Here is a 72,089-nt window from a genome sequence, read left to right as displayed (position 1 = left end):
ACAAGTAGAAACTTTACCTATGTCAACGCAGGTGATAGAAAAATACAACATCATACTCTGCCAACTGAGAAATTCTTAATTTTGATCTACACAGAGATCATCTAACTGATTCACCAACTTGTGCCTGTGGTAATGCCCATGAAACAGTACATCGTTTTTTTTCTCATTTGTAATTAGTATGATGAACCACGTAAAACCCTCAGGGATAAATTATTTGATGTTAATCACAATCACTACACTCTGGATGTACTTCCATCAGGCTGTGGTGATTGTGATGAACAAACCAATGTAAATATACTTGAATATACTTCCTCGTTTGTCACAGCTACACATAGATCTCCACATATATAATACATTACATATTTCTGATTTGATATTATGTCTCTTAAATATGAAAACCATCAGTTATTACTTTGCTTCTACAACATAAACATTTTGTAAGGTAAAAATGAAGCTATCTATTGATCAATACAGGTGGAGGGTGATACGCTGCATTTTAATATATTCTTCAATGATTCAGTTGTTGATAATTGTGGGTAACATTTAATACCCTGGTCTTATTATTATCTACCAAGCTATGTTATCTAATTTTACATTGTTATTATTTTTGAGCACGTATTTTTTTTGTTTTCAACAACACAAAAGCTTTTATGATTTTCGTTGGAATCTTTAATTTTTTGATGAAACATTTGTGTTCCTGACTATATCTATACAATTGATCAAATATACATGTAGGATCTTACATGACTTTCCATTTCATATGAGATTTATGAAAATACTCAAGCCGTATTTCATTTCCATATTTGAAAGCAGTAGTAGTCGTTATTAGTCATACATAACTTATTGTACATTAGTTGGTTGTGTGATCTTACAACACAACAAAATTATTGTGTGCACAACGTCCATGTCTTTTTATTTTACACGGATTTTATTGAATGCAATTTTATATCAATTGTAAAATATTTAAAAGTTTCTAAATCGAGGACAGAAGTCATCACCAACAACTCCTACCAAGTGACTCATTCATTTTAGTTATTTTAAGCATATAGTTATTATGGGATTTCTTTCCCCTAACCGATAGAGGTGTATTGTGATATAGATCAAAACTTGCGTGGTTTGGGCACGTTTATATTGTTTCTGGTATATTTACCACATAACACGTGTTTTGCCTTCTGCTGATTATCGAACAAAATGGGCTGCTGAAAGTCAGCTGTCACCCTTTTATAGTCTGCTACTAGACGTACTTAGCACCACCTATGACTGTACAGTGTTATTAAAATGTTTACATAACATTCTATAAATACATGTATACTTACAGATTCTATTTGACAGCTAAGGTACTCAACAAAATAGGGGACAGACTACGTACACACTATTACGGAGGCACGATAGTCTAGTGGTAGGATGTCTGGCTCGTGATCGAAGGATTGCGGGTTCGAGTCAGAGCACGGCACTGTGTTTTATCTTTGAGCAATATAATTTACTCCGCTTGTTCCAGTCTAATTAGCTGGATATGTGGTTGGACAGTGCTGGAATTGTTGAATACTAACTCTAAGTGCCGAAATGACAGCACCGGCTGTATGTTCCCCATGGAGTGGGAAAAGATATTGGCTGATTGCAAAGGCCCTATAACCACGGATAATAATTTATGAACCGCTTTGAGACGACCTACGAACTATATTGTTATAATGCGGTATATAAGAACCTCGAATCATTAGTATCATCATTATTTATAGCAGATATCATTTAAGGACGTGGCGTCATGTGTTTAATAAATAGAGATGTTGCAGATCTGATGCCGGCATTAAACTGCTACCTCACTGAAACACCATACCAAAGGCAACAAGCCCATTATTCCATCCGGTCGAATCATATTGATAACGCGTAAACCTGTCATTATCGCTACCCATTTAAAGCTGAGCCTCAAGCAAAGAAAAAAATACATAAATTTCAATATTTTTAGTTTTTCTCATTCAGGGAAATGAACTCATAACTCATAACAAGCAATCAATAACAAGACCAAAATCAAGGTATTGCTAAATGGTTATAACCTGCACTCCATTTTCATAAAGAAATTTTCGTTATAATTCAAGGCTATTGTTTCCCCCGATCGGGATGTATTACCGAGGGACACCATTTGTTTTCTGAATAAACCTGTACGTCATTGGAGAAAGAAAGTCTCGGTGGCTATGACCAAATTTATCTAACTCTCGTGAGTGATATTTTTGGTAAATATTGATCGGTTTACTTAGTGTAATTTGTGGTAGATTGACATGAGTAACCAACCAGAACACGTCGGAGAAGCTATATGTTATCACTTTATCTGTATAATTCATTAGGGATGGTAGCGCTTCGTTAATTTCTACCTTGTCTCTGTTAATAATGTATAAGACAAACTTCCTCTTAATGGTGGTTCAACGGCATAAGAAACCGTATATCAATGTTTAACTTGTCTTTAAGGAGACAATCGTTGACATGTTTATTCCATGCAACTGTGTTCAAAGAATGGAAAGTAAACAGGTGATGTGTTAATAGATTTTGGTTAATCAATAACAAATTAAACATATCTTGGTCACTTTTCTTTCATTAGTAAATTGGCGTCTGTCAAAATATATCGAAAGGCTTCTTATAGGTTGATTTACTAATCAAGTTTACCTGATCTCGCTTTGCAGTGACATGTTTTGGTAACAGTCGTAAACAAATCATACATTGTTACACTCTATTCAGTGAATGTCCCAAATACACTCCAGTTTAAGTAACAGACAGATAGACAGACAGACAGACATTCTTTATTTCCTCCTTTAGGAGATATAATATGTCAAAACAGTTTTACGAAATGTGTCTTAATTTATATATAAACATCGTTTTGAGAAGTAAATGTATTAAATAATGACGTATTGGACATTCATATAACTGCATATTATAATTTATAATACAAAATGTTCACTACAATATATATTCCTCATACATCTTTTACATATATACGTTTACACTTATATATACATCAATAGGTTAATTATAGAAAACTCTCCATCTCACATACCATTCCTTTGATATTTCCAGCCATATTTATCATTGGTGTTTCCCACTCTATATCAGTCAACTATACATGTGAATGATCGCCAAGTAAAAAGCTGCACTGGTCTTCAATGCTTAGTTCTGAAAACTGTACATATGCCAATACTTCTATAGCATTTACAACACCATCCATCATTTTATCACGGCTTGAGTATAAACCTGGACATTCTAATATAAAATGCAACACAATATCTTTACTTGTTTTCTCACATATCATACATATAACCAATTCATTCTCACAAGATATTGAGTATTTAAATAACTCTACTAGATCCCATACTTGTTGTTGAGAAATTTGTTTAGTGTTTAGTTGCAATATTGGATTTATTCCCGGATCACTATGGATAGCAGCATATCTCTTATGTTCATCACGTGTATTTAGTTTATCTGTCCACCTTATATAATAAAAATAATATATAAATCTATTAATGAAACGTTTCCAGCATAACATCGGTGGTACGAATATATTTAGAACATAGTCATTGATAAATGACTCTATATTAAATTTAACCATTATGTTATATATATCAGGCAGAAATCCTATTTGAGTAGTTGATGAACTACCATACATAAATTGGCATAGTCTTATAATGAAAAGTGTTTTCCATAAAAACTTAGCACCACCTAAACACAATTTGTTCCATAATAATACTTTCCTTCTCATTACTTCGCTCCACATATCAAATGACACTAAACACTGAGCAGTCACTGCTGTGGGGGAAGTTTTAGGAAGACCAATACAACGTCTACATGCATATCTCTGTGTACGTTCCAACTCTTCTACAGCTTGCTTAGTATATGAATTCCAAAGCTCACAACAATACAACATACTTGAATATACAACACTTTTAATAATATTAAAACTTAATACAGGGTTCAGCCCATTGGGGTGAATACCAATACTTAAAAGTGAATTTTGGTTAGTCCTTCCTTTCACACAAGCATCAAAAATACTACTGCTTGATTGTAGGTTATGGGTAAACGTTTTCCCATCGTACGTTTTCTGTGATGTCATTGGAATTATATCGGTACCAATTTTACATTGTATAGGCCCTCATTCTTCTGACATCACACGTCGAAGAGGGGATTGAAATATTACTAGAGAGCTCTTTGTGGAGTTATAGTTGAGACGCCAACGAGTAGAGTATGTATATACTATATCTAATTCTTTTTGAAGTAGCCCTATAGAGGCTGACAATACTAATGCGTCGTCCGCTAATAACACGCATGGTACGTGAATATCTTTTATCGTAAGTCCAAGACTTCGATTGTCTAACTCACTAGCAAGGTCGTCTATCATAACAAGGAAACACCAAGCAGAGAGAACTCGACCTTGACCTACCCCCTGTCCTATAGTGTACGTCTTACTTATCTTGCCTTCGAAAAGCACTGATGCTCTAACATCAATAAACGAGTTATATAAAATTCTCCAAAATTTGCCATTGAATCCCAATTTATACACTTTATAGATTAGCCCTTTGATCCATACAGTGTTGAACGCTTTTTGATTGTCAAGAAAAGCCGGCGCGATGTGTTTGACCGTGTTATGATATGATACCATATGATACTATGTTTACAATCGTATGTGGCTAAGGTTAGATATTATATATTATGAATATTATTGTCAGCAATAGCCTGTGGTTTGACTTTGTGCCAACCATGAGTTAAAACTTTCAACTGTCAGTGGCGACTAATGCCAGTACCTGTAGTATACCAGTCGAAATAGTTTTGAACCAAGACAAACATTTTATAGACGAAATAGAGAATGTTGCCCACCTGTACTATTCATAACTTTACACTGCGTCCAATACGTACGATGATCTTTCTTCTGATAGTGAGGACTAATTTTATTATGAATCTGATGTTTCTGCAGATAATGGACAGGATGTGCCGACAGAGCCAAGTAAGACTTATATTAAAGAATATATAATTCTGTCAAAATTCCGTAAATATTACATGTGGTTATACATTGTACAGTGTCATTTGATTGCAAGCGCAATTTCACACAAGGGATAATCATGGATGCATAATAGTAATAATAATAATTCGAGGTTCTTATACACCGCTTTATCACAACCTAGTTTGTAGGTCGGTTCAAAGCGGTTCACATATTATTATCTGTGGGTATATGGCCTTTGTAACCAGCCGAATTCGTTCTCAACTTCCTGGGGGAGCATACAGCCAGTGTTGCCATTTCGGCTGTCACAGTTAGCATTCAGCCATTCTAGCACTGCCTAACCACGTACTCATATTTAGCGGAGAAGATTGGAACAAGTATCTTGTTCAAGGATACAACACAGTACCTTGACTTGACTCCCACACAGTTCGGTCACGGGTCTGGCGTCCTACCACTAGACTGCCGTGCCTCCTATGCATAATTCATCCCATAAATACCTTTCGAAATCATCGTTATAATGGTAACCCCCCCCCCCCCCGGGGGGAGCCATAAACGCCTAGAAGATTATTTTTTAACGTGTTATGCTTGAGATGGACAGCAAATTTCAAGTTATTGTACGATTAACCTACAGTGACCTGTTTAGATTTGTTTCCTTGATATACAGCTTAAAGATCACGAAATTACTCTGGCCTGGAATCAATGGACCACTGGCACTGGATGCTGATATGTGTAGTCATGACAACAGTGGATATTTCGTTAATACATGCATCTTGGAATATGGTAGCAACAACAACAAACTACAGTTCTATTAGTTTGTATGTTCATGCTGTCACGTACTGGCTGAAATCATATTGATAACATATTGTTTTGATTTCGTTTTCTAGTGAACAAAAACCCGATAAAAATATAGCTAAATTGCTTACTTCAGTGCGTGAATTCGATATAAATCTCTGAAGGGATGCGCCTCCCTTAGCTCTTTCGTTGGAGCACTAAGGTATTATATGTCCCGGTGTTGACTCGTATTAAAGGTACCTGACAAAAATTAACACAGTTTCATAAGTGTCCACCCAGGGACCTGATTACTTAGTAGGATAACCAATGCCCATCACTCTCCTCTCACGAGCGTAGTTTTACTCAGACAGATTCGTGGACGATTTCTTTCTATATAAGAAAATTATGTCAATGTAGGGTACTGGATGTAATTTTCGTGTAAATGAATAGGTAGAGCAATGGAGCACATATCTTTGCAAAGAAAATTGGAAAACGAAATGAACCTATTCATGGGGTCTCCAATAGCAACTTGAACGATTTCCATGTGAAATCACCCAAACATTGTTTATTCACGAGTAAATGTTCTCCGTTGTTTTTTTCTGATTTACCGTTGTTCTGGTTCGGGAAATAAATAAGGAAACGAGAGTAAGATGTATAAAAAATGACTATATGAAGTAATCATAAGTTCAAAATGGATTTTACCAAATGTTGCGCAATATTTTTAAATTGAACATGTGGCACAGAACATATTCTATAGTACTGAGGCAGTTTCTGTTTAAAAGACTGTTATAGTTTTAATGTGTTATCCCAATCAAAATAATGCCTTTTTCTGTGATTTGATATTTGTATATGTGTTTGTAAACGTTTTAGTCTGCATCAACAATTTTGACGCTTTTTTTGTCGGCTATCCCTTGCTTACCAATACCTTGTCCGAGGCTATTTGTTTTTGAAGAGTGATGTTTTTAAAGTATTGCGGAAGTAAATTTGTCAAAAACTATGTTCATACCGTAATAGTTCATCATGAAGCTCACAGAATGCAAATAACTCGAAAAAGTAAGAATATATGTAAGCTGGAAAGCAGGGCCACATGAGTAATCTTCTGTAAGTAAAGTCTTCATCAGGTTCAATGTAACGTTATCGACATTGTTTCTTTTCAGTGTCAATGAAAATCCTAAAAATCAAAACCACGACTAAGTTAGACTTTGGGACAAGGGGGTATGTCAGTACTATTATAAAGGTTTACAATGATCCGAAATCACCACAAATATAATCAGAATGTGTTGGATATAGGAGTCCGAAAATGCCAAGCAGTTACATTAAATAACAACAACCAGCGTAATAAAAGTTTGTGACGTCAACCTGACAGTTTCAAACATTTCCATACCATCAGTCAGCAATTTTGAAACACATCCTCCATTTATACAAAACTGAATTCCCATTGTCTAATGATGGTCTAGAACAAGTTTGGTTAAAATCTCTTCATCGGTACGAAGAAGAAGGATCTTAAATATTTTCCTCTATTTCCCAATGCGCTCCACTCATCTACCCACAAGAAAGGGGCCCACACAGCGCAGTTTATACAAAATTGATTATTTTGTCCCTCAGCATGCTTCAGACTGCATATGGTTTTAAAGCCCTTCACCTGTACTTGAAGGGAAAAAATACCTCTGGTTCCCCTATTGGGCCCGCCACTCTCCCCCAGGGGTCCACACACCCCGTTTAAACATACTTGAGGCCCCTTTGTCAAAAGATGTTCTAGAAAGATTTTGGTCAAATCCTACTATTTACCTATGTTCCCCCTATTTGGCCTCGCTCCTCTTCCCCTAAAGGGGGGGGGGATACCCTCCGTTTATACAAAACTTGAGAACCCTTTGGTCAATGAGCCAGACCAAATTTGGTAAAAATCCTCACAGCCGTTAAGGACAAGTTTTAAAGTGAAAAGGTGATGGACGACGGACGCTGTGCCATGGCATCAACTATCTTGGCCCTTTGGGCCAGGTGGGCTAAAAAGTGTTAAATCAAATACAATATGATACGTCTTACAGTATGAGATGTGTCGTCACTAATTGATAATGTTAAAAAAATACAATGTTTGGTTTTAGTTGTAAAAAATAGGAGGTATTATCAAGGTGCGTCAAAGGGCTAACCATACATACATTGACTCTAATGTACTAGTCGATAACACTTTACCGTGACAAAGCATATCCATAAAATATAAACATCATCTGAAATTGTTATCGTCATTGTTGATAACATCTTACCTTTATGGGTTTCTGTTTCAAAATATGATCAACCGAACGAAATATTCAGTTTAATAGTCGGAATGATAGCACACTCGTTCTCTTGGGTAGCAACCTCAGGCGATCGGTCTTGGCATTGCTCAAATAACTCTTTTCATCATTTTGTTACGTTACTGATACTTACTACTAATTTGCGTAATTGACTTACTGACCTGTTATATTGACTGGTGCTTTTAAAGAAAACGCTGAAAAGATAGAGTAGGATAGAAGAAAATTGTAAAATTAAAATAATAATAATAATAATAATGGCGTTTATATAGCACCATAACCTGCTAACGATATCAGCTCTAGAGCGCTTTACAATATAAATAAAACATCTACAGTTCTTACCGTGCAGACAAAATGATGTTGTCAAAGTTTTCCTTTATCGAGACACAGATACAACCTCAAAACAATTACATGATATAACAAGAGGCCAAAAGGCCCTGTATCGCTCACCTGGATAAGAAAGCAAACATGGGAAATAAATCTCATTACATGCAATCCCTCCAATGGTACAGAAGAAGAAGAATTACAAATATTTGAACCTAATTTCTCCTATTGGTCCCTGTAACTCTTGACCAAGGAGTGCCCACCCTCCGTTTATACACATTGCCTACGGACGACCAAGGCCAAATTTGGATAAAATCCCTCCAATGGTACAGGTGAAGCAGGATTTCGAAGACTTAATCCTCAATTTCTCTTTTGGACCCCGCCCCTCTGCAACCAGAGTAGCAACAGCCTTCGTATTTACAATTTTCAGTTCTCTTTGACAAAGGATATCCAGGTCAAATTTGGATAAAATCCCTCCATTGGCACAAAAAAAAAGGATTTGGGTCCCGCTCCTCTGTACCCAAAGGTGCCACACCCACGTCATAGCAAAATTAAAGGCACTCGGCAAGTTATTTGATTGGTTTCTGGTTACAAAACCTGACTAATCGCAAGGCTGATACCTGTCATTTAAATATTACACAAGTGCGACTCCCGACTTCAAAAAATGTCAATATTTAACCGTTTCGTGTCCAGAAGATTCTTTTGAGGTAGATCAAATGTTTGAACTAGTTTTCTTGTCTAATCAACAAGGTGGCGCATGTGACATAGCACTGTAGTGCGCATAACGTGATTTGTATTTGGCGCGTTCAGACTACGGGTACGTGTTCCGGATGTGGGGGTGAGCGGTCGGAAAGCGACGCCATGTCAACACGCAAACGTAAACACTGCGTAGAAATGGGACACTAGAACGCAAACTACAGCTTGCGGTGAGTACCGTACCCATCAACACTTTTAACTAACATCTGTGTGATTGTTTTGAACATGCTGTGTAGATAAACAGCGATATTTTTATATAATGAGCTATTTATAGATACCTATGTGGTTTGGGTGAATACACGTGCGCTCATAGTTTTGTTTGGTTATATGGGGTTTTATACAATAAGTACCAGGGTTATATGACATTTTACAACACTATATCACTATTATTTAGTATTGTTTATACTAAATAGTGTCCTTATACAGGGTAGCTGGTATCAGTTAATTAGAAGGAACGCACGGGTTAGTGGGTGTTAAATATTAAGGCGTCGTATGCCGTACTTTTGGGAAGTGTATAGTTAAGCTTTTCAATCACATATTTATATTAAATCAAGTCAGTTTCATTGTTGTAAATAGAATAGGGTATCATATTATAATTATTCAGTGGGTTGTTTGTATTATATTGTAGTTTACTCCCAGTACAAGTGTGACATGTCAGTCTGCACTTAAGGATTGATTCAGAGGTATTTTAGTGGGGAAGATGACCAAGCTAAGTGGTGGTGGAATGCTGTAGCTGACAGAAAGGGACCCGACCAACACTTAGGGAAAGAAGAAGGTTGTCACCCTATCTACTCTGTGTATTCTGACTATGCATACCGTGGTGACCGGACGTGGTGCCTTCGTGGTATATGTGTGGGGTTCTGTTGTGGACTGGTGTTATTAGGCTGAGGGGCAGCCTGTTGCTTGGACACACTCTAAGGTGGATATCTGCCCACCTGTGTAGATTGGTGGCTTCAAGGACATTGTATACTAAGATGGATGACTGCCCACTGATAGGATGTTCCCTGTATAAATACATGCAATTAACTGTGTGAATGTGAGTGTGGATGTAAAATACTTTTGTTCTTAATATATGTGGTAATTAAATATTGTAAATAATGTAAATACAGTGTGTTGTGTTTCTATTCCTTCATGAGAGTTTACAATATGCTCATCCCGTTACAGCGCACACTGTTACGTGTCCGGAAGATTCCTCTGATGTAGATCAAATGTTCGAACTAGTTTTCTTGTCTAATCAACAAGGTGGCGCCACTTAGCCGTCGCCTTCTTGCGATATCATTCAGTGGGAAACTCGGTATTGTGATTGCCTACTGCTATTCTGGATCTAAGTGGCATGGTTTATAGTATACATTTTAATTATTATTAATTTGAAATGAACAAATTATTTTCCAAATTTTAAAATTCGTGTAATTAAGAATTTATTTTTGCACATCCCCTTCTGTTTCAATATAAATTTCAAACATATTTGTATTGCCACAAAACTTATGATTTCGCTAGCAAACTCTCACACATTTACACGTAACTGTTCGTAGAAAACACTTTGTCTGTAACGGATCTGTAATCGATTCTTTAGCAAGTCTCTGTCGAGGTAGCACCAAATAACGGACTGACACAGAAAGTGAATCACAATTCGATTACGTTACAGACACTGACCAACCAGAACGAATGACTAAAGAAACAGGCAATGCACATAAATAAACGCTAATGTTCGTAGAATCCTGCAAATAACAATTATGATATACAACATTTGACATAGCGCCCTATATAGCTAAAATAAGCCACCCTAAAACCCTTTACAGTACATTTATATACAATTAGTACAATTAGCATATACATGAATCAATACAGTTTTTTATGAATTGCAGGAGCTATTATCTCCCTTGTATGTAGGCGTGCTTGTGAGCTGAGGATGTAATGTGTCCTGTTTGTAGTGAGACCGTGCTTCCAACGGCATCATTTATAGTACCACGTTACTAGAATGCTGCAGCACAGATACCGCAACATCCACCCCAGACCAATTAATACTCTAACTGGGTTGTTGATGTTTGGGCAGGAGAAACAAACACTTTCTCTTAATATTCATGCGTACGACGGCTTCGGGGATCGCACCCCGGACGCCTATTATAAAACATGTCTTGTCTTGGTAGTTCAAAATAACCAACTGACACTGAAAGTGATTCGCAATACGATTGCATTTCCATTTCATGTGAGATTCATGAAACGAGTCTGAAGATTTTTTCAATTTAGCGAGCCTCTGGCGAGCTAAAATGAAATATTTGTGACCAGATCCATCAATCTCATATGCAATGAAAACGAGTGTAAATTTTTTGTTATCACATAATCAAGAGTTGTGGTATTTATTCGTGTAAAACGTCAATTTTCATGCAATATTGAAAAGTAATAAAAAAAACACGCCATTTTGACTCCAGTGCGTAAGTCTGCGAAATGATGTACTTGTCCTAGGCGTGACGTCAAAATTGAACCAATTTAAACGTACAACCTCAGGGCTGATAGGTCATATTACATTTTAGGCTAGTGCGCAAAAACATATGACATGGATATCTTCACTGGATAACACAATACATTATGTGACAAATAAATATTTACCTCCGGAATGTTTTCCTTCCTTATTGTCGTTCCAATGTCAGCCATATTCCAAACGGTTTGCCTGAAGTAATCGTCTGAATTCAAAACACATCTCATATTGTCAAAGGTAATATGCCGGCACAATTTGAAGGCCACACACAGCTCCATACACTGATACAATGTCGGCAGGTTTGTGACGAGGAACTCCTGAAATCTTAGCGGACGCAGACCTTTAAATGGTACCTCAAATATGCTTTCAGCATAATGTATCTGAGTAATAAACTGAAGCAAAAGTAAAATATCCAACGGAAACAGAAGAAACACGATATCCATGAATGTTGAATGTTTTAACACAGCTAGCGGAGGTTTGTACACGGGTGGGAAACTGAAACAAAACAAAACTATATATCTACACGAGTTTAGCCAATAAAATACGGTTACGTGACATTTCATCCAATAGGACTGTAGGTTATGGTTGTCATTATCATATCCCAAGATACATGTATTATAGATCAATTTTACAATTCATTGAATGTAGTGTGACAGATTTAGTTCTTCCTAACTTACATTTTAAATAAAACATGTTGATATGATATAGGGACGAATGCAGCACGGTAGGCTTACCAGCAGGGGAGTATAGCAAAGGTGCTGTGTTGATGGAAGATTTGTTATCTGAGTAAGTAAGTTCTTTATTAAGGGCTGGCTATTGAGTAAGTAACCCACAAACAGTGATCCCAGGCACTCACATGATAATGGTTTCACGGTATAGTGAACAGAAATCCATTTCTTATCTAATATTAGTGTATCGGGTTATCTGGATGTTGGATACAGAAACAAAACAGTCTACATCTACACAACCAGTAATCAGAGATAGCTACAATTGACTGACGTGTTTCATGTTGACCAGAACAAAGATGCACACCTAAGCTGAAATGGAACATGGGGTTACGTGGACATTGGAGATAAATACGACACAGTACGATACAATAGGGTAGAACGGGGTAGAGCGAAACAGACCTAGGGTGGAAGGTATGGTTTTTTGCCGGCAGGAGGAATAGGTCTAAGATGCCAGGGAGAGTGCCTATGTCTTAGAGGCTTGAGGGATATGGGTTTGATACAGCTTACTTAGCTGGAAGATTTGAGACACAGCGCGAAGAAGTAATGAGTACATATTACTGTACGTAGATGAGCTTTTCTTACCACCTGTACAAGTACTTCAAATGTATAAACGATGGCTGTTACCAGCCATTGCGTGTGTTTACGGCTACTGTGTCGCGGTAGTCAGGGCTACAGATGTCAGTAACCTGTGATTTGTTACACATCTTTGATGCCGATAGACTATTCCTAAGAGACTAATATCTCACCATGACGAATACCCTGGGTACATATAAATAAAACTGTGTCGGTTTTGTTGATAAGTGATACCATCTGAACATCTATAGTTATGTGTTTTCAAATAAGATAAGCAGAATGAAATATTAATTTGGGTAGCTCTGCAGTAATCACACGTTCTCCCCCGTGTCCTTTGCATGTCTCCGGCAAGTCTGTCGTAGCATTGATATATACCTCCATTGCAATTCCCCGTTGTTAACAGTACTTACTAGAAGAAAGATTTGTTTCGGTTAAACAACCAGCAACACAATAGGTCAAAACGTATAAGTAAAATAATCCCCTTTCCCCCTGACCGTCACCATTGCAGGTCGGTAATCAAGAAAAGAACACATCTGCAGTTTAACATTGCATGTATCGTGAGAGGCGACTAATGTCGAAACCCTCTGCAGAAGTGGAGAATTGCTTTTGTTCCCTATACTTGGAAATAAAATGCAACCAAAATAAATCCCAAGGCCGGGACATACCTAAGTCACTAAAAATGGTAGTTGTCATTCTCTGCATACCGTTCGAGTAATGCCAATCATTGATTTACCCATTGTTAGTATAATATGACCGGGCGGAATGCTGTGCTTGGGTGCTTTCGGCATGATATTTCAGCAAGGTACGGTATTACTAAAACGTCGGCATCAGATCCGCGTTATCACAAGTTGGCAAATACACTAACATACCCTGCCTCCTGCCCACAAATACACGCATACACTACATACATGGCGGCACGTCATTAGATGACCTTAGCTGTTGTTAGGACGTTAAACAAAATAAAACCAAACCAAACCTTCTGACGATTACGATTTGTGAACCAATGTTAACTTTTTTGTCGTTTTGCTGGACAGCATTGAGGTTCATTAGTTTTGGTTTTCGATACTTTTTCATTCTGACTCGCAATATCGGCTTTGTTATGTTCATTCCTAGCCTGTGTTCGATACTAAACCTAGAACGGGTCTCTTATTTTCCTCAAAATACACACGGTACTGTGATCAGTGTAAAAAGATAAACTCTCGAGTAAACTATGATGCTAGCATTTTATTTTCTCATTCAGGGAAATGAACTCATAACTTTGGACAAACAAGCAATAACAAGACCAGAATCGTGGTATTGCTAAATGGTTATAACCTGCACTCCATTTTTAGAAAGAAATAGTTGTCATAATTCATGTTTCTCCCGATCGGGATGTATTACCCAGGGACACTATTTGTTTTCTGAATAAAACATGTACGTCATTGGAGAAAGAAAGTATCGGTGGCTATGACCAGATTTATCTAACTCTCGTGAGTAATATTTTTGGTAAATATTGATCGGTTTACTAAGTGTCTACTAACTTGTGGTAAGTTGACATGAGTAACCAACCAGAACACGTCGGAGAAGCTATATGTTATCACTTTTATCTGTATAATTCATTAGGGATGGTAGCGCTTCGTTAATTTCTACCTTGTCTCTGTTAATAATGTATAAGTCAAACTTCTTCTAAATGGTGGTTCAACGGCATTATAAAGCGTTTATTAATATTTAACTTGTGTTTTAGGAGACAGTCGTTGACATTTTTATTCCATGCAACTGTGTTCAAAGAATGGAAAGTAAACAGGTGATTTGTTAATAGGTTTTGGTTAATCAATAACAAATTAATCATATCTTGGTCACTTTTCTTTCATTAGTAAATTGACGTCTGTCAAAATATATCGAAAGGCTTCTTATAGTTTGATTAACTAATCAATTTTACCTGATCTCGCTTTGCAGTGACATTGTTTGGTAACAGTCGTAAACAAAGCATACATTGTTACACTCTATTCGGTGAAGGTCCCAAATACACTCCGGTTTAAGTAACAGCAACATCAAACTAATGTAAACACAAAGATTGTCATAGGTGACTGTGACTGCGACTGCGAAAACAGGGCCGACGTCATAATGAGAAAATGCCGTCTAAAGTCACGAGACATATTTTCATAAATTCTACATGTGGTTGTAGTGTGATTTTTATCAAAATTTGTGTGTTTCTGTTCAGAAGTATTAAATATGATTGTGCGATGGTTTTATGTCGTTATCAATCGAAATGAGTCGGACATCGGTCATTTAATTACTTGGTTTGAATTTACCGCCGTAATATATATAACTAGGCTAAATATAGCGTATAATTGGAAGTCGAATGGGAGCCGACTCCAGACTATCTTCCGTCCGATTACCTTGTTGTGATAGACGCCGCGCCAAACTTCCTTCTGTTTCACTAGTGTTACTAGGATTTATTATTTGTTCATAGCTTAATATCAATATGTAAGTTGTTGTGCAAAACATCGCAAGATGTTGCTTCATAGGAGGGGTTATCGTACAAGTCTTTTTTTCTTGTAACGTTAATTCTTAGATCCAGCTACGATGATCACAGGGACTTGTCGCCGGTAATGCCGGCGCGATGTGTTTGACCGTGTTATGATATGATACCATATGCTACTATGTTTACAATCGTATGTGGCTAAGGTTAGATATTATATATTATGAATATTATTGTCAGCAATGGCCTGTGGTTTGACTTTGTGCCAACCATGAGTTAAAACTTTCAACAGTCAGTGGCGACTAATGCCAGTACCTGTAGTATACCAGTCGAAATAGTTTTGAACCAAGACGAACATTGTATAGACGAAATAGAGACTGTTGACCAGCTGTATTATTCAAAACTGTCCAATACGTTCGATGATCTTTCTTCTGATAGTGAGGAAGATTTTTTTTATGAATCTGATGTTTCTGCAGATAATGAACAGGATGTGTCGACAGGGCCAAGTAAGACTTATATTAAAGAATATATAATTCTGTGAAAATTCCGAAATGTTACATGTGGTTATAAATCGTACAGTGTCATTTGATTGGAAGGACAATTTTACACAAGAGATAATCATGGATGCATAATAGTAATAATAATAATTCGAGGTTCTTATATACCGCTTTATCACAACCTAGTTTGTAGGTCGGCTCAAAGCGGTTCACATATTATTATCCGTGGTTATATGGCCTTTGTAACCAGCCGAACTCGTTCTCAACTCCCTGGGGAGCATACAGCCGGTGCTGCCATTTCGGCTGTCACAGTTAGCATTCAACAATGCTAGCAGCACTGCCCAACCACGTACTCATATACAGCTGAGAAGATTGGAACAAGTTTCTTGCTCAAGGATACAACACAGTGCCGTGACTTGACTCCCCCACAATTCGGTCACGAGCCCGGCGTTCTACCACTAGACTGCCGTGTCTCCTATGCATAATTCATCCATCAATACCTTTCGAAATCATCGTTAAATTTTTATCACGATTTTTTATCACGAGATTTCTCTGACCTGGAATCAACGGACCACTCGATGCTGATATGTGTAGTCATGCCTACAGTGGATATTTCGTTAATACATGTATCTTGGGATATGGAAGTGACAACACTAAACTACAGTTCTATTAGTTTGTATGTTCATGCTGTCACGTACTGGCTAAAATCATGTTGATAACATATTGTTTTGTTTTCGTTTTCTAGTGAACAAAAACCCGATAAAAATATAGCTAAATTACTTACTTCAGTGTGTGAATTCTATATAAATCTCGAGATAATCTCTGAAGGGATGCGCCTCCCTTAGCTCTTTCGTTGGAGCACTAAGGTATTATATGTCCCGGTGTTGACTCCTATTAAAGGTACCTGACAAAAATTAACACAGTTACATAAGTGGCCACCCAGGGACCTGATTATTTAGTAGGATAACCAATGCCCATGACTCTCGTCTCACGAGCGTAGTTTTACTCAGACAGATTCGTGGACGATTTCTTTCCATATAAGGAAATTATGTCAATGTAGGGAACTGGATGGATTTTTCCTGTAAATGAATAGGTAGAGCAATGGAGCACATATCTTTGCAAAGGAAATTGGAAAACGATACCACATCAAGATGGCATTATTGAAAACGAACCTGTTCATGGGGTCTCCAATAGCAACTTGAACGATTTCCATGTGAAATCACCCAAACATTGTTTATTCACGAGTAAATGTTCTCCGTGGATTTTTTCTGCTTTACGTTGTTCTGGTTCGGAAAATAAATAAGGAAACGAGAGTAAGATGCATAAAAATGACTATATGAAGTAATTATAAGTTCAAAATGGATTTTACCAAATGTTTCACAATATTTTTAGATTGAACATGTGGCACAGAACATATTCTATAGTACTGAGGCAGTTCTCGTTTAAAAGACTGTTATAGTTTTAATGTGTTATTCCAATCAAAATAATGCCTTTTTCTGTGATTTGATATTTTTCTATGTGTTTGTAAACTTTTTAGTCTGCATCAACAATTTTGACGCTTCTTTGTCAGCTATCCCTTGCTTACCAATACCCTGTCCGAGGCTATTTGTTTTTTGAAGAGGGCTGTTTTTAAAGTATTGCGAAAGTATATTTGTCAAAAACAATGTGCATACCGTAATAGTTCATCATGAAGCTCATAGAATGCAAATAACTCAAAAACGTTAGAATACATGTAAGCTGGAAAGCAGGGCCACAGGAGTAATCTTCTGTAGGTAAAGTCTTCATCAGGTTCAATGTAACGTTATCGACATTGTTTCTTTTCAGTGTCATTGAAAATCCTAAAAATCAAAACCACGACTAAGTTAGAATTTGAGACAAGGGGGTATGTCAGTACTATTATAAAGTTTTACAATGATCCGAAATCACCACAAATATAATCAAAATGTGTTGGATATAGGAGTCCGAAAATGCTAAGCAATTACATTAAATAACAACCAACAGCGTAATAAAAGTTTATGACGTCATCCTGACAGCTTTAAACATTCCATACTAAGTCCATATCATCAGTCACTAATTTTGAACCACATCCTCCATTTATACAAAATTGAATTCACTTTGTCCAATGATGGTTTGGAACAAGTTTGGTTAAAATATCTTCATCGGTACGGAAGAAGAAGGATCTTAAATATTTTCCTCTATTTCCCCATGCGCTCCACTCATCTGTCCATAAGAAAGGGGTCCACACAGCGCAGTTTATACAAAATTGATTCTTTTGTCCCTTAGCATGCTTCAGACTGCATATGGTTTAAAGCCCTTCACTTGTACATTAAGGGAAAATGTACCACTAGTTTCCCTATTGGGCCCGCCACTCTCCCCCAGGGGTCCACACACTCCGTGTATACATACTTGAGGCCCCTTTGTCCAAAGATGTTCTAGATAGATTTTGGTCAAATCCTTCTATTTACCTATGTTTCCCCTATTTGGCTCCGCCCCTCTTCCCCCAGGGGGGGGGGGGGATACCCTCCGTTTATACAAAACTTGAGAACCCTTTGGTCAATAAGCCAGACCAAATTCTCTCTCAAAATCCTCTCAGCTGTTAAGGACAGGTTTTAAAGTGAAAAGGTGATGGACGACGGACGCTGTGCCATGGCATAAGCTAACTTGGCCCTTTGGGCCAGGTGAGCTAAAAAATGTTAAATCAAATACAATATGATACGTCTTACAATATGAAATGTGTCGTCACTAATTAATAATGTTAAAAAATTACAATGTTTGGTTTTAGTTGTAAAAAATAGGAGGTATTGTCAAGATACGTCAAAGAGCTAGCCATACATACATTGACTCTAATGTACTAGTCGATAACACTTTACCGTGACGAATCATATCCATAAAATATAAGCATCATCTGAAATGGTTATCGTCATTGTTGATAACATCTTACCTTTATGGGTTTGTGTTTCCAAATATGATCAACCGAATGAAATATTCAGTTTAATAGTCGGAATAATAGCAAACTCTCTCTCTTTGGTCGCAACCTCCGGCGATCGATCTTGGCATTGCTTAAATAACTCTTTTCGATTTTTTTACGTTACTGATAATTACTTCTAATTTGCGTAATTTACTTGTTAACCTGTTATATTAACGAGTGCTTTTAGAGACCGCTGAAAATATAGAGTAGGATAGAAGAAAATTGTAAGATTAAAATAATAATAATTACAATAGGTTTATATAATAATCCTAATTATTTTGTAAATGACCCTAGCGACTAAACAACGACTGTTCTGAGTACATCTTGACTAAATTAGATGAACAGACCACATGGGCTTTGTGAACAATGCTTACTTGACGAAATAAACGCAATTTAAATTACAATTGAATCCGCCTTGCTACTTCCAGTCGCCATTTTGTAACCATTTTGTAAACAGGACCTAATATCGAGCTGATGCGCGTTTGAAAGAGTTTAAAGTATTGGAAAGCTTCTAAACGATCGTGCCCAGAACATACTCTCTAAGGATGATGTTTTTGATAAATTTACTATCAGTTATTTACTATGTTTCTTTTCTGTGTCACTTTCATTAATTCATAAAAGAACAAATTTATTTTTTCCCCTTCAATTTTTTTTCTTTCAAATGTTAAAACACATTTTTTTGGAAAAAATGTTCTAGTTTCCAGATTATGATCAAACGTCGTCTGCTTCGCAAACATTCAAGAAAATAATATTTACAATGTATTGATATTTGTTTTATTAACTAGTTTATTCTTTAAACTATCTTTTATTAATAAATATGAAAAGGATTTTGCATTTTATGTCATAACCGGAAGCGCACTTGATACGAGAACGTGACCCGGAAATAGCTCACAACATAATCAGGACAGTAATAATAAACAGACGTTTATCGAACATTAACAGATTAATACCGTATGTATTGAGACACTGATGTGCTAGAATCCAACACAAGGTAACACTCGTTTAATCCATTGCTATCACATCAAGTACTAACTGACATTTATGCGGAAATATCAGCATTAAATGTGTGCGATCGCGCAGACCTACTTTCGTTTTACAGTTTACATACATTTGCACATTTCGGCATCAACGGTATACCTTAAGTTAACTTATGTCCTTCATCGTGCCGAAGATTATACATAGGCGCATTCGAGGAAAAGTTCGTGATTAAAAGCTTGTGTGTGTGGTTTTTTTATCTTAAAATTATCGGATAAAAGCATAGTGGCATGTTACTTCAAAATAAAATATACAAGAATCATTATTTTACGTTAAATATATGTCATAGTTAACACAAGCTCTCAGGAGCTTGAAACATTGTTACAGTGTAAGGCAAACAACAAATATTACCACAAGATACCTACGTTGGATGGATTAAGATAAACAGGCTAAATAATCATGCTGTACAAAATTTGGCACTAAAACAACTTACTTAAAAGCCAGTCCAGAGGGAAGGTGATTGGGACATAGCATTTATTTGTAACCAGGAGCAAGGTTTAGTAGTCGTTAATATTAAAAGACGTTTTAAGTATTGATGCTGCTCGGATTGACGCCAGTGTATATTGATCGCTTACAGGTTAAAGCGTTGTTATCCAAAAAGAAGAATAGTACAAATTGAAAAGTGTGAATTGCCTACAGCTCCTGTCAAAAGTCAAAAACATTTCTCTCGTGTTCTTTCTCGTCACCTGGACGTTTGTAAGTTAGAACAGCTGGTCTCGCAGACGCTTAAACTATGTACACAATATATATTCAGTTATACCACAGTATTGTATTGTCTCGGTATGGCTACGAATGCGTTCCAGGTCAGGTAATAGAGCATCAAATGTATTAAATTCAAATAAAGCACCACTTCACGACAATCATGGATTCATATGGGTACAATGTTATTAAAATAACATTCATACAGTGCATGCAAGCTGAAATTAGCAAATCATTTGTTTAAAATAACAAGTCATCATTTCCATGAAATTATCCAAATAAATAAGATCTTTATGTCAAAATAAACTTCAGGTTTGATTTAGTATTGTTTAATGTACGTCCTATCAACAGCTATACATGGTCATTTAAGGATGGCCTCCCCCATTTGCTAGATGCATGCGTGTGGTGAGTTTGTGCATATTTAATTTGTGTTTTTGGAGTCTATGGTATGTTCATGTTTGTCTCCTTGTGATAGCGCAGGACCGATGCTGACTTTATAGTGTAATTTCACTGGAGCATACTGCTGAAGACACATCTTATTTTACGAACTTACCTCGTTATCTCACCATCTTTAATAGCCAAGGGTTCATAATTTAAATTTGTACTATTCAACCTTGGCAGATTTAGCCTTGTGTTTAATTTCCCTCCCCTGCCACCTTGCATAGACACTTTACTAGCAAAACTTTAAACTTTCAAGATTATTTCAGCACTGGTCGCCTATGTATTTCCCTTGGTTATCATTTACATTTATAATATGGTCAATTATCACTACCAACTGATCATATACAGAAAATGTTTTTTTTTAAGTATTGTCCTCCATTGTTTTTTTACACAAATCATGACATATAGTCGACAAGGCAACTTGGTACTGGGCGCCGCCATTATTATTTGCATGCACAGGAACTTGGTATTAGTTTCTAATATATGTGTATTATATAATGTATGATATAAAAAAATGGGGACCATAGGATGGTAATTTGTCCCTGTGCCAGGTTCAATAATTTGAAAGCTTGGAGAACGAGGCTGAAAACATGTATGGAATGTGTTTTTTTAAGTGAGTCTGTATAAACACATTATGAATATGTAAAATTATGATGGAAGTCCATTTTACTCGAATTACCTGACGTTTCAATACCTTCAGTTCATCTATATTTCCACACTGTTCTCGGTATTCCGTCTATGCGTATTGCAGAGTTATCTTCTCTTGTGAGCAGGTATTGATTGTTACATCATTGGCTTGTGTGAGATAATTACGTTGTTTTCTCGAAAATTGATGACGTTACTCTCACAAACAAATGATGTAATAATCAATACCTGCTCACAAGAGAAGATAACTCTGCAATACGCAAAGACGGAATAAGGGATAGGAATCAGTTTGTTTTTTGGGTTTTATAAATCCTCGCAACCCTTTTTAAGTCATATGTATAAGAAAGGTCTGCCAAATATCTGATTCTTTGACAACTTTACTACAAATATATAGCAGGATTTGAGCTTTCTATATCAACTGCACTACACTTCATATTATTTGTTGACGTTTTTCTGCTACAATACATGGAGTTTCCTCACAAGATACTGGTAACCAAAAAGAGTCTGAAACCTTAATCATATCTTTTAGAAATCTGTGTTTAAAAAAAATGTTATACATGTATCTCTTCGATCCACTAAACATCAACAAACAACATTTAAACCCTTCATTCCCTAAATCTGTTATTAAAAGGATTGTAAAAAAAAATGTGTTCGCTTAAATGTTAAAATATTTCTGTTCAACATTCATATTTACAGTGGTGTTAAAATCCACTAATACGTAAGTTGACATAAAATTGTACTGCAGTATTTTTTGGTCTGATTTTTGACAGCTAAATAAGTCTCATCAAGGGTCATTGACCTGTCAGAAGTTGCAGTAGGCAAAGTTATTTGACTTTGGTATGGAATCATCCTAAAAATAGAAGAAAGTAAGGGCTGGATTTTCATGAACTTGAAGAGTTGTGCCCCTTTGTTTGCTTTCCTATACATCTTATTCTGCCAGTTTATCATTCATATTTTTATTTTTCCATTTGTTATGCACTTCATATACATCTGATGAGAATGAGAGATATTTAAAAATGCACAAAATTCGCCAAGAAAGCTGAAAGTTACAAAAGGCCAAAAGGTGAAACTTGACACCATGCACGCCGGGTTTGAACATTTTACTGTATTGTTTGTTTTACTTTCCATGTGGGGAGGATTTTTAATGCATCTCGACTGTTATATTAATCAATTAATTTTCATTTAGATGGTGTCCCTGAGAATTATTTCTTATATAATTTTAAAATTTGTTTCAAGTAATACTCATACTCTCTGTTTTAAACTAGGAACACTTGCTAGGTACTCTAAGTATTTGTGCGGTTATGATTGATTGTCTTCCTTTGGATAATATTTCTGTGAGTTGTGTCCCTCACATGATTTCCTCACATTTTTTTCTGTTATATATCGGATATAGTTTGTTACTTCTGTAAGTTCCAAGTTTCCTTTTAGATAAAATATGTCATGTTTAGGTGATTTTTGAGAATTGGTGGTTTTGCGAAATTTGCTTTTTGTTTTGCAAGGTACCAATATTTTTTTGTTTATAACATATATAGGGTGCTCCCATAGCTACCACTTTCTTTAAAATGTAGATTTTCTTCCCGCTGTTTTTGGAAAAAAACATCCAGAAATTTTAGAAAGTTTTGAAGTTTTGCTTAAAACTTACCATACTGACAATGTCAGACAATTTCAGACATGCGAAACATATAATAATGTGTAATTCTTCTTGAATTTGGTGTACAGATAGATCTTGAATTGACAGATCTGTCAGATCAGCACAAATTACTTATATTGGAGTCTACATAAAGAGTTATGTCCCTTTACTTTCTTTTTCAAGATTACATGAATCAAACAATTTTCTACTCGAGTCATCGAATCTATCAAAACATAATTTACATACAATGTACATGGGGGAGGGGCTAAAAGTTCGCCCCCTTAAGAATCGGGGATTTATTTTCATGTCTACTACTTGGGGGACATTGAACAGACCAAAATAGATCTTCTGCCCCCATTGCAACACACTTGGGATCTTAAATCTTTCCTTTCTTTCTTCACTGTTCTGCCTTTCCTTGGTTGTGCCGCCTGAGAAGCATGGCGAAAACTTAAGGATCAGTCTGTCCGTCATCACACATTGTCATTTGCGGCGGCAGTCACATTTAAGTTTTCCAGACTTTGTTTGGCCACCATTTACCATATCAATTTGTAACTTTGTATGTGGCTTAATCATAATAGATTACAGATTAGATTAAGTTTGAATCACATGCTAATATTTTATTTTTTTGCTGGAGTTACATGTATGGCCCTTCACACATTGGAAGTTCTCATAATTAACTGTTTGCCATACTTTGTTCGTTACCACTTGCCACTTAGTATGCGGCTTTATCATAATGGATTACAGTTAGAGTCCAAACCCTGTGTCAATATTTCATTTGTTGCTGGAGTTATGGCCCTTCGCACATAAGAAATCTCATAATTAATGTTTTCCCAGACTTTTTTTCGCTACCACTTGCAACATCAATTTGTTACCTAATATGTGGCTTTGTCATAATGGATTACAGTTTGAGTTCAAATCCCGTGTAAACATTCCTTTTTTTGCTGGAGTTATGGCCCTTCGCACATAAGAAATTATCAAAATAAACTTTTGTTTGGACTTATTTCGCTACCGCTTGCCATATCAATTTGAAACTTTGTTTGTGGCTTTATCATAATAGATTACAGAGTTTGAACCATGTATTAAAATTCCATTTTTGACTGGAGTTATGGCACTTTTGCACATAGGAAATTCTCATAATTAACTGTTTTCCATATTATTTGCAACTTAGTATACATGTATAATGGATTACAGTTTGAGTTAGAATCCAGTGTCCATGTTCTAGTTTTTCTGGAGTTATAGCCCTTTGCACATAGGAAATTCTTATAAGTAACTGTATTTGTTCCGTCAACACATGCACTTCCTTCGAATTGCAGCTTTCTTCTATAGGTGACACCCGTCCTCATATGACCCTGGCTGTTCGAGGACATAAATCACCTGATACAGTACATCATTTGAAGTCCTTCTGTATGGCTTGATGATGTTTTCAAACCAATGGTCTAGAGCATTACTTGGTTAAGAAGACTGAATGCCGTTTAACAGAGAGTCTCTCTCATAATACTCTGGCTCCCTATGGGGAGTAGTGGGGTCCACAAGGGGGGTTCTCCGATTCAATTACACAATTTGTTGTTAGGACCCCTGCACATCTTTAGTAATCAGATTTTCCGTCTGTCCTTCTATCTGTTTTTAGCTCACCTGCCAAGGACAAGTGAGCTTTGGCCCTGGTGCGGCGCCCGGCATCCCGTCCTGTCCCGTTGCGTCGTGTCCCGTCTCTATTCAATGTAAACACTTAGCAACTTCATTCATTAACAGATTTTGGTCAAACTTTATACAAAGGTCAAGTTTGGGTATACTTCGGACATCTTTGTATTTCAGGGATCCAAGGTCAAGGCCAAGGTCACATTTGCTATATATAGAAAATCATCCTGTCCCGTCTCTATTCAATGTAAACACTTAGCAGCTTCATTCTTTCACGGATTTTGGTCAAACTTTATACATAGAAAATCATCAACTGATTCAATTTAAACACTTAGCAACTTCATCCAATATGTTATGGAGATAGTAATAACATACAGAAAAAAACATATGAATATTAAAACCAACTTATCAACATTAAGTGTAGAACCTTGTGTGTGTGCATACATGGAATTTATGCAGTGTGATAAATTGTTTGCTTAACCTTTTGGATAGCTTTTCAGCCTTTGATATCAGAGGTCAAGGTCACTAACTATAAATAGAACATCAGTTTGTGCACTGTATTTCAAATTCTGTTGGACTGATTACACTCAGATTTTAACTTGTCCTTCCTGGAAGAACGTGCCTGCTTGGGATAACTTTTCAGGTCCAGTGGTCAAAGGTCAATGGGTCACTCTAAATAGAAAATCTGTTTAATGCACTAATGCACAATATCTTGATTTCTCTTGGGCTGATTACACTCTTGACTTTATACAGTGCTTCTTCAAAGAAAGTGCCTGCTTGGGATAACTTTCCAGGCCCGGGTGTTAGGTCTCTATCACTGTTACTATATGAATAGAGAATCAGTTTATAAAATGCACTACTTATATTTTGAGTTCTGTTGGGCTGATTACACTCAAGACTTTATCCATTGCTTTTACAAAAAAAACTTGCTTTCACTAGTGTTTGCTACATGTATAACTAACCACAGTTTCTTTTAAATCTTCAATAAACATAATTATGGATAATAGTCACGGCGGCATTTAAAATATATATATAAATCTTATTACCGGTTAGCTTGTAATAATAATAATAATAATAATAATAATAATGGCGTTTCTATAGCGCCATATCCTGCTAACGATATCAGGTCTAGAGCGCTTTACAATATAAATAAAACATCTACAGTTCGTACCGTGCAGACAAAATGATGTTGTCAAAGTTTTCCTTTATCGAGACACAGAAAAAACCTCAAAACAATTACATGATAAAACAAGAGGCCAAAAGGCCCTGTATCGCTCACCTGGATAAGAAAGCATACATGGGAAATAAATCTCATTACATACAATCCCTCCAATGGTACAGAAGAAGGATTACAAATATGTGAACCTAACTTCCCCTATTGGTCCCTGTAACTCTTGACCCAGGAGTGCCCACCCTCCGTTTATACACATTGCCTACGGACGACCAAGGCCAAATTTGGATAAAATCCCTCCAATGGTACAGGTGAAACAGGATTTCGAAGACTTAATCCTCAATTTTCCTTTTGGGCTCCGCCCCTCTACAACCAGAGTAGCAACAGCCTCCGTATTTACAATTTTCTGTCCTCTTTGACAAAGGATATCCAGGTCAAATATGGATAAAATCCCTCCAATGGCACAAAAAAAGGATTTGAGTCCCGACCCTTTGTCCCCAAAGGTGCCACACCCACGTCATAGCAAAATTAAAGGCACGCGGCAAGCTATTTGATTGGTTTCAGGTTATAAAACCTGACCAATCGCCAGGCTGATACCTGTCATTTGAATATTACAAAAGAGCGACACCCGACTTCCCAAAAATGTCAATATTTAACCGTTACGTGTCCGGAAGATTCTTCTGATGTAGATCAAAGGATCGAACTAGTCTTCTTGTCATATCAACAAGGTGGCGCACACTTAGCCGTCGCCTTCTTGTCATATCATTCAGTGGGAAACTCGGTATTGTGATTGCCTACTGCTATTCTGGATCTAAGTGGCAAGGTTTATAGTATACATTTTAATTATTATTAATTTAAAAAAAAAAAAAAATCCAAATTTTAAAATTCATGCAATTAAGGATTTACTTAACCTCAATCTCCTATGTGATTTCGCTAGCAAACTCTAACAGAAGAAGATCCTTTAAACCTCTGAATATTTACATGTAACTGTTCGTAGAAAACACATTTTGTCTGTAACGGATCTGTAATCGATTCTATAGCACGTCTCTGTCGAGGTAGCATCAAATAACGGACTGACACAGAAAGTGAATCACAATTCGATTACTTTACAGACACTGACCAACCAGAACGAATGACTAATTAAACAGGCAATGCACACAAATAAACGCTAATGTTCGTAGAAAACCTGCAAATAACAATTATGATATACAACATTTGATATAGCGCCCTATATAGCTAAAATAAGCCACCCTAAAAGCCTTTACAGTACATTTATATACAATTAGTACCATTAGCATATACATGAATCAATACAATTTTTTAGGAATTCGCAGGAGTTGCCATTTTCAATCGGGCTATTATCTCCCTTGTGTGTATGCCTGCTTGTGAGCTGGAGATGTAATGTGTTTTGTTTGTAGTGAGACCGTGCTTCCAACGGCATCATTTATAGTGCCACGTTACATGAATGCTGCAGCACAGATACCGCAACATCCACCCCAGACCAACTAATACTCCAACTGAGTTGTTGATGTTTGGGCAGGAGAAACAATCACTTTCTCTGAATATTCATGCGTACGACGTCTTCGGGGAACGCAACCCGGCCGCCTATTATAAAACATGTCTTGTCTTGGTAGTACAAAATAACCAACTGACACTGAAAGTGATTCACAATACGATTGCATTTCCATTTCATATGAGATTCATGAAACGAGTCTGAAGATTTTTTCAATTTAGCGAGCCTCTGGCGAGCTAAAGTGAAATATTTGTGACGAGATCCATCAATGTCATATGCAATGAAAATCCTGGCAGGTCATATCAAACTATTTTTTTGTAAATGTATATTGATTATGACATACTATATCAATTTCCAAAGTTTCAATATATCAGCATTTTGACGAGAGACGGTTCTCAATGTCAGTTCCTGTATGGAGTTTTATTTGGAGATGTTTGATCCATTTCACAATCGGAACAGGAATGCAAATCTATGTGAATCTGGTGCCTTCGGCATGACATTTGAGTGATATAACACTATAAAGTTGGCATCATATCCGAACGATCACAAGGAGGCAAGCACACCAACATTCATCCAGGACAACAGGTGGGTCACAACCTGCACGCCATTTTATTGTGTTACCTTGGAAAGTGATGTCGGGTTACACTCATTTGCCTCCGCATGGCAAAGGATTCTCCTGATCGAAAATGTATAACCAAGGGCAATTTGCTAGATTAAACACGTACGTCAAAGTGTACACAATTGCATTGTTCCTTCTTTCAATAATGGTATTAAGCCAGTATGTTTTGAGTCTCATCATCTTGATTGTGACGTCTTAACTCATGGCACCTGTTTCCCCAATCGGAACAGGAATAACATGGGCTACCAACTCACAGAAAACCTACCTATGATACGCATACTTTCCTAAGAACTATTTCTGAATAAGCTAGACACCGAGACGTTGCAGAAAAGCTTGGAAATGGTAAATATAATAGGTAATAGAAGTTATTAGACTCCGGAGGAACTAGAGTAGCGACTAAACCCTGGAGAAGCTATACGAGTAAAATATTTACTTAGAAATCAGCTAGACTCCGACAATACAAGGAGAAGTTGCTTGACTCTTGAACAACTCAGAGAAACAACTATACTCCAAATAACCCCGAATAAGCTAGGAAATATGATAATACTGATAAATTAGCTAGCCTCCGAAGATGCCAAGAAAGGTTGCCAGACTATAGAGGACTCACAGAAAGCAACTAGACTCCTTAAGGGGGAGATACAAGTCATATGGCATATCCACATACATATACAACCCAGTGAAATATTTCACTTTAGCAACAACAAACATACCCTTATCAAATACCAAAATGTTCATTAGAACATAATGATCATTTTTAGGTAATAATAATTTGAAAAAAATTACTCAAAACTTTTTGAGAACATATTTCATTTCATTTCATCAAATTTTATTGACAAGATGTCATAATCAATTGGATTGAATAACAGGCAAAGCCTATATAAATTCTCTCCGTCAAATGGCCAAAGTTGAATAAACAAGGAGACATAATATTTTAGACATGTTGCAAATGAAAAAAATAACACAAAATAATTCATAATAACACAAGGCTAAGGGGAAGTAACTCATGAAGGAAACATCTCACACACCTCATACACACTTACACACACATACAAGTACATGTACAAATACATTTATTTCAGCATATATATACACTATCATAGACAGATATTGGCAGGCTTAGACCAAAAGTCCATGTGCATATATTGCACAGGTCACTGCTACCAACAACTGTTACAATTAAAAATAATAAATTCATTTAATACATATAAAGTGTAATTATTTACAATGTCATGATAAGTACACGCAATAGACAGTAGTCATGCTCAACTAGAATCTCCTGGATGAAATATAGAATATATAGTATATTTTTGTTTAACATCATGGCTTTAAGTCATATAAAAATTAAAACGACGGGATTTTCCAATAAAAATATGCACATCATCAAGTATTCTTCTATTTGTAAGCCCATCACAATCAGGACAGCCCTGGAGAAGAATGTTTTTATCAATGTGGTTGTGGTTTCCATAACTATTAAGAGAAGTGAACAAAGTTGTTCTTTGATTATTAAAAATAGGACATTCCAAAAAGTAATGAGATACTGTTTCATGTTCAGCAGAGCAGGTACAAGCAGGACTATTAGTAAGATGGTCATGGTGTAAATCATAATTTAAATTACTGCAAGAGTTTCGAAGTCGACATAGAATAATACTTGCTCTTCGGTTACCTTCTGTTTTGAAAATTGAAACAGATTCACTATCAGAAATAATATCTTTATTCAAATATTTTTTTAATGCTGCAGGAGAGGGAGAATTAAGAAGATCAGAATTTGCAATGTTAATTGTGCGGCACATTTGAGGGAAAAAACTGTCAAAATAGTTATTAGTTCTACATAACGGTGGGTTGAAAAGCCTAGTTTGTCTGAGAGGGTAGGGGTTATCATTTTGATTATTAATAAAGGGATTTAAAACATTTTGTAAGTATTGAGGTGTCTGCCAATGCATAATTTTGTACATCATTACATGTTTGTGTTTATTTCGTCTTACAGATAGTGTTTCCCAACCTAGTTCATTGTATAGTTTGTCATGTGATACCCCAGAACGAAGACCTGTTATTATCCTAGCTGCTTCTAATTGTACAGATTCAAGAATATCTTTTGCCTGTTGTGTACAATTATCCCAAATAATATCTGCATATTCCAAAATTGGCCTAATAAATCCCATATATATTTTAATTAATGATTTTCTATTGACTTTAGTTTTGACATGGCGAAGAATATTAAGTCTATTGTAAGCTTTTTTGTATATATTCTGTATGTGCTGTTTCCATGTTGCATCATCTTGAAGTGTAAGTCCTAAGTGTTGATGTGATGATGTGTCTATGATTTGGCTATTTTGGAAAAATAGTGGGATGTGATGGGTGTCTTGTTTTCTAGAAAATATGAGTGATTTTGTTTTACTTGGATTGAATTTAATGTCCCAAGTTGTTGCCCATTCACCTATGTTAGTAAGATCAGTGTTGAGAGATTGTGCGGCCTGTGCTGGGTTATCATCTATAATTACATACAGAGAAGTGTCATCAGCAAAAAGTTTGATATTGGTGGAAACATTAGTAGTGATATCATTGATGTAGAGAAGAAATAATAGTGGTCCGAGGACAGATCCTTGAGGTACCCCTGCATTTACATTCTTAAATTGTGAAAAATAACCTTCAGTATTTACTCTTTGCATTCTGTTAGACAGATAATTTTCAAACCACAAAAGTAGATTTCCATTTATACCATATAATTTCAATTTAAATAAAAGACCTTTGTGCCATACTCTGTCGAAGGCTTTACTGATATCACAAAAAACAAATCTAAGCTCCTTTCCTTTATCCATATTGCTTGCAATTTCATTATAAATAAACAAAAGCTGATTGACAGTAGAATCACCAGGTATAAAGCCAGACTGATGCTTAGTAATAATATCATTCTCAATCAAAAAGTTGTATAGATATTTAAAAACAATTTTTTCCATTATTTTACTGAAGCATGATGTAATTGAAATTGGTCGGTAATTTAACACATCATTAGATGAGCCATTTCCTTTATAAATAGCATTAACATTTGTTTGTTTCCAACTAAAAGGTATTATACCAGACTCTAGTGTCTTATTGAATAATAACATAAGAGGTAATTTAAGAGAAGCATGAAGCTTTTTCACAATTTTAGGAATAACACCATCAGAGCCTGGGGGTTTATTAGTGTTGAGTATATTAATTTGATCGGAAACATCTTGTTCAGTGATATGAATGTTTGATAGTGAATAGGGGGCATTGGGTTGTGCTGTTTGGGGTAATTCAAGGTCAGGTGTTGATGTAGAAATATTAGTGAAGTGATTGTTAAGAAGCTCTGCTTTTTCAGTTGGATGATGGATTATTTGGCCGTTGGATTCAAGTGGTGGAATAGAAGATGACTTATTAGAAAAATTGGTAATAGATTTAGCTATCTTCCACCATTTGTCTGGAGTAACCACATTTTCATTTAGTGACTTTTCAAGATTTTTTATAAAGTTTGCTTTTGCCTCACGGATAAGGTCAATAGTTTCATTTCGTAAGGTTCTAAATTGTTCCCAATAATGGGGATTATTTGTTAGTTTAGCTTTTCGGTGAATTCTATTTCGTTGTCTCATTTTCAATCTAATTGTATTATTCATCCATGGTTTATCATTTGGGCGCACAGTTATTACTTTTGTAGGAATGAATCTATTGACCTGCTCCGTGATTGCATTGACTATAGTGCTATTATAAGTATTAGAATCCTGATCTGAAGACAAATTCAACCAATCAATATCAAATAAGACATTGTTCATTCTATCAAAGTCTGCTTCATCATATTTTAAAATAGTTTTTTTATAGCTTACTTTTTTAAATACAGAATAAGAAATTGAAGCATGTACTGAGGAGTGATCACTGCAAAATGGTGGAGATACATGAGTATTTTTAACTATGTTTTGGTTATTAGTAAAGATAATATCAATGGATGTGGCACTGTCAGGTGTTATTCTTGTGGGTTCATTAATAAGACTAAGTAAATTATGTTTGATAAGGAGTCTTGATAAGTGATCATTCAACGGATGATTTAACATATCAATATTGATATCACCTGTCAGTACCACATCCAGTGAAGTATCTGTAGCTCTGGTCAACGTATTATCTAATTTATTCCAGTATTCAACATTACTTTCTGGTCTGTATAAACATCCAAGAAGAAATATATGATTATTAACTAATACTTCTAACCATATAAGTTCAACAGCATCCTTTTCTAGGTCCATTTGCCTATTCATAACAATAGTATCTTTGTGATAAACTATAACCCCACAAAAATATGAAGTCAGAAGAAAACATATGTTATCAAAATATACAGATCTGTTATCAGGTATCATACTAATGAAGTGAGAGCCAAGATGTAGATTTAGAAAATGCGCTTTGAATAACCTAAAAAACAGCCAGAGATCAGATTTAGACCATACCAATTTTACCTTGAAATTACCCATTGTCGATTGATAAGATGATGACTTGGTAGGTTCTGTTGATCTTCCAGCTGCTGAATAGTTTTCTTAACGCAATACATCGATTCCAGTTGAGCATGGCTGTATAATAAATATGGGACAAGCACAACACAATAACTACATACACACACACACGCACAGAGTTTTCATCAAAACACATGGTTTACAAAGCAGAAAACGGATGTGACTCATCACAATCTATCTATAGGTGCCTGGGACGCTTGAACACACAGGGACTTGAAAATTTAGATATAAATAGTGAGCACACGCGCCTGGTAAACATACTCACCGATTACTTGAAAAAAATGAAATAAAAGGATACAGCCAATAAATCTACTACCCCGTTTCAAACAGAGGATATCAAATATGTAATATAAGTTTGTGTTTCGTCCGATAGGAAAAAAGCTGCAGATTATTGTATTTTTTGAAATATTTGACAAAAATGTGCAAGTCAATCAGGTCCCTGTGAATCAGGTTGCCTTTATTTAGTTATACTTGTCGATTATGACAGACATGAGATATTTGGGGCTTTAAACACAGTAATAAAATTCGCAGGTGGGTTTACTGGGAGAAATGGAAAGTCTTTATAATTGAAACCCAATGAGTCATGCACATGAGAGACGACGTGACTATACACGTAGTGATAAATGGATATATATACACACTGAATTGGGGATTATATTATTCACAAGATAAGATTTTACGATAGATATGCATAGGTAAGTTTCGGAATAACCACACAGCATTAACTTTACATGAATAATTTGAACCAAGATATATACACATTATTAATGTGTGTTGCTATAAATACATTGCCGGGGGGCAACTGTATACATGTAGGTCACACATGGGTTGTAAACATTGATTCAAGTTTATAGTGTAATGTGACATTATTGCAGTTTTTGGACAATGATGCAGTGAAAATAAATGTATCGGTCGTTGTATATATATAGATTGATCTAGGTCATCAACGAAGACATACAATGTACAAATATTTGTTAATAAAAGATTGAGATGAGTAATTTATGGCTGATGAATTTGTTCGTTTTTCAAGGGATATACTATATATACATTATATTGTACATTTTATTATATTGGTAGTATATGTAAATACACATATGCATGTATTCCAAGTGCCAATACATTTATTATATTCTATAGATAAATATAGCCACGTAATTAATTGATGCACATGGTATAAGTTATACATACGCGGTGTATGAGTACATATACATACACGATTCTGCTATAAATACAAGTACATCTCCAGTTAGAATGCATCAATTGTGTAAATAATAATTTATACTAAAGTCAAGTTACACAATGTGAATGACTTGACAGCATCAGGATGACATACACATGAGTCGGTTAGAATAATACATGTAAACATTGCCTGTAACTAGGACATAAGTTTAATAAGAATGTATCCAAAACAGTATACAGTATACATGTATACCTAACATTATAGTTTTCCACATATCAGATAGAATTTTGTTATAATTTTAATAACTGAATGCACTTTTAAGCACATGGTGCACACATGTACATGTTCCTTGCTGCATTTATAGACATGGCAGTTCTACAATAAGGTTGTTGGGTTTGATTATCTATTTTCACACAAAATTTCAGTTAAAGTGTCAATATATGGCTACAAAGTTTATGTAAATGTACTTATATTGTGTATTATCCAGGTTATCGTCATGAATAATTATAATTTGCATACAAGGAAAAGATAGTGATATTAATAGTGAGTAAAACTTAACAAAGATGGAATGATATCATTAGGTGGTTATTATATATATAATATATATGTAATTCGGAATACATTAAGAATATATATATATACAAAATTAGTCACTAGGAAACTGCCGGAGGATATGAAGTTTCTTCTGAACCATCATTCCTGAGGTAAGGAGGTGAATGAGTTGGATGTTTGAAGGACGGGTACTGGTTTATCACGTGCATGAGCACTTGGTTGGATGTAACGTCGCTGTCCAGGGGCTTGGGTTTCCAGTGTTCGAATCCTCGAGTCACGACGTTGGACTTTGATGGGAGGGGGGTCGGGGTAAGATGATAGCTCACTGAGCCTGATAACCTGAGCTTTGTCACCACTTTATGTCTTATGATTATCCTGCCGTCATTGGTCCAGGTCCCAGTGATCAGACCAGACTGTTTAAGGAATCTTGCCTTAGCAAACACTTCAGCACGCTGTTTCGTCAGGGCCTCGTTAACAAACAGCTTGTATGGGCGTTGAGGAACTGATGGACTTGACTCAGTATTAGAGTCACTGGCTTTAGTGAAAAGCGAGAACCTGGTCTCGTAAACTGAAGCACGCTCTCTGTATGATAGGAACCTAACAATAATGTCCCGGGGGTACTTATCAGACTTAGGCCCCACCCTGTGGGAGCGGCTGATATCACTTTCAGTTACCATGACACCAAGCTGCGTATTACAAACATTGATGATTATCATCAAGTCTATTTTCCAAAGAAGTAATTTGGTTTCTGAGATCTGTGATACCCAGTTTCGAAATAAGTGTGTCCTTGAGAAGGTCATTGTTCAGGAGTTGGGTGACCACTTCATTAATTACACCTGGATCGGTTATAGAGTTAATAGTGTTAATACTTTTCTGGATAGATTTATTCATGCTTTATAATAACAGTTTATGAGTAGACAAACGACTATAGATGAATCAGTGGACGACGTGTACATGTATACATGTATATATTTTAACGAAACATGGCGACTACTCACTGGACTACGGTGGCCGCTAATCACATGTAGAGAACGAAGAATGAAGAATATCCATCTTCAAAATTACGATGAATGTGGAGTAGTTTGACCAGTGGTATCCATTAATATGTAGAGGCAACCAAGTAGATCATGATGAGTCAAGTAGTGGTAGGGTTACATTATTGTACGAGAGATCGCCATTGTCCGTCCACTCGCTTCGGCCACCGGGAGCACATATTTAAAGTCATTGGATGGTTGCATCCCTACCTCACACAAGCTAAGTCCTAAAATTCCAAAAAAATCATATTTAATATCTTCAATCCATAGTCTATGAAAACCTAGGAAAGAATTAACTCAAAATCCATTTGCAATGAAATACTGGAACAATTTCCCGATGGTTGTTTGGCCAAAATTGGCAGCCATTTCTTGCTAGACAGTAGTCCATGTAGTTAATGAAGCAGAAAGTATGGAGGCCCAAAACTGCAAACTGAAATGTTTCCTCTTAAACATTTGTAGACTACATTATGTTTAAATGCAGTTTTGATTTCCAAATTGAATTATGTTTTTAAACAATATTTGAAAGAGTTAACACCCTTTATTTATCTTTAAGCATTGTCTTTACATCTGCTTGGCTTTGTTGCTACAACATGTAGTTGTGCTTTTCAATTCAGCATTTGAATTTTATTTAATATTTCAGAGCATTGTTCCCCCTTAGTTATTCAACATTTTTAAAAAGGTTGTCAGGAGAATTCTTCTCTCGGTTTTTGACCAATGTTGAAATTTGGTAAGCTTTATTTTCATGAATTGTGTTTGTGTTTCCCAGTTCACAATTATTTATTGAACAATATTTGAAATAGTTATCTGTACCGACACCATTATGAAAAACAAAAACAAAGGATATGTTCAATGTATCTGTTTTCTAGGAAGCCAGATATAATCTACACAGTGTGATAGCTGGATTTTTTCACATCTGTAACACATTCCTTCCATAATTGTTGGTTGTCTGAACATATAAATTAACAACACATCACTATTAATACTGTTAATATGATTCATTATAAAGATAAGATGTATCTATCTTGAATTAGGTTGGTTTGCTTTTTCTTAGATGCCTGCACTTATATCTGAAAATATCAAACAAACATTTCAAAATATAAGGTTTAGTAGAGAATGGGTCTATGGTGTTTGATAACATGACAAACACATCCAGGGAAGGTCAATAACAGGGGAGTGTTGGAATGAATGACCAACTGTGCTCAAATGGACACCACTTGGAAGAAGATGAGAAGATTTATCAAAATAAATCTACCATAGCATCACAAACCATGTATGTGTTAGGTACAAGATCACTTGTCCATGCCCTATGCAACACCTGGTGGACAAGAGTTTTGCAAGTTGTAAGTAATGATCAATTGTAATATGTTTACCAAGGAGCAATTATAATATGCTTACCAAGGAAAGGATTTCAAGAACAATGGCTGAACTAGCTCGATCATTGACTGACTGTTATCAGATTTTTATGAAAAGGCTTGCAGGATAAGGATAGGTAGAAGCTATTTGGCTGGCAGTCTGGTGAGTTGGCAGAGCTAGTCGGCTGATTTGACAAGATTGGTTTGCTAGAAATTCAAGTGACCCAACTGCTTCGTTGGGTAATGTGTAGTGTATCTGTCAGCTATAAAATAACAAAAATATAACAATTCTACTAAAAGCATTTTGTGAGTGACATGTTACCTAAACAGTTTGTGTAGTAAAATATTTCATTTACGTAATTCGTCTGCACTATGCAACTTCACATCAGGTGGCATGTGTCCTCAATGCTGTTTGATAAATAGGTTACACAGTACAATATGTTAGCATCAAAACACTTATCTTGACTTTCATCCTGATGAGTGCACTTATCCGTTCAACCTACATTTACTAGAGACAGCTAATATTGCCCAGTACTTCTTTTTCTGATGAGTGTAGGATGAACAGAGGGGTCACATAAAGTAAGAATGTATACAGCTAAAATTACACTAAATATTGGGCCTAGAACAATGCTAAGCTGAAATGTAGGACTAACCATCTTGACAGGAATGGTTGAACTTGACTAGTGAACTTGACTTGAGCAGTTGACTCACCTTGTTGATTGGTATAATTGACTTGGGTAGTTTGGTTGAATTGTGATGGTAAGGTGGATAACTAGCTGAATGGACTGGTTAACTTGGTCTGGCTGGCTCACTTGTCCGGTTGACTGGTCTGGTTGAGCGGACTGGTGGACTGGTCTGGTGGACTGAACTGGTGGATTTGGCTTGCGGACTAGTCTGGTTGAATGGTCTGGTTGACCGGTTTGGCTGACTGGACTGGTTAACTTAGACTGGTTGACTGAACTGGTGGACTTGACTAGTTGATTGAACTGGCTGACTTGACTGGTTGTGCCCTAGATCCCCATTTTTTTGCTCAATCTCTGAGTAGGAAGATTGTCGGAGTCCAGGGAGCCCAATTGTAGCGAATATTTCATTCAAAGAAGCCAGATCAACAACTTTCACCATTGAGCCCCAAACTGCTCTGATATTAGTTTCTTGCAAAATTGAGTTAGGAATCTTCTTGCTCGTTTGGAGAACAAATTCCTTTCCACAACCTGGACAGCACATCTTGAAATCACTTGCAAGGCTATCACGGTATTGTTCTACATAATTCACGGACATTGACACATCTTTTGCTGCTGCACACGTCACAACATGGCTAAGTAAATCGGATAAATGTTTCTGGAAATTGTCGAGGTTGAACAATCGACTCTCATCAAGTGTATTGGTAGAATCTGGAGTAAAAGTTACCTTCAGTCCATCTTGTCTCAACTTTCGAGCTCTCAGTTGAGATTTCCTCTCCTTTATTCGTGTCACTGCAAGACGAAGTATAGTGCTCCACGTGTATGAGTCTCCATACCGTACCGCATGGTCTTTTATACTCGGTAAGATTTGCGGGGGCTACTGGCAGGGGATACATGTACACAATACGTAACAAATTGTTTTTGTCGATAATAAATACATTAAAATGTCAATACAACAAAAATGTCACATATGTACATGGAGATATGAATGAAACATGAAAAATGATTTAAGTTCACAAATAGTCGTGTTGTGGATACAACGAGAAAGTTTTCGGACCCCAAACAAATACCTGAAACCACGTGAGAAAATGCAGATTTGACACTTACCTGACAGTTCAACACGGAGCAACCACATCATAAAAAGTGATATAGGATTGATAAGAAACTGACGATCTGCAATCGGCTAGCTCAGTGATAGTGTATGCAGCATATATTGCATAATGTATAAGGATCTCGAACGTTATAGTAATATTTATGTGTAAATCATACTTACTTGCATATGAACGTTTCCTCGTGCAGCTACCGGATGTGCCCAACAACACCTGTGCTATTGTTTATACTCCGCTTCCGAAGAACTACATGTTTGTCAGTTGTTTGAGATTTTAGCATTTAAGCATATTATTACATGTTCTGAGTATACCAATCTGGTTGCTGAAGTTAATCATTATCATTTAGAGTCTACAATATCAGTTTTATCGATGTTTCGGAAACATTTTCGGATTCGCGGCGTGATATCACAGGATGTAAATAGTCCATCATGGCAAGTTGTAACCAAGTTTGGGATTCAAGTATGTGAAATCGTCGCTTTTATGGCCGAATCTGGTTGCGATCCATGTTCTCTCCAGTAGCAGTAATTGGTAACGATACCCATTTAGCCAAAAATTATCATGTGACGGATTGTCAACACCAGATTTTGTTTTATAGAAGGTATGAAGACACGCTGCTTAGCTCGCTATCGAAAGTCTCAAAAGCCGGGGGGAAAATTTCACCCCCACGTGTGTTCAGAAAGGATTTTTGTCGATATGGAATAGAATTTCGAAAATATCTCGATAGGTTTCCATTAATTATATGTGCGAGAAATAAATTATTTATATTTAGTAATATTTTATCGTGTAATAAAAGCTACAGCGATGCAACCATAAACAATTACAAAAACACGAGTTTTCTTCTTATAAAACATTTTTTGAGAAAAAACATGATTTTGTTAATTGTTTGTTCATCAATGAAACCATTGGGTACAACAAAAATGCGTTACGGGACTCATTGCTCTTGAATTTAACAACTGAAAAAATTGCCATTTTTCACTAATGGTCACTGTATCTCCCCCTTAAGAGCCGAAGAAGCTAAGAAATAGAATTACAAACTAGTCTATTTATCCTCTTATTGCATCAAGGAGACTAATTACACATAAAAAGACAAACTATTTTACATAGAGTTTTGTGGAAACATTCCAACAGAACTAAATGACAAATGTATAACCCAGAAAAACCCACGGTTATCTATATATAACAAGAATATAACGAGAGAAATAGGTCATTTAACTCGTGATGGCTTGATATTATACTTGCATTACTAACATAGGTTAATTTTACCAACTGGATTTAGTTTAAGTTTACAACCAAGCTGCACTCTTTGGGGAATCTCTATCTAATTAGGGATATCCGTAAAAAGTATAGCCCGTGTAATGCTGCGGTCGTTGATATCAAACATTCTATTTGTTCATGTCTTTGCAAAGTCAAGCTACTGCTGAATATTGTTTTCAAACGGCAGTAAACAAATGCTGGTCTGCGTTTAATCTGTCTCTAAAGAGACTTTAACTGAAAATATGTACTTTGTGGCTGGTAATGTGAATATTTGGCTTGAACGTTGACTTGGGTATAGCGTTAGCGAATAACCCTGGTTGTTTTTCCTCGCCCATTGTTCATTAAGTTTATATGCTGTCTGATATACATTCGATAGATAACGATAACCAAATTTCGCTGATATGTTAAGTTGCATAGTTAGAATGAATATTATTCCATTTCGTCCTGTTAATGTCACGATTTCTGTTTGTTTAATTTCACAAGTACATTTTGTTAAATGTCATAGATATACAATATGTTGGAAACTGAAAACATTGGAGCACACAGCGGCGTTTAATTGATATGAGAGAGTTTTCCACAATTTAGTCAAAACGTCGTATATTGAAATAAGTGTCAAGATTGCGAAATGATTCTGTTTGTAACTTTGATCTACAGAAAAACGTTTACTGGGCACATATGCAATCCTTACCTGCAGTCTTATAACGTCACCTCTTATTCATATTTGTGACTCTGACTTCAGTGAACTGATAGCCAGATACTCTTGTAAGCAACATTAATCTACTGTTTATAACCTTGTGACACATAAAAGTATGACCCCGTCATGGATCACTGATAATGGTAGCCTTGACTGCAATCACTGAGTTGTAACACTCATCTCTTATAAATAAAGCATTGGGTGCCGATATTGACAACCATAAACTACAGTCGTATTGGTGTATATGCCCATGATTTTACTTGAACATATTATATTAGCTGTTCAGAAAAGTGCCGTTAGACACGGTAACATGACTGTAATGTCTTGTTTTGCTTTATGGTTTGTAAATTGATCTATAAAACATTTAACTCGGTATTTGATATTGACAACCATAACCTACAGTCTTATTGGTTGATATGCCCATACGGTCACGTAACCGGATGTTATTGGCCAAACACAAGTAAATATATATTTTGGTTTTGTTTCAGTTTTACACCCGTATACCAATATCCTATAGCTGTGTTATTCTGTGACAAAGTAGGTGGAACTCAGACCGGGTAAAGCGTTCAACTTCTATGGATATCATGTATATACTGTTTCCATTGGATATGTTACTTTTCCTACAGTTTATCACTCAGATACAACTTGCTGAGAGTGTATTCCAAGTACAATTTCTAGGAAAGCTTCCGCTTTTTTCGCATCAATTCCTTAAAACAAAGCTGCCGACTGTCTATCAGTGTATAGAGCTGTGTGTTGTCTACAAATTGTGCCGAAATCTCAACTACGACAGAAAACGGGGTAAATGTGAGTTACTGTCAGAGGACTACGATAGACAATCGAGTTGGAGATCTGGCTACGAGTATACGACAATGAGCAATATTAATATACCACCGGTGAATATGTTTATGGATTTATTTATTCAATTGGTTGTTGTTTTTTAAATTCATGAATTCTTTGATTTATTTTCTTTGTTCATTCTGTTTAAGATATTTATAATCTACTTAAGTGTATGTATTTATTTACATCATATATGGATGTTGCTTATTTCCCCGATTGGACGAGGAATCAAGACAAAAAACGACACCTTTATATTGATGGTGTAATTAAACTTTCAAATCGTTTATTGCAACCAAGAATAAAAAAGATTTGGTGTTGATATATAATTATTTAAATCCGCTTTTTTGAACGTGCTATTAAAAACAATTCTATCGACTATAGCATGCGTATGTGTGTATAAAGGTTGATACGAATTGAAAGTAAGTCAAGATTTTAACAAATTCACTTGATTTCCTTTTTCTTATCTCCGACCTTAAAAAGTGCACTGGGTCCAGAAGGTATTTGTTAGATAAAATATATACAATATATATATATATATATAGGTAATACGACGAGAACATCTGCAGTTATATATGATTTTAAGAATTATTAACGTGAGTTTAATCATTATAAATGTATGGCCCCAATCGCTTTTGGATTTTCTGGTTTATAGGTAACAAAGAAAACCATCACATTAACTAAGCTTATTTTGTAGGATATCGGCGGTTCCTGCAGACGACACACCTGTGCTATTGATGAAATGTGTATGCAGGCTGGACTGAAGTATACCTGTGTTAGGCATGGTATTATACACTTTCTTATAATCAATCTTAAACAGTATTTAAATATATTGACTATACACGTCGGTGCATGTTTGGAGAAAGGTTCATTTCTTGTATCCTAATTTGTCTTGTATATATGCATATATATATATATATAAATGCTGTATACATAGAAAAAATTGTCCAATCAATCTTTCGCATTTTGCTACAATGATCAATGTTGATTTTGCCTTCACATTTAATAACTATGCAAATGATGTTTACTGATGCTAGTTGTAATGATAAACCGCCGTCATTACGTCGAACGACAAAAAGCCAAAGGTTACCCAGCAAACAGTACTATGAATACGGGCCACCATGCAGAATCTTGGATTTTCATTTTGGGCAATCTTCTTACTCGATATTAAAAGACCAAAACGTAATCTGCCACCCAATTTGCAACACTTGGGATCCCTCCGATGTAATTCCTAGGCACTCGTCTGAACATGGCCTTGTCTGTTGCGATTCTAAGAAGGGGTAGCATTGAAGTGTAAAAAACTATGGGCGGCCAGGAAATAAGCGTGTACCTCGTGCCAAATGAGATAAATTGCCTCAGACAATCATTTTAAAACGAAAATTAATTGTTGTTGAAGTAGTGATCTTTCGTAGGGGTGTTTTGAAGTGGTTGCTTGTTAAAGGGGGAATATTTATACATTGAGTAGGCTAAGCAAATGTACAGTCTATATGATTTAGTAGTGTAGCAAACGTTTTTAAAATGATCTATCTTTTAATCAAATCTTAACAGGGCCGTTTATTTCTTACATAATTTTGACCACATCTTTTCGAAAAATATGCGCTCATTGATATCGAAATAAAATAATGAGTAAAATCATCAAGCCTATCTTTGAAGGTAATGACACTTATATCAACACAATGAAGGGTGATAGTTAAAGTTTGTGAAACGATCTACAACATCGTTCATATCAGGTAGTTAAACATGCATAAAATATGCTCCTTTATGAAATAACGCATGTCTATTATTAACTCTACAGACTTAAGTACCGTGAAATGCCAAGAAACCTGGGGACGCATAGGGGATATCTGTTACAAGGTTTTCTTTCAGAAAAAGACATGGTCGGAGGCAAAGGTATTGTATGCAATGTTTCTATTCTGCGTTTATACATTTGCTTGTTTTGCATAACTAGAAAATGTTTAGACTGTATTGACATTCACTCTATAATCATTGTTTCCTAAAGATATTATCATATAACCTGATTTTAAAATATGACAAATTTCCATGACTTCGACAGCAATTATTGTGGGCGGAGTTATGCAAATGTGCCGCGAACGAGACGCAATTTAGTTACGGAGGTGATCATGCATTCTGTAAGTTCAGGCTATTACTCTTCATGAACCGATCATAAATTAATAAGTTCTGTCCGCTGATCACACTTCTGAAACCTATTATACGACTCTTGTTCAGAAAATGACTGTCAATATAGAGAATAATTGTCTAATTGGTACGGTTATGAGTTGTTTTAGATACTGACCATTTGTTCATTAATTTAACCCGCGTCGGAGATGAGAATATCCTTCAGCTATCACTGTATTCGTCTGCCTGTCCATCTGTCTGTCCATCTACATTTTCGTTTCCGGAGATTAACTTGAAATCCGAATGACCTATCATTCTAAAGTTTGACATGGTGGTACAATATGATATATAGATATGCAATAACGGTCTATGTTTAGTTGTTCATGGTAACATATTGCAATCCGTCTTTGTCCGGCGTCGTGCGTCGCCCTTTGCCGTCGTTCATTACCATTTTATATTTTCGAGGTCTTCTAAAAAAAATGCTGGGTCAAATGTTATGTAGCACAAATGATTAGGATTTAGATTTGTTCAAATGGAGGGACTTAAGGTACGAAGGGTAAAAAATGGATTAAAAATTGTCAACTTAAAACAAAAAAGTGCACAGACTTGTTGATTTGCATGCATGATGCCTCGGAGATATTATTTCAAGTTTCTTCAAATCAAGTCTCTGGGACCTTAGAAGGTGCCACAACGCAAGATTTTAATTTGTCGAAATTTAGATGGAGTCGGATTTTGTTGCAAATTGTTTTGTAGGAATTGGGTACACTAGAAAGTTTGATTGTCATAGTAACCGACTGGTGGCCTCTGATTGGTGAAAATTTAGATATTATCAATTTAGCTGTATTTTGGCATGTATGGATATAAGGCTAACTAGATTTGGTTTGGTTTGGTTTGGTTAAGTATTGTTTAACATCAAATCGACAGCTATGGTCATTTAAGGACGGCCTCCCATGTGTGTAAGATGCATGCGTATAGTGTATGCGTGTGTATTTTGGGAGGCTGTGGTATGCTCGTGTTTGTCTTCTTGTGATTGCGCGGAAGTGATCCCGACTTTATAGTGCTATCTCACTGAAACATACTAACGCCAAAGACACCAAGCAGGACACCACATCCGATCACATTATACTGACAACGGGCGAACCAGTCGTCCAATTCACAAATTGCTGAGCGTCACGCAGGAGTAGAAACTGCCAATTTTTACAGACTCTGGTATGTCTCGAACAGCCCAAAGCCTTCCTCACGGGAGCGAACGCTCCACTGAAGGCCAAAAGTGAGGCATTGTCAGTCGAGACAGCAGGAAGTAGAAAGTTGTTAGGAAAGAAGAGAAAAGATAAGATCCGAAATTTAGTCGCCTCCTACGATCATGCAATGGGGACAACAGGTTCAATTCTTACGCTCCACCTGCAGCGACAGGCGAACTTAAAAGCAAGTGTTTTAGAGGGATCATTGCTATTGAAACCAAAACTTTGAGGTCAAACTCTACTTTTTGTGTCCTTTCCAAGTGGACAACTGTTACCACTGATGTAAATCCTAGCAGTACTCTATGAATGATTATTGTTCTAATGCTAATTTTCCCGCCATCCATTTTATATGCATACTTGTCAGGTGACTGTTTTCATGTCTTGGGCAATGTCACTGTTACTCAAAATAGACAATGGGTATGACAATGCAATCAGGCAAATGGAGGAATGCTTGTTGACTCGACAGAGATCTGGATTTCTTAGTGAAATATCACTGTCGCGAACTATCGAAACATGTCGTATTACCATCAAACAGATCAAACACAGGACATCGAGGGATCGAAATAAAGATTTGTGAATGCTTCATTCTGATTGGTCTGTTCGAACATTAATTTGAGTGCACATATATCGATTAAGATCAATAACATTTGGATATTTAGATCTTATTAAGCCTGGCTTATTTATCAAAGCATCTAAGAGAATATGAAATTAAACGAAATATGTGCCTATCACAGTTTCGTATTTGATAGGTGTTTTTCTTGTTCATAATTTTGGACTACACGGTTCAGATCAATACCATTTAGATAGTAAGCATGGTCCATTTTTAACATTTTTGATACCTATATAAGGTGATGAAATAGACTGAAATAGTAACTGATCATGATATGATAGGTTTGTATTTGATTGAGATTTGATCTTGTTATTACTTTAGGACTACTGCGTCAGCATTGGAGGCGAACTTTTGATGATGGAATCACGGAGTGTATATCGTTATCATAGAATAAGGATTCATTTCCAAATACAAAATTACGGTACGAACCAAAATAAAAATCATAAAAATCGTGTGCACGAGTTTTCATGTACACAAGCAAGCAAAAGCAGGATTATTTTCTTGAGATAAATATCTGACTATTTTGTTGCCTCCTGTAAATAACAAACCATCACTACAAATGACGTCTTCCGCACAAACCATCAATATTATAAATGACCTCTCCTTCATATACCATCACCATTAATGTCCTCCTTTTCACATACCATCAATTTAAATACGCACGCCTACTCATATTACAGCTGCAAATAGTGTCTCCTTCACACACCATCAATATAAATATACACGCCTATTTATAGCACAGCTATAAATATTGTCTCCTTTATACACAATCTCTACAAATATCCTTCCGTCAGTCATCATTACTTCAACTTCCCTCCTCATCATATACAATTACAAGAATTGGGCATGTTATCATAAATTCGTGATAGCATGCAGTCACGCCTAATTTGGTGTTTCAGTTAAAACAATCTTATTTTTTCAATGAAAGAAAAAACAAAGACGAAAAGCTTAATACTGTTGCCATTGTTTACATTTTACGTTTTGATTGTTTAACCTGTATTAAGTGAGTTACAAGAGAGCTGGTTTGAGTACAGAATTCATACTTGAACATTGATTTATTGGTTTATTCATTTTTGTGCAAAACAAAGTGTATGTTTAAATGTCAAAAGTCTAACCTAAATGTCGGTGTAAAAAGAGGTTAATAACGTCGTTGTGACAGAAAACTTAATAGAATCAAACATGTTATGGCTATTTGTACTCCATACGTTAAACTCTGTTTATTGTTACACAGCCGGGTCGTCTACTGTAGCCGGTTATATCTGGACAGGTATACCGTATTCAGCTTCCTTGCCAGAATGGATAAACCTAAAATCAGCATCGACAAGCGGACCTAATTTGTGTATGGGCTTGATGTATAACAAGACGGGTAGACTTGGAAGTACACTTGAAATAGAATTTTGGGAAGTCGTCAGCTGCGATATAAAGAATGGGTTTGCTTGTCAGCAAAGGTATGCTTTGCAGCTTTTCTTTTTCTACTGTTTTCACAATATAATATATATATAACAAATCCAATAAATCAGTCTTATAATCTGCAAGAGTACAATACTTCCGTCTTATAATATATAAGATCAATACTTCCGTTTAATAATCTTCCAGAACAATACTTTCGTCTAATAATTTAAGAGTACATTACTTCCGTTTAATAGTCTGCAAGTATCATATTTCTGTTTAATAATCTACAAGTTCAATATTTTCGTCTGATAATCTACAAGTTCAATATTTTCGTCTGATAATCTACAAGATCAATATTTTCGTCCAATATTTTCGTCTGATAATCTACAAGTTCAATATTTTCGTCTAATATTCTACTACATGTAGTACTATACTTCCGTCTAATATTTTTCTAGTAAAGTACTTCCCCCAATACTTGCTGTTACAAGGTTTTTTTTAGTAAGGTGAATTTAAACATTGAAAATATCAGTTTCCTTGTCGTCTTAATCATGATTTACTATTTTATCAAAATCTATAATATAGGTCTCATGCGAGAAATGACAAATATGTTACTAGAACGCTGTTATATGACATTAAGGATCCAAAAGGTCAATCATTTGTGCAATAAAGTCGGGGGGGGGGGACAAGAAAACCGTGTTGACCCTGTTCCACATGTGAGCGTGTTTGCCAAACTATTCCAGGCTGAAGCTTTTGAAATTCACTAACAAATACAGGCAATTATTTTACTAGAATGCTGATATTTACAGCATTGAGGTTCCATAAAAGGTCACAAATTTATTGTGTTACCAAGACTCCAAAGTTTAATTTTTATACCGAAATAATCCATATATATAACAATCAATATTCCTTAAGGGAGGCTAATTTTGGTATGGAGACGCCTGACAGATCCAACATTGTTGTAGACCAGTCGCAATGTTCCATTTGTGTTTTCGAAATTTATTAATTAATTTTGTAATATTCTTAGATTAGGTGAGCTTTTCTGTTTGAAAAGAGCTTTGGATTTCTTCTGATTTTGTTCATCCACGTTATTGTATAAGTAAAAATGCATCGATTATAACAAACTGTTTGGCCAATATTCATATCAATTGGCACAGTATATGATGGAAAGACATTTCTGCTTATTTATCTTCTTGAATCTTTTTTAGGGCCCCAGATCACTGGCAATAACAGCAGAGCGCCACGCAACACTTGTCTGTGTGAGGAAAGATAACTCTACTACCTACTAACATTTGTACAGTCTACAAATACGTAGTCAGTTACACAGATGTACCTGGTTGTATGATGAAAGGTTTTCTAAATCTGACACTTTCACAAGCTTGGTTGTTCTCCTTAAGACTCGATAACATTTCTTCTCTTTCCATGGAGATTGAATGGAGGATATGCCACTGTGACGAGCAGTTGCTTGGCTTGCAAATACTTGAAGGGTATATCTATCAATATTGTAGTACTTGTATCAATGTGTGAATATTATAAAACAACAATACTTCTATCAATGTGTGAATATTATAAAACAACAACACTTCTATCAATGTGTGAATTATGGTGGCATATTATTGTGTTAATGATCAGATGTGACATTGACTTGATACTTATTTTTTCCAAAATAAAACGACAAGTTAACCAATCTTTCTCGAAGAAATTATCACGTGACATAAATCTTAATTAAGGCTGTATCGATCTTAACCCTAATTATAATCTATTATAGTACACCACATGATAATGTTTTGGAAAATAATTGGTTAACCACGCGATTTGTTTTGCATAAATAAATGGCAAGGCGATGTTACATCTGAGCATAAACACGATAAAAAGCCGAGTTACCTACTTACGTGATCAGTATCTCGGGAAAAATTATCGTGAAAAAATGTAAAAATATGTCGACATAATTTAAACGTTATTGCATCATATCCTTAGATGATGTTAACATCTTTAAAAAGGTAAGTCAAAAGTCGATAGCAGAGATATGCCGCCGTAGTGATAAAGTGAAACACGGATACCTCTATCAATGTGTGATATTTAAAAACAACTCTACTCATATCAATTTTTAATATTTTGATACAAGACATCTTCTATCAATATATGAATATTGTAAACAGTTTAAATATTGTGAAAACAATAGTCTCATGGGAAGGAACTGAATTAAGAGACATTATAGAAAAAAGAGATACGGAGATTACCTGTATATAAGCGTGTTATTTAGATGTTTACTATGTATCATTAACTTTATTTATTAACTAAATGTAACTGCATTAAAAGATTGCACGAAAAATACCCATGTTTTCCATTTGTTTATGCAACAATACATGTGCTGATTTTTATATAAAGGTCTGGAATCATTTTTTTTACAATATATATGACATATTTATAAGGGACATGCGTTGAGAATTAATATATAAAAAGATGAGGAATCATTTATATAAAACAATACATGTAGATGATTCAAAAAGGACATGCGTTGAGTATTAAAAATATAAAAAGGGGAGGATTGTTTTAATTCAACAACGCTTGATTTGATCAACCTGCGGTATGCGATAAGAATATGAGAAGGCAAGCCTGTATTTTCATACAACAATACATGTGAATGATTTACAATGAACATGCGTCGAGCATTAAAATGTATAAAGGCGAGGATTGATCTTATATAATAATAATAATAATAATAATAATAATAATAATAATATACAGCATTTATATAGCGCCCTATATAATTTGTAAAATTACTCTAGGGCGCTTTACAACATATGGATAATAGTAATGGTTATAATTGTGAAAACAAGCATCAAAGGCTTGCAATCACTTTCATACATTTAACAAGCAATGTGCACATAATTGAACAAATAAAAGGGTGGTATTTACATGACGTCTTTGCAAAGATTCTAAAATGCAGACGTGAAGAGGTGGGTTTTTATGTCCCTCTTGAACTTGGCCAGGGTATTCGACTTCCTAATAGCAGATGGTAAGCTATTCCACAACATAACCGAAACCCTCCTAAAGCATCTGTTTCCGTGGGTCACAGTACGAGATTTTGGGACACACAACAAATATTCTGACTCCGACCGCAGTGATCTTGACGGCTGATACAGGGTAACAAGTTCCTGTAGGTACTGAGGAGCTGTTCCATTTAGTGCCTTGTATGTGTACACCAGAATTTTGTACTGCGATCCGTATCGTACAGGTAACCAGTGCAACGAATAAAGCGCAGGTGTGATGTGCTCTCTCTTTCGAGTACGAGTAACTAGCCGTGCTGCAGTGTTCTGAACCCTCTGCAGAATACTAGTTAGTTTGTCAGATATACCACAGAGTAGGGCGTTAACATAATCCAGAGAGGTAACAAGTGAATGCATCAAAATCTTGCATGCATCTGCAGTTAGAAACTGCCGAATACAGCCGATGTTCCTGATCTGGTAGTAACAGGTTTTGGCAATAGCGTTCACTTGTTTCTCCATGTTCAGAGAACTATCAAATTATAACCCTAGGTTTTTAACAGCTGCAACAGTCTCAATAGTTCTGGCACCAACCTTGAGCTGGAGAGCCATTGTTTGCTGACACTTTTGGGAAAAGACGATTAGTTCCGTCTTTTCCTGATTAAGTTTAAGCATGTTGGCGTTCATCCAGATACTGATATCTGTCAGACAAGCTTCCAGACTTTCTGAGACTGTATTAAACTGTCCTGTGGTTTTATGACCATGTACATTTGTGTGTCATCAGCATAGCAATGATAGTGAAGGCTATGGCGACGACAAATCTCTCCAATCGGTTTGGAGTACATACAATATTTTCGGGGTCCTAACACCGACCCTTGAGGAACCCCGAAATCTAGTACTTTGTCATGTGAGGTGGCAGATCCGATGGCAACACACTGTCGTCGTTCACTCAGGTATGACTGTATCCAGCATAGTGCGGTATCAGTCACTCCATAAGAGTATTCCAGACGTTTATAAAGTATACCATGGTCGATGACGTCAAATGCAGCTGACAAGTTCAGCATGACAAGTACCGCTCGGCACTTGTTATCCAATGCAGAAGCTATATCACTACGTACACGTAGGAGGGCCGTCTTTGTAGAGTGTCCCATGCGGTAGGCCGATTGCATGTTGTCATGGAGACTGTTTGCATGGAGATGAACCTCTAAACGCCGGGACACAACCTTCTACAAGATATTAGACAGAAAAGGCAGATGTGAAACTGGGCGGTAGTTTTCAACTTATCCTTGTCCATTCCAGGCTTTTTTAACAATGGTCTGACATGTGCCTTCTTGAAACATAATGGAACCTTTGACTCAACCAATGATTTATTCATGATTGCGGTAATCAAAGAAAGCAGTGCTTCAAGACATTGCTTTAATAGGTCTGTAGGCAGTGAATCAAGCTCACTGGACTTAGATTGCGAGGTCATGAAAATATATAACAAAACACATCAATTATTTACAAAGGTTGAGCATTGCTGTTTTAAAAGGCATTCAAAAATAATCAAAAATAATCGAGGCCCTAATATTCATCTGAAATAAATGATCTTAAACAACGATGATGCTTTGACGATAGAAAAGTAAATTAATATTAATGACATAATGGATTTACTCAGTCAAGCAGCCAGTGGAGTAAACAAAGAAAAGATACAGAATAACTCCATGAAATGTACTGACTTGTCATCATTATGTCGACATTGCATTAGAAATCGGTTACACATGTGAATCACGTGGTCCCTCTTCCCGAAATTTGTCGAGTTTAATGTCAGATCTTTTTTGTTTAGTGCTTCATCGGTTCCTTTTGTCTTATTGTTCACCGAATTTAAGATGAATTTGTATTGACGTTCATGTTTTATCATTAATTTAATTATTTAACACAATTTGCGTTTACAGTTCCATTCGATCCATTTGTGTTGACTGTCTGATGTCACGTGACCTTATGCTGTTTTTATCAAAGCGTGCAATTTTTGCAAAGAGTTAACTTGCAAAGTCTTACAAAAGAGTTAATATATAAAAAAGTGCGAAATAATTTCGAAAAAAGTCCATTACACGTGGAATATTCAAAAGGAACATGCGTTGAGTATTCAAAATATAAGATGGTGAGGAATTATTTAATGCAACAATACACGTAATTGATTAGCATACAGTATGGGTTTATAGTTTAAAAATTAGAAGGTGAGGATTTAATTATCTACAACAATATATGAAAATGATTTACAAGGGACATGCGGAAGCGTTATAAACAGTTTATAAGGTGACTTGGAAGGTAGCGATTTTTCATAATGGTAAGCTTAACGATATCGAACCGCCAAACTTTAATCCATGATATTTTCGGAAAGTTTAAAATTCGAACAATAAATTGACGATAGCGATATCTTAGTTTATTGTAACACCCTTGGCCTTGTACTCTTGTTGACCATCAATCAGCTGTGTATATGCCTATCTACACCTTTTGTGTAGACGATGCGGTCTAATAATCTGTTGTTTATATATAAAGGTGTTGAAGCTATTATTTGTATTATCCTTGTGTGTTGACGCTATGACATGTTATGTAATTTGATAATAAGGCCTAAACACCATCTTTTGAAATTACTGATTTGGCCCTCCTAATCCGTTGTTCCTATCACCACGGTGTTGGTGGAGGGTTTACATGTAGTTGATTGCTATACATTTGTATATTACTAAAACAATTGTTTTATGTAAGAGAACAGCTACAGACAGTCGTACCAATACTGATTGTGTGTAAAGCTATGGATGGGTACGTGTCATGTGCTGTGTACTCTGATATAATGTCGCGAGTGTTCACCGTGCAACACATAACCAGACGTATTCTATTACAGGACTACGTTATGACATCACTGTAAATCTATTTTTAGGTGCAATGAAAACGGGTAGAATTCCAAGTCTTCATGTTTGTAAAATTACTTCCTGGATACTGAAGATGTTTGTGGTTGAGGAATCGATTCCTGAAAAAAGGTGAGAAATGCTTCATTGACATATGTTCTGTTGTATTCAAATCATGTTATACTGTATTACGTATATTTGGGCAATGAGTACATTAATACTTATGTATGTGTATGCATGTATGTTTGGTCTATTGATATATCATTTGAACAGTTCAACCAAACGTTTGTTACACATTTAATTATAACAAATATTACTCTGCGCAGCATACACCATCAGCAATGCATGGGCTAAGTATTCCTCATTTATTTGAACTTCTTAGTAAGTGTTAAGTGTGACTATGACAGATATGGTTTTCTAGTTAACAAAGCCACGCGAATTCTGTCTATACAAAGGTAAATAATAAACTTTAAACAATATGTCTACACATATAATTACACAGCTATACCAAATACATTAATGACACTGACGGAATGAAAACAACACAACTTTATGGTAATATAACAAAACAATTTGTTATAGCACTATCATACACACTGGAATAAATCAATCAATATAAAAGTAAAATATTAATATATAACTGATATTTATGGTTACGTCTTCATTGACAACCAGGAAGTGAGTGTGCATAAAAACAGAAGGTGATACGCATGCGTAATGCAAAACACGTCATTCCAGTATTGTAGTTAACTAAATAAGGATCTTTCGCTCTGTAGCCTTTTAAATTCAAAGTGTTAAACAATAGCTTTTAAGTTAGTTCATTTAGTAGAACCGACAAATTGAAGCATTGAGGTGTATTCCAAGAAATTCCTAAAGAATTTGCAACGTTTAAAGTCGAATTTTATTACAAATTAAATACACCTTATCAATAAATAATTGTGTTGTTAATGATAAAACAACATCTTTTGAATACCTACCTTCCTGCACTAAAAATCGTATGGAAGATGAAACACACATATACTTGTACGGCCTTACTCACGTTAAATAAAATATGTATATTGAACGTTAACTGACTGGTGAACAACGTAAGTTAATATTTGTATATGGTGATATATTAATGGTGCACATAATGTTATTTTCATTATTATAAGCAGTAGAAGTAGTAGCAGTAGTAACGGTAGAAATTAGTTGTAGTTACAGTACCAGTATATCTGTCGTCTTGTTGGTATGTTTTGCCCCAGTAAGTGGTCACTGTAGTAAATGTTATACTTTTACGAGTGTGCCGTTGTATATTTTGTGTGGGCGGTGTTGTAATTTTGTGATGTGGTAATTTTGCCGCTGTGTAAAAGGTATCGTGTATTTTTTGTATTGAGTATTGCAATGTTGTGTTGTGTATTTTGTTACTGCGTATTGACAGTGTGGTAACAATGCCCCTGTGTGGATGCTATTGTATATTTTGTTAATGAGTATTGACAGTGTGGGAATAATGCCCCTGTGTGGATGGAATTGTATATTTTGTTAATGAGTATTGAAAGTGTGGTAATAATGCCCCTGTGTGGATGTTATTGTATATTTTGTTACTGCGTATTGACAGTGTGGTAATAATGCCCCTGTGTGGATGGAATTGAATATTTTGTTAATGAGTATTGACAGTGTGGCAATAATGCCCCTGTGTGGATGGAATTGTATATTTTGTTAATGAGTATTGAAAGTGTGGTAATAATGCCCCTGTGTGGATGGAATTGTATATTTTGTTAAGGAGTATTGACAGTGTGGTAACATTGCCCCTGTGTGGATGCTATTGTATATTTTGTTAATGAGTATTGACAGTGTGGTAATAATGCCCCTGTGTGGATGCTATTGTATATTTTGTTAAGGAGTTTTGACGGTGTAGTAATTACGCCCCTATGTTTACGATGTTGTGTATTTTGTTATGAAGGGTTATTGAGGGTTGATAATTTTGTCATGGAGTATTAACGGTGTGGTGTAATTTTGTCGTTGAGAATTGGCTGTCTGGTGTAATATTGATATTGCAGTTTGACAGAGGGGTAATTTTGCATGTGGGTTTTGAGGGCCTGGTAGTTGTGCCATTGAGTATGATGGTATGGTTATTTTTGCATTGAGTTGTGACAGTGTGGTAATTTATCACTGATTGTTTGGCATGATAGATATACTAACATTAAACTGTATCTGTAATTTGTTTTAAGTTTTAAAAAATGAATTAGAATTTGTATGTGTATACCTAGTCATGGTTCCAGAGATATAAGGATTTGTATTTATATTTAGTCATGAAATCAGGAAAAAAAATATTTCTTTATATGTTAAGCTATGGTTCCAGAGAACAAATTGTAAATATATGTTCACGTGTAGAATAAAGCAAAATCTGTCCGATCTATCGCTAGGCCTTTCTACCTTCTAGGGCTTCTTCAGGCGGGGGTATATATATTTGGTAATGGTCCAAGAGAAAAAAAAATGTCTATATATTCAGTCCTTGTGCAAGACACATTTTTGTTTTTTTAATATTTTAGGTCATGGTACCAGTCATATTAATAATTGTATATATATTTAGAAATTGTGCCAGAAAGTATTTGTAAATGTATTCAGTCATTATGCTAGAAACAGCAATAACTGTATATGTATTTAGTCATTATGCCAAAAACAATAATATTTGTATATGTATTTAGTCATGGTGCCAGAGACGATAAGATAATTTCGAATTTACAAAACTGCAATTCGAACGTAAAGTCAATATAACTAAGGCAAAGTATCAGTGAAACATAATAATCGGTCATACTTACACGTTATATCATTAGGCTTGAATTTTTAAATTGCAGATTGATTATGGAGAGGTGTACGGGATTTTCCCATATTTGCGGAGAAAATGTCCGTATTTCCGAAGGGAGATATAAAGCATCCTGGGATCAGCGATACTCTGGGGGCATCTTCTTCAGTGACCAACCTTTACGTCCTTCTGATCCTAAGCTTCGGCTACAACTAGACGGTAGTAGCCATGTCGATATCGGTGTCACGCAAACTGCCCCCAACTCGTTCCGTGGCCCAGAACAAGTGCGGCAACTGTATCTAAGCGACAGGTGTAGCATCATCAATAACATTAGAGTTCATAGAAAGGCATGTGAGGTGTTTGTTCAAAACCTTGGGAACAAGGTTGTTTCTCCCTACGGAGACAAGACTTTCGGAGTCTCAATTGATTCCAAGCAGGATGTATGGCTCGTTGTTTGTATCAAATTTGGGAATGCCACATTCAACATCGGTAAGTACATCTAAACATTTCTTATTCGGTTACTTACAATGAATACAAAATTGAACACATATTAAATATGTAATAAATCACCGAAATAAGTAAGTTGAGGAAATATATATGAAAATGCTATTTATACTTTCTAACTATTTCAAAATCAAGTACCAATGGTTTATATCATTTATGATATACAAAATATAAAGTCAAAGGCAAAAGGCTTTTTTCTTATTCCTGTGATTTAATGATTCTCATGTGTTTCCATATTTGTTCATGAGCGTATGAGTCTTAGAAGGAAGAAACTACAATATGTTACCGTGGAATATATTTTATTTTAATTTTTGGCAAAATGTATGTTACCAAATGTTGAAGGTGAAATCAACTGCGTGCGTGCGTGCGTGTGTGTGTGTGTGTGTGTGTGTGTGAGAGAGAGAGCGTGTGTGTGTGTGTGTGTGTGTGTGTGTGTTCATTATAAGTCCGTTGCAATGCTACCAATACAAACATTAACAGATTTAATGAGAAGTTGTATTTGATTTTTCCGCTCTCAAGGAGTTTTATTTATGATAATATATTTAATATACAAAAAAAATCTCCGAAGCTTAATTACCTACACTAATTTGGTAAGGTAAAAAAAGTGGCATGGTCAATCGATTTTGCTGTTTAAAATATTTTACCTTGAAAACCAGGTAAAAGGCCATATGGTTATAAGTCAATATAGTCAAATGATAAGTTAGAAGAAAAACCTCTTTGATGATGTGTTATGTTGATGCTGAAACGTATAACATATATGAAAAATAACAATGGGTGAGGAAAATACCTCTGATCCATGTCTGTACTTAGAGAATGTTTATTCCTTCTTAACGAAATATACATAATGTTAAATTATTAGCCTTGTAATTTGTGTAGCGGTTATCATTTATTTAAGTTCTCAACAAACTCTACTCCACTGCCATTCACTATAACATGACCCATTGTTGCTTTAACTATCTTTTATAGATCCACCTTCTAAGTTCCATGAAGTCACTGGTGACAATGTTGAATTTGAGGGAACAAGCAAACACACAGCCAAACTGAAAGTGTACCAGTAATGGTGGGAACCCACCGCATCTTTACCATATAACACTTGGAACGACAACTGCAAAGCCAGAAGAGTTAGCAACGCTAGACCCACAATCCTTATCTATTAGCAAATTACCAGGAAGAAGGTCTCAGTCAAGATGGTCGCCAATTAACGTATTCGAGAGGAGGAATGCCCGGTCTGGAGATTTTTCAAGTGTGATCAACAACTGCGAAGGAGAACTCACCATTGAGGTCACGTCGGAAGGGGAACTACGATACAGACACACGAGCGGAACAGAGGGGAAAGGGGCAATGAAAGGGTCGCCACTGTTCATTGTTCTGGAGCTCTTCAGAGTTTCCGTCAAAGTACTGGAAGTACAAAGAAAGAGTTCAGTATATGCAAAAAAAACAAAAAGGACCTAATGCATATCACTTGGTGCTTCCTACATCGCAATCGATTCCGGCCCGTAAGAACTCTTCGCCGACTGACCACTCGTGTAGCTTACCTGTTAAAGAAGGTGACTATATTAATCCCGTGGAAGATCCTCCTCCATCGCCTTTCCCTTCTCGATCTACCCCATGTGAATCTTCTTGGCATGACTGGCCGACAGATGTCTACACGTCCTATGTCCTGAAGCGAATCTCATCGCTGGAGGCTGACGCAGTGGAAGAACTTCCTCAGAACTTTGAAAGGAAAATGACAGGCACAATTACAGAAATGAGGAAGATTACACTTAAAGGAGATTCCATATCAGCGATCGCTACTGAAAACCCTTATCTTACCATGAATCAACCAACAGATGATTTACAAAATCCAGCATTCCTGCCTTCAGGTACTATTATGCACAGTTCTAATGATATGTTGAATGAAATCAACAGCAAGATGGACCATTTGGAAAAAAAACTATTTCTCAGTTAAAGAATGTCGAAAAAGAACATCACGATAAAATGTATGCAGGTTGCAAGGCATTGAAGGAAATCGTTGTGGGAATAACCAAGCAATACACTGCCTCCGATGTGGTCAGTATGGCGTCGACCATTCAAGCAAACTATACCGACCTTTTGAGGGAACTAGAACCTCGCGAGCTCATATTCAGACTATTCGAAAACGGAATGACAGATTGGCAAGAGAAGAAAGTGCTTGTTGAAATGCGAACGAAAGGGTGCAGCAAAGAGGATCAAAATGACGAACTCCTTGATTATCTTGGCATTAGACCTGTAAGCCGTAGCGTAATGATTGAAGCCTTGGAGTACTCGAAACAATCTGACCTGAAAGATAAAATGTTGCCGTATAAGCCATATCCTGCTCTCACACCGAGACCGTACCAAAAACAGACTATCGAAGTACATGAAAAGCACATGCTTGTTGGAATACAAGTGAAGGAGTGTAGCAAAAAGGATAAAAATGGCAAACTCCTTGAATATCTTGTACGTAAACCTGTAAGCCGTATCATAATGATCGAAGCCTCTCTCTCTCTCTCTCTCTCTCTCTCTCTCTCTCTCTCTCTCTCTCTCTCTCTCTCTATCTCTCTCTCTCTCAACATGATATATCATAAAGAATGGTGTCTATGTTTATCAGAAATATAATGACGTAATAAAAAGGTATATGAATGCTCACTAAATAACAGGGAAGTGATATGAACCCCATTAGCGGTTCACAATATATTTGCTTGTAATGCAGTTGGCACTCATAATGCCTACCTTGTTTGAACCGCATCTGAAAGCAGTTTAATACGTATTATTACCTTTGTCACGTCCAAACATAATTCACTAGAACGTTCGACCGGTGGAAATCACATGCATTTCCTGTGTTATTTTGCAATGGACATAACAACCGTAAAACATTTTTTATCAATTCATTCGAACTTTATTTCATGTTTTATTATTTCAATCATAATAGTATATTGAAAACATAACAATATTGTATATTGATTAAAATCGTTTGTTTAAGAAGTCACACCGCCGCGGCATGTCCGTAAACTTCGAAAATTGAGTAACGCGGTTGCCGCGAGAAGCATGTTGCCGTCTAGTAATTTGTATATGTTGAAGCATTTGTTTGAATGTTAAGATGGAAAAGGAACTAATAGTAAACATGATATTCCTTGTCGTCTTAGTAGATGCTGAAAAGATATTTCATTCAAAAAGAGGAGAAACGCACGAGCCGGATTATCAGCTCGTTTTTGTACTAACAGCATTGACCAGCTGTCGTGTGGTCGGAGACAAGATTCATATATAAAAAGGCCATTTCATTTCCGTCAACAAGTGATAGGCCATGGTAAATACTATTTTAACAGAAAAAGAAATGTTATGGATAATGTTTTATGGTAGCATAGAAAAAGTATCACCAAACAATTCAAAACGAAAGTCAACCGTGACTTCCGGGTTTCTAATAGTAACGTTTTGGTCACGTCAATTTAACTGATCCGTCCCGTTCATAGTCTGTTGACTCGAAACCAAGTTGGTTTACATAGTGACATTGCAGCACAAATGTAAATTTATCATTATAAACATGGAATCATTACAAAACTACCATATTGAAAAGGAAGTTGGACATACAACAGAAACTGCCCAATCGATGTCAAGCACCTATGGAGAAGGAGAAGCAGGCATGTCCCTGTTACCAGAACTGGCCTATGAGGACAATGAGGGTAATATTGACATATCTATAGTCCAAATCCATTTTCAGATTAATAATTTGTATATGTGTGTGTGTAAAGGTTCTTTTGTCATATATCTGAGAATGTGAATCAATATTATGCCATATTGGAATATCAAAATATATCAGTGATCCAGTTTTTGTTTTCTTTTTTTCTTTCTTCAAACAAATATTGAAGCCTTGTCTATATTAGTAAGGGTCTACAACTGACCAGAAGGTGTTATGACAGTATTATCAACACATAAAGGACTAGTTTTCTGTTCAGTGAAAAATTAGATGTCCTCTACATGTTTGGTTCAGGGTAAACAATTTTGTAATTGTCATCGTAATGTTTAAAAAATAGCATATACATACATTGTAGGTTCTGCCAAGGTCATTAAAGCGGTCCAAGAAGGTAATCTTGCAGTTTTACAGGAATTCGAAGCATATTTCAAGAGCAAAGGTTTCGACTTTAAACACTTTCCAGTGAATCCACTGATTATTATAGCAGTGTTTGGTTCACCAGAAGCAGTTGAGCATGTACAGAGTTGGAGTTCTACTACATTTAACTGGAATGATCAACTAGAAATCCCAGTGGGAGTGTTTGAAGGTTTATTGGACGAAATGAAAGACAGAAAAGCTACATCTTTGTTTGTTGCAACATTTCTGAAGAAACCAGTGATCGTGGAATCCCTGATTAAGTATTCAGACGAACAGAACATTGCCTACTGTATGAACAATATACAACTCAGCAACCCGATGGAGATTTTCTTCATGGCAGAGGTTGGGGAACGCCTGAAAAAGGAATATCGAGAATTGAAACCTTCTGTTGTACCTGGTCATCAGAGAGAGGCAAACGGTAGATTGGCCAGAGTATTTATTGTTTATTCTCCAAAAGTGGTGCACGTGACCAATCACATAAAGGACGGGATAGGATTGGTGATGATTAGAAACCCTTACAGGGTTGATGATGAAGCAATGACCGTGTCAAACAGCAAGGAAGTAGACGGTGATAGTTCCAAACAGGACATGGAAAGGACCAATAAAGCCATTGAATCGCACAGCAAGACTCTGTGGTGTAATCACAGCAATCTCAATATTATCAGTGTTTGCACCGTACGGTCTAAACGTAAGGGAGGCGCATTGGAGAAGTGTCTGTGTGTTGTGCTATACTGTAGTACAAAAGGAGTTGTACCACTTGGGGAAAAAGAGTTTCCTTCGACATTAGCCTTGGGAGAAGACGATTCTATTGACATTGATGTCCGCGAAGGATATTTTGAATTTGGTGGATATCCGACAAAACCAAGCACAAATCACCATGACAAGCTCAAAATGGGATGTAACATAGGTGCGCTGCCTTCACAAAATGGTTGGGGAACACTTGGTCCGTTTGTGCAGTATAAAGGTACAATGGGTTTCCTGACATGCGCTCATGTGTTGTTTGATGTCGCTCACCAACACAGTGTGGACTTCACCGATAATGGATCCAATCAACGTCTCGTCGTACAACCCGCTACAGATGCTTCCTCCAAAAGTGGTAACCCATGTGGATTTGTACACAGGGTAAATTTTAACCCAAGTATGGATATCAGCATTGATGTTGCCGTGGTGACCATATCAGATGAAACACGGCGACCCAATAAAGGCAGATTTGCTAATGATCACAGTTACAAGTACAGAGAAGCAGGTGGGTACATTTATTTGGAATTATTGTTTTGCATGTGTTCTCCATCAGATTATTTTTCATATCTTTTAATATATTATCGATCCCAAGGTTATGAAAAATGCATAGGTCGTTCTATACCTAAAATTCATAAATCAATCATCTGGCCCTGAAAATACCTGACCAGTAATTAAACAATAATTTAACCATAACAATACCTCACAAATTGTCAGAATTTCGGTACTTACATTACATGTTACGGTCACAGTTGATTCGGTATTGAGAGGATTGTTAATAGATTTTATATTTTCCTTTATAAATGTCGAAAACTGACCAAAAACAATAACTCAGAATTTGAGAGTTACAGGTTGATGAAGACAATGGGTAAATGTTTCAATCGCCATGATGATCTCTTTATGAAATATTCAGTATCATTGTGTGATAGTAATATCAATGCGTTTGCTAATACACATCAGTTATCATTGCTGCTTTGTTGTCATTACCACATGTCTCTTTAAGAGCAAAACATGGCTTGAATGTGACTTCGATGCACATGGCGGGTGTCGTTGATGAAGCAGACGACGCTTACCCTACCGGAACAAATCTTTGTTTCGTTCAAATTTTGCTTTATATCCAGAATTCAAAATTGAAATTACGGTGTTGTTCAAATTAAGATATTTTTCGCTCTTTTGTCATCCATTTGTTGTTTACAATCGTGTATCAATTGTGTATAGAGAGAAAAGTGGAAAACATTATTACTTCTCGAAATAACACAAAGTAATTCTTTGTTCAGAAAACGTTATTTGGTTGACATACTCACTCATGGTGGTTTTCTAGTGATTCAAATATTTGCTTTAAATGTTTGCTCTGTTGAAACATATCGTCCCGTCTGTAAAAGCGAAAAGCTAACATTTACCAAATTGTCCCACTTTTAAAAATGTTCAGCCTTTAGAACGCGCTTATGACATCTTTTAATCAACCTACATTTTATCATGTATAAAAACAAGTTCAGGTTGTGCTTTGTTCATAACTATAGTAGTAAGGGTTATCATGCTCATCGATGGATGATTGTACGGCTTACCAGGTAAACATTGGGCTACCTAAACAATCGACTATCTTGTTCTTGAATATTGTAAATGGTTCCTAGTGTGAACGGCTAATGTTGTCAATTCAAACTCAACATAAACCTCCTTTGTATCATATTTAAAGTTGATCTACTCGGTATGCAACACAAATACAAGCACAAGAAAGATGCCTTAATGAGTTTGTGAATCACATTCTGTTCTATTCTTTCAGGATTTGATGATTTACCGGAATACAACAACGGAGCTATATTACCAGACATTAAAAAATTTGGTACAAGCAACTTTGTTGTCAAATTCGGAAGTGAAACCCACCTGACAAAAGGTTACTTGAGAGTGGACGGTGCACAAGTGCGGCCCTTGTCCACTGCCTTAGGACTGCCCTCCATGAAGGCCAAATTCTATATGAAAAACCAGTATGAAATTATAGGAGACAAATCAGGAATTAACATTTTCCAGCCAGGTGACTCTGGATCAGCAGTGTTTATGTTGGAAGGAACATCTTTACACTGTATAGGGTTAGCGATCGGGCGCACGACTCATGGTACCGCCGTAGTCACGCCTATACAAGCAATCTTAGCCGCACTTGGATCAGACGCTGATATTGAAATTCAGCGTTTCAATGAATTATGATAGCATGTGTTTGTGCCCCTTCTTATCAACTTCAACATGCATATACTGGATATCTGAATAATACCAATAATGTTAAGCTGCAGTAACTTTTCATGAATGTTCAAGAGAAGATACATCCTTAAAACATTATTAAGCCTTAGTGTTTCCAAAATGGCGGCCCGCATGGAGGCGCAAGACGTTTTCCGCTGGCACACATTTTCGAAGTTGATGATTATTTAATTCACTGGTTACAAGAAAATGCCAAAGGGAGTTACCGTGAGAGCTTCGATTTTATCCTCGTGTTTGCGATGAGAAACTTGTTCTCACGACAAAACCTGAAAACATAGTGTACTAATCTTTAAATATCACATAGTTTGAACTTGGAATGACATTCATTGTTCGATGTATTATCCACTTTACCTTAAGCCTTTATAATATATTGTTAACTGAAAGCTTCACCTGTCGACAAATCTACACAACTGTTTGCTATAAAATGTACATTTAAAAAAATATTAATTTACTGCTTCTTCTGCATAATTTAATTTCATTGAAGACACAGTGTTATCGTTCTTTTCACTTTATCATGCTTTATCAGAGTTACTTACTTTTATTACCATTTTTTGTATGGATTTTTCATGATGGATTCTTCTAAAATCCATTTTTATGTCTAGTGTAATTAGACAAGGTTTTCATTAATTTTGCCTTGATGGTCTAGCAGATCTGCTATTCTAAGGATGTTGTTGTTTATCCAGTTAAACTTTCTATATTGATCCCCCCATATCAATTCATTTGCAATATCTGTAATACTTTTAGGAAGTGGATTTTATATCAACCTTTATCTAACCAGGATTTGGAAGATATCCTGGTAAAACAATGGTAATTTTGTATAACCGTCCAAATGTTTTATAGTCTCTATATTCTCTGAGAATATCAAGATAGTATGCTCATATTGATTTAGGAAAAACTTTTGTATAACTGTCCATTGACTCATTATCATCCTTTATTAATTTTTGAACCCACCCACACTGAATAGTTAGAATGTGCGATGTCAAATATAGCATTTTGTATGATAGGTAGAGAGTGTTTCATCATAATTCGTTGTAGTACATGTAGTACTGTAAAATGATAAGTAAGTTCAGGAATTAAAAGTGTTTTAGAAATCTGTATTGGTCTAATTATGGGCAGATTGGTCGAGTGGTTAACACTCCGGCCTTTCACGCAGGCGACCGGAATTCGATCCCTGAAGTCTTCGTTCGCATGGATATTCAGAGAAAGTGTTTTTCTCCTGCCCACACAGCTCCAACAACCCAGGTGGAGTATAAATTGGTCTGAGGTGGATCTGGCGGTGTATGTGCTGAAGCGTTCAAATGAGGTGGCACTATAAATGATGCCGTTGGAAGCATGGTCCCACTACAAACAGAACGCATTACATCTCCAGCACACACGCAGGCATACACACATAAGAAGATATTAGCCAGGAGGCAGGTAGTTAGCGCATGATAAGGCAGATCCTGCGAATTCCTCAAAATTGAATTGATTAATGTATATGCTAATTGTATTTATTGTATATCTATGTACTGTAAAACGCTTAAGAGTTGCTTATGTTTATTTTCATTTTATTCAATCATAGTTAGATTTCTTTTTTTCCCAGACTGTTATTAACTCTTTCAGTTTTGATATTGTTCTTTCCAAGTTAGAGTGAAGATTCTCGCGAAGGAAAATCATGCAACTTACATTTATGTGAAAAGATGTGTTCGGACCAATATCATTATCTCCACATGCACATTAATACTTAAAATGGTGTGATTGTCGTCACAATTTTTTTTCATATTGATTTAATAATGATTTGTTTATGACGGACTATTTTCTTACGCGCATTACCTTTATGTAGATGCGATAACCTGTTCAGGACGTCACTTGGCGCAAGCAGACATTCTTTGTTGAGAAAAATACATCCAAGAATGGGAAAATCCATTCTTAAGTTGTTTTGAAGTCTTCTTAACTTCTTCAAATGTATCATCATACAACCCATTGTAATGAATTGTCCATGCTACCAGTAGGTGGTTTAATATAATATATGGGTGATAACTGTTATATACTACATAATTGTCAAATAACTTTGTAGAACTTGGAATAACATTCATTGTTATATATTTACATTTGCTCTGCATCCTTCCATCGCAATGCATTAATAAGGCAAATGTTGTTTTGAGACTATTTTGAACATTTGCTATAGTTACATCATCAATCTTTATTATGACGTCATCAATTTCACTTTCAATACTTAATTTGCTGTTCAAATAACTGTTGGAAATAACTTCAAAATGCTGAACGACTCTATATCTAATTATAAATATGAACAATGCATATTTTAGAAACTATTGAGGGCTTTATCAAGTTTGTCACCAATATCAATATGTGGTATAGGACCATAACAACATTTGCTAAAATATTCATTGTTAAATGTACCTACCACTTTACTTGAAGCCTTTTTAATATATCTTTAACTGAAGGCTTCACCTTTTGACAAATCTGTACATTTGTTATGTAAAATGTACATGTATATTGTGATAAATTGGTGTTTGTATATCCCTAATTGTGCCTATTGTGTTAAGAGTAAGTATATAATGAGTTGATAAGGATGATGGGGCATGTATTTAGTACACGCTTTAATTGACACCGGGAGGGGGGACGATACTGATAGCAGGCAGGCTGGCACATGGCTGAGCCGGAGAGTTGACCTTTAAGGTCATGGGCACTGTCACTGCTACAGGGCTGGCCTCAGTAATAGCTTGGGGATACCAGCGTGTGGTCCGGGGAGAAAAGGGAGTGATCTAGTGGAGTACAGACGTGATTAGGCTGTCTCCTGTATAGCTTAGCTGAGGTAAATTAGAGGAGTCTCTCGGGTGTTGTTATGGACTATGCTGACCGTGATGTTGTACGTTGTATATAAAGTGTAAATAAACTTGTAAATAGAACTTTGCTGTGAAATGTTGTATTCTGGAAACCTCCTCCCCGTCACGTTACAATATACATACTTGTAGCAATCTCTTTGGCATAGTTTATAGTTATCAAACTGCTTATTGCTCTCATTCATATCGCGAATTCGATGCATACATCTATAGTATATATGTATATTTTAAGGTTGTTTCATAAAAATGAAATGGAATAACGTTTTGTGTACTGTAGGTATTAGTTTGCGAACATTGAAGTGATTTTGGAGAGCGCTACTTTCAGGGTATCTTCAATTACATAGTGTCGGCACGGAAATGAGATAAGAACGAGATAAAAATTATGTTTTATCTTGGAAATCGGCAATAGTAATATCATTGATATTTTGTTGACTTTTTTCATAATTACCTTTTTCATTTCAAAATAATAATACCTTTATTATATGATAACATATTTTTCTTATAGACAGAGAAAAACGTTTGTCAACTAATCATGATATTTGTATCCTTATTTTATTGTGTAATGAATTTCCCATAGTGCCCATTCATCTGTCTCTTATTTTCCATTCGTACGTTTTTTGAACGTAGTATAACATTCAGTATTGGCCATGACGACAATAGTGTATCTCATTGTGTATCACGAGACTACCAGGTTGTCAGTCTATGGCGAAAGGAATATATCCATCAAGTTTGTGTATATTGATTGATATATTCTTCCCCTACCTTGAAGGTGTGACAGTAACATTTCCAACTCGAGGCGTGATATATTGATGTTTATGCCAATGCTCTACCCAAGGTTAAGCAACAAAATAATCACCCCGATAATTGGGATTTCTGTTTAAACCTGAAAATAGGGAAGAATTATTTTTTTCCCATAATTCTAATACTATGTTGAAAGCAAAAACGTTTTTTTGTAAACTATTTTTGTCCTGATTTGCACATGATATCTCCAATTGTGCGCTAATTGTGACGTCATACGGATAGCTCCAATGAAGTCATAGTATTGCTTCGTTTTACTTATCTGTAAAACCCTAGTGTGTGACAATGAAAGCCTTCCCTATGGGGGTGACAGAGAAATCCTACTCTACGTGGTGACAGAGAAATCCTACTTTACGTGGTGACAGAGAAATCCTACTCTAGGGGGTGACACAGAAATGATTCCCTATGGGGTGACAGAGAAATCATTTCTTAAGGGGTGACAGAGAAAGCATACCCTAGGGGCCGACAGAGAAATCCTACCGTAGGGGGTTACAGAGAAATAGTTCCCTAGGGGTGACAAATAAATCATACCCTAGGAATGACAGAGACACCCTACCCTAGGGGTTGATAGCGAAATATTACAGTGTGGCATTATAGAGAAATCAGAACCTAGGGGTGACAGATAAATCATACCCTAGGGATGACAGAGACACCCTACCCTAGGGGATAACAGAGAAATAATCATGACTAGTTAAACGAGAAATAGATTTGTGAATAGTGGTAGAAAAGGTTGCTAATACTTGAAGTTAAAAGTATTTACTACACTTCACAAACAAGTTAGATCCTTTTAAACATTTTACACAACTAATATGTTTTAACCTTTAATAATTTAGCTAGGTTATTTATAAATTTCTAAACCAAATATCATGTTTGAAAACACTCAATTATGCAAAGAAACGATCTGATGATATTCTTTGTCAACTATTACATGTGTCCTATGATGGACCAATGTACATTTAGAGTCATTTAAAATGCATTTTGACAGCAATACCAGATGTTTCACCTCCTTGTCTTGATTATTTTGGAAGAAACTTATATATTAACCAAGGTTTTAGTCAGTTCTCTTTCAATTTTATGGTACAGAGTCCTCAACAATATGTGTGGTATTTATATTACATTCATGTGAAGCATGTGAGAGAAACAAAACGCCGTTATCATTGAAACGAGATATGTTTGTTTCTGTGATACACTTTTATAATATTTATACATATTAATTTATATCTTTATGCTGCTGTATGGCTACTTTAGATATGATATCCTCATATGAGTTTTTCGATCTCAAATTAAGAATAATATAATATGGTACAACTATCGAATTGTACGTCGACTGCAGCCGTCAAATAGAGTGATATTGCTTTTTGTGTATTAATTATTTAATTTATTTTGCCTTATCTCTTTAATTCATTCACTCTTTAAGTTTCATGATGGACTATTTCAACCTTTAATTTGGAAGAGTTCTTATTTCTTACTGGTACATTGTGATATTTCCGATTTTGTCTGTAAGTTAACGCCAAGATACATATACCCCAATTAAAAACACACCATTAAATGATAACATGAAATCAACACAGTGTCACGTTGTGTGACTACAAGTGGTGGAGGGGGTGGTCAGAGTATCGGACAAAAGTATAAACGAATGTATAGCGGAAAAAGAAACTAGTTCTTGAAGTAATCTAACTTATATTGTTTGATTAATAAAGGTATGTTGTAAAAACCTATTGTTTAAAGTTTTATTGTAAACTGTAAACAATGACGGAATCAGATTTTAATCAAACGCCATTGTCTCTTCCATTTTGAGTCATGAAACAAGATTCTTTGAGTCATAAATAAGCTGAAACCACATTATATATTTTATATATCATCATACGGTAAATATATTTAAATTCATATTGCACTTTTCATTAGATAATCTAAAAACATCATGTGATGGCTGACGTATACAATACTGACGGAACACATTTGACTGTGGACATATCATGTGTTTCTACTTTATTAAGGGTTGGCCATGGAATATCTATTGTTCATTTTTAATGTGTTTGCTGTGTTTATGTCCTATATATTCAATCAGATTAAACCTCAACAGGCGACATTCAATGCAAAATGATCTCAGCAGTACTAAAGAATTAAAATAAGTACTTGATAATGTCTTTAAACACGTCTGATTATATTCCAAACGCTTTTGCAAAGTTATCCTTGGGTATTCGGACAATCAAAAATAATTTTCATAATTTAGTTCCCATTAGTCAAAGGCTCAAGTGACCCATTGGCTTTCGTCATTTTCCGTTGTTTGTCGTCCGTTAATAATTGATATTTTCGACAACTCATAAAGATAAATGAAGCATAGAGTCATGTATTTGGCAAAACAGCTGGGATGAAGGTGAATCAGTAATGTTAAAACAAACTGTCTTGATCTTTAGTAAAGGTCGCAGGAAAAGTATTAAAATTATAAAATGACTAATGCCTTTTTACGTTTCAGAAGACCCAGGGTCTTGATATCTGACAGGTAGGTAACATAGATAAGAGACAAACAAATTAGATCAAGGGCGGCATTGAATTTCTTCAAGATCACTGAAGTTTGATATAGTAAAATAATAACAACTTCTGAAGTTCATGAAGGTTTGGATTCATGATGATTTACCAGGAGATATCTGGGAATAAAAGGGCTATCATTTTTATTAATATTTTGCCCTTTATTCCAGGTCACCTGTGTCGAATATGTTCAAATCTTAACTTGACGAAAGGGAACACAAATACATTCAAATGAATGCACTTGAACGTTTATTCAAGGTAATTTGGCATGATTAACATATTTGAATGATTTATATTGTTGTACAGGGTCCGGTGACTAAACTAGAGCTTGGATTAAGGACACTCAAAATGGTCTGAAAAGACAAATATTTTATGGTATCCTAATCTATCTCGGGGTAATTCCTTGCCCCTAGTCCCTGTGCTGTAGATATAGCCAGTTCATATGACTTCATTTCTGGGTCATAATATAAACCAAATTAAGATTTTATTCCTTTAACCACATTTTAGTAATGATATCATTTTGTATTGAATATCAAGGAAGCGATAGAGGCATGTATGAAGTATTAACATAACATTGTACCTTATTCAGTGCAATACATTAAAATTATTTAACATGACTTACGACGTGTTTGTTTTTTATTCATATATAATCTGGTAAGCAATAATTAATACATGCATTGCGTAAATGTATTCGATCCGTTTAAAAGGCGGATATACACTGAAATCAGCCTTTGCGACAGTTGACCTGCACACAAGTTGGTTAGGTGTTCCCCTACACTTATACAACTTAACTCCGGACCATTTATTATTTTCAAGCCAGAACTCACAACAATGAAAAGTTGAAAAAATATTGACTACAAGATTAAAGGTCGTTGAGACATGGCTCTTTTAATAAAGCAGATAAAAAGCTCATTTCAAGTTTACAAATCGCTGAACAACTCAAAACTGTTGGTTGTAATAATCTCCTTAAGTCATGTTTATCTGGAAGTAATACTCAAAGCAGGCTTAGGAAAAATATCAACTACTATATTTGTCTGCATTTTATATAAAAAGACGATTAACTTGTTGTTTCTGCAGATGAAATAACCACCAATTCTGATAATTCGCCATTTAGTTTAACTTGCCTCATGTTTTAAGAATCTGACCATTTGTAATCTTATAAGGGCCCCGCGCCAGACATATGGGTTGCGGTATATTTATCACTGTGCCCGTCTCCCTAATCGTTGACACTTTCCTTTCCGCAGGATATCAAGAAATCTTTGTTTGTTTGCTTGTGTTTTACGTCATATCAACAGCTATGGTCATTTAAGGACGTGCCAGGTTTTGGTGGTTGAGGAAAGCTGGCGTTCCCTGAAAAAACCCACCGACCTACGGCCAGTACCTGGCGACTGGTCCACGTGGGTCTCGAACCCGCGACCCAGTGGCGGAAGGTTAGTGGTAACAGAATGTCAGACGCCTTAACCACTTGTCCAACGTGGCCCTATCATGGAATCCAAAATACCAATAATTCCTAAATATGACACGGTGATACATTGTGATATGAATATGTGCGGTATGAGTAAAAAAAGTTCAAAGCCAAGGTCACTGCTACTAAATAGAAAAGGGGAGACTAGGGGAGATGACACTCTTTACCTATGAAGCAAGAACAATCTTTTAATTTGACAAGATGGTACACTATAACAATACGATATGCAATAGGGGTTTATTGTTTTAATTTTAAAGTTAAGGTCAATGCTACTAAAAAGATAGTGGTAGGTGGGTTGCTGAACGGACAGGCGTACGGAGGGGCGCTAGCTGACTTGTCAGTGTTTTAGTTTCGTGTGAAAGCTTTTTCACGAACTACCGATATACTTAGGAAGACGACAAAGGTTCCCAAAGGTTAATCTTTAATGCAATGCAGACGCAAACAGCGAGAACAAAATATTGTCTCTTTATGAGAATGTAGTGTATATCATTCAACACGAGACTATAGCGTATGAGAGAAGAAAGTGGGACTATGCATTCTGAATGTTTTTCCATTTTCTGGAAAACCTCAAATACTTCCTTGTAAATGTACCATCATATGAGTCAGTTCCGAATACATTGTGGATTGGTTATGTGTAACGTTTCAATAACTAGTGAGGTATTTTTATGTACTCCGTCATCTTCATCAAACAAATGACCAGTGGAGCTTATGTATACAAAGGTGTAAAATATGTACGAGCTGGCAATATGAAATAGAAGTCGATCAAATACGCTATTTTACCAAACACATTCCATGTCAAAATTGTTTGCATAAGTGTTAAACTTCACTTTTGATTACATTTCTTATTTTTTTGTTTTAAGATTTTATGTTTTAGCCGAAACTGCTAATTCAAATGTATGCAAATGATGAAATTTATGATAAAAATAACATTAAGTATTTCTATTATTTAGTGAGAATTAGTATTGAGGGGTCAAACATTGATATGCAGCGGTCAAAACAAGCTATAAATATGTTTGCTGTTTGACAACAGCTTTCGTTTGTTTAATCTGATTTTGGTAACTTTCGTTATTAATACAAATGTATGTCAATCTAAAAATTAAACTGTTTCTTTATCCAATACTTATATCAATTGGCACAGTGGGTTGTAGATGGAAGTTTCTGTTTCATTATCCTCTCGGATCTTTTTCAGGGCCCCAGCTCACTTGCCATAACAGCAGAGCTCAATTCAAAACTCGTCTTTGTGAGAAAAGTTCTATTACCTTCTTACATGTGCACACTCTACATAAAAAATGTATCTCTGGAGGAAATGATCCCTAACCTCAATTGGAGCACTGGCTAATTAATAAGTTATATGTTGTCCCGGTGCCGACTTCTATTAAACACAACCTGAGAAAATTCAAACAGTTACACAGATGTACCTGTTTATTTGATAAAGGGTATCCT

General features: G+C 35.9%; 2 protein-coding genes across 2 annotated transcripts; both read left to right on the top strand.

The window, feature by feature from the left end:
* The first annotated feature begins 55,464 nt into the window (after positions 1-55,464).
* Positions 55,465-56,979, top strand: LOC110450194. Its single transcript, XM_021497512.1, has 2 exons — positions 55,465-55,906; positions 56,888-56,979. Exons 1-2 carry the CDS (start codon positions 55,477-55,479, stop codon positions 56,977-56,979), a joined length of 522 nt encoding a protein of 173 aa, XP_021353187.1. The 5' UTR covers positions 55,465-55,476.
* A 945-nt stretch (positions 56,980-57,924) lies between these two features.
* LOC110450193 lies at positions 57,925-66,900 on the top strand. Its single transcript, XM_021497511.1, has 4 exons — positions 57,925-58,380; positions 59,486-59,598; positions 59,968-61,272; positions 62,545-66,900. The coding sequence occupies exons 1-4, from the start codon at positions 57,977-57,979 to the stop codon at positions 62,961-62,963; spliced, it is 2,241 nt and encodes a 746-aa protein (XP_021353186.1). The 5' UTR covers positions 57,925-57,976; the 3' UTR covers positions 62,964-66,900.
* Positions 66,901-72,089: the final 5,189 nt, after the last annotated feature.

This window comes from Mizuhopecten yessoensis, unplaced genomic scaffold (genome assembly GCF_002113885.1).
Source record: "Mizuhopecten yessoensis strain PY_sf001 unplaced genomic scaffold, ASM211388v2 scaffold5091, whole genome shotgun sequence".
Classification (NCBI taxonomy): Eukaryota; Metazoa; Mollusca; class Bivalvia; order Pectinida; family Pectinidae; genus Mizuhopecten; species Mizuhopecten yessoensis.
The sequence above is the reverse complement of the archived record's forward strand: the minus strand, read 5'-3'. Positions and strand labels throughout refer to the sequence as shown.

Coding starts and splice junctions, on each gene's coding strand:
- LOC110450194 (XM_021497512.1), top strand. CDS start 55,477: ATGGAGAGGTGTACGGGATTTTCCCATATTTGCGGAGAAAATGTCCGT. Junction 55,907..56,887: donor GAATGCCACATTCAACATCG/GTAAGTACATCT, acceptor TATCTTTTATAG/ATCCACCTTCTAAGTTCCAT.
- LOC110450193 (XM_021497511.1), top strand. CDS start 57,977: ATGGCGTCGACCATTCAAGCAAACTATACCGACCTTTTGAGGGAACTA. Junction 58,381..59,485: donor AAACTCCTTGAATATCTTGT/ACGTAAACCTGT, acceptor AAACTACCATAT/TGAAAAGGAAGTTGGACATA. Junction 61,273..62,544: donor TTACAAGTACAGAGAAGCAG/GTGGGTACATTT, acceptor CTATTCTTTCAG/GATTTGATGATTTACCGGAA.